The sequence below is a fragment of the Parambassis ranga genome, chromosome 4, assembly GCF_900634625.1.
Source record: "Parambassis ranga chromosome 4, fParRan2.1, whole genome shotgun sequence".
NCBI classification, from domain to species: Eukaryota; Metazoa; Chordata; class Actinopteri; family Ambassidae; genus Parambassis; species Parambassis ranga.
Genome location: NC_041025.1, coordinates 21,536,244 through 21,597,191, shown reverse-complemented (window position 1 = coordinate 21,597,191; position 60,948 = coordinate 21,536,244). Strand labels below are relative to the sequence as shown.

General features: G+C 41.8%; 3 protein-coding genes and 1 long non-coding RNA gene across 5 annotated transcripts; 2 read left to right on the top strand and 2 right to left on the bottom strand.

Moving 5' to 3' along the window:
- The first annotated feature begins 16,754 nt into the window (after positions 1-16,754).
- Positions 16,755-19,969, top strand: ebna1bp2 (EBNA1 binding protein 2). The gene is made up of 9 exons (XM_028403324.1): positions 16,755-16,850; positions 17,185-17,268; positions 17,428-17,600; positions 17,926-18,049; positions 18,682-18,771; positions 18,890-18,965; positions 19,051-19,141; positions 19,223-19,385; positions 19,467-19,969. The coding sequence occupies exons 1-9, from the start codon at positions 16,755-16,757 to the stop codon at positions 19,512-19,514; spliced, it is 945 nt and encodes a 314-aa protein (XP_028259125.1). The 3' UTR covers positions 19,515-19,969.
- cfap144 (cilia and flagella associated protein 144) lies at positions 19,890-27,061 on the bottom strand. Its single transcript, XM_028403327.1, has 4 exons — positions 26,885-27,061; positions 22,063-22,122; positions 21,847-21,950; positions 19,890-20,083 (listed from the first exon to the last, which is right to left on the bottom strand). The coding sequence occupies exons 1-4, from the start codon at positions 27,006-27,008 to the stop codon at positions 19,988-19,990; spliced, it is 384 nt and encodes a 127-aa protein (XP_028259128.1). The 5' UTR covers positions 27,009-27,061; the 3' UTR covers positions 19,890-19,987.
- LOC114434262 (uncharacterized) lies at positions 20,769-30,238 on the top strand. 2 transcript variants are annotated; one of them, XR_003670482.1, is made up of 5 exons: positions 20,769-20,978; positions 21,494-21,696; positions 21,829-21,907; positions 29,669-29,783; positions 29,855-30,238. It is a non-coding gene; the product is annotated as an uncharacterized LOC114434262 (long non-coding RNA). The 2 variants fall into 2 exon arrangements; XR_003670481.1 differs by having other exon boundaries at positions 21,494-21,754.
- A 3,699-nt stretch (positions 30,239-33,937) lies between these two features.
- Positions 33,938-40,270, bottom strand: LOC114434260 (uncharacterized). Its single transcript, XM_028403326.1, has 5 exons — positions 39,805-40,270; positions 35,346-35,628; positions 35,109-35,147; positions 34,771-34,912; positions 33,938-34,592 (listed from the first exon to the last, which is right to left on the bottom strand). Exons 1-5 carry the CDS (start codon positions 39,868-39,870, stop codon positions 34,508-34,510), a joined length of 615 nt encoding a protein of 204 aa, XP_028259127.1. The 5' UTR covers positions 39,871-40,270; the 3' UTR covers positions 33,938-34,507.
- Between the last annotated feature and the right edge of the window lie 20,678 nt (positions 40,271-60,948).

Below are 60,948 nucleotides of genomic sequence, written 5' to 3'. Positions count from 1 at the left end.
GCTGATTGGTGTGTGAGCGCTGGATGGATACAGTAGCTGTTCCTTCCTCTCTGTGCATCAGACATGTCTGAACTCAAACTATTCCAACTTTCTTCATAGAGGTGCCTCACATTCAGTCCGTCCCTCTGATAAATAGCCTCCTCGTGATATAAAACATTGATCATGGCGTCTCTGACACAAAGGCAGATATTGATTGATTTCCTTTGCCAGGGCCAAGAATACCTCACATCCATTTAGCTGCCCTGCAGCCGCTTCATGCACCCTAATTGAGCTAATGTAAGAATAATATTTTACGACTGCAGGAAGTGGATTCGAAAGCTGTTTGTTTCCCTAAAGTAAAAAAAACTCGTCATTATGCTATGAACTGTGTGGTTATGAGGGAACTCTGCAGCGACGCTTCCTCTGTGAACTGCTGTTTAAATTGTGCTGTTCAGAAAGTCATGTTGATGTGTTTGCTGCTGGATGATGCATCCCTTCCTCTCTCTGCAGCACAGCGCTGTGTGTCGGGCAGCGCTCTCACTCAGGGAGGTCGAGAGGCGGCCGTGACACGAAACAAAGACGTTCTGTGGTTTTGCTTATATTAGCTGCTCTTGTTTGTTGTTGTGATTTGCATTTATGTATTATTTTGACACACACACACACACACACACACCGCTGAAGTAAACTGAATATGAACAATGACTGAATTTAAAGTGGATGCCATCAAATGTCTCCAGAGAGCGAAGCTGTAAATGTTACTGATAAATACTCACAGCGGTGCATTTTATTCAAAGTCAACATTAAATTGCGAAAAAGGTCACATTTTCCTTAAAAGGCCTGTCTCTTTCCCTCTCTCTCTCTCTCTCTCTCTCTCTCACACACACACACACACACAGAAGCAGCACTTTGCCACTTTATATTGATTACTGCATATTCCCTCCATTCTTAATGAACTGTGAAGGAATTTCTATTATTTTACAGAGATAACATCACATGGTGACGATTAGAAGGTTTCACAAGGACAAGTTCTTGTACAACAAACACTGTGGGCTGCTTTTTTTGTGGGCTTTTGTGTGTGACTGCCTGCAGGTCAACATTCTGTGAGTCTCAATAACTTGTTTTTTCATCGTGTTCCTCTTCAGAGCCACCGTGTTTCTCCCCAGGTGCTCCCTGTGGCAGAAAAACTCCATCTGTGTTTACGATACCTCGAGCTCCACCTGGGAGGAAAGGGGAGCGTTCGCAACGAACAGATGTACGACAATCTGTTAGCGGCGGTGACACGGAGATAAGAAAACATCACACGCCTCACAAAAGGAAATATGGGCCGAGGAGAGGAGAGGAGGAAAGAGGAGAGGAAAAGAAAGGAGAGAGGAGAGGAGAGGAGAGGAGAGGAGAGGAGAGGAGAGGAAAAGAAAGGAGAAAAGAAGAAAGGAAAGGAAAGAGAGGAGGAAAGGAGAGAAAAAAGGAAAGAGGAGGGGAGAGGAGAGAAGGAGGAGGAGGAAAAAGGAGAGTAATAGAAAAGAGAGAGGAGACGAGAGGAGATGAGGAAAGGAGAGAAAAAGAAAGGAAAGGAAAGGAAAGAGGAGAGGAGAGAGGAGAGGAGAGGAGGAAAGCAGAGGAAAGAGCAGGAGACAGGACGAGAGGAGAAGAGAAGAGGAAAGAAGATAAAAGGAAAGAGGAAAAGAGAGGAGGAAGAAAGAGGAGAGGAAGGGAGAGAAGGGGGAGAGAAAAGGGAGTAATAGAAAAGAGAGAGGAGACGAGAAAAGGAAAGAGGAGAGGATGAGAGGAAGGGAGAGAAAGGGGAGGAGTAAAGGAGAGGAAAGAGGAAAATAAAGTAAAGGGGGAGGAGAGGAGACATTGCCACTGATGTATGGAAGCAGCCATGCAGGCAGGAATAAACACTGTCACTACAATAACTCTTCACACACATGGATGCACCGAGATTAACACCCACACACCTGCACACACAATGTCTGTCCAGTGGAAAATGTGTTTCATCCTGCTTAACATAACCACTGAGAGCCTGTACCTGAGCCTCCATCCCACCCTGAAGATGACCTCCGTCCACACTGAGCCTCCTTCAGAGGGTTTAATTGCAGCGAGTCTCTCTTTCTGTCTCCCATCTGGAATCGACAGCTGGACTCAGGCTCGTTTTCAGATTTGTCTCCTAACAAGCTCGCCCGTGCACTTATCTCTGGTTAGTGGGTGTGAGAGCGCACAAACAAAGATGTTTTGGCTCTCCACTGTGAAATGCCCAGAAGGACATTTTGAAATTCAAAAGTCATGCTGACCTGCACGCCGCTGAGAGCAGAGAGAAGACAGATCACACTGCAGCAGAACAGGACGGAGGGTAAATATGAACTTTTCCACACGCTGCCACGGCTATTCTCAACAAACATCCCAGATTTTGCTCTGATCAGACGTGGATTCAGTGTGAGTGTCAGGACAATCTGACATGTTTAATGTGGATCCTACAGTCTTCTCACCACACAAAGCTAAATCACACCATTACTGCTGCTAATCTGTGTGATTTTAGAGCAGAGCTGGTCCTCTCCCACAGCCCTCATGTCCCCAGTGGTAATGGCTGCCATTCAGGAGTCACACACACACACACACACCCTGTTCACCTGAACTGTCACCATCAGACTTCTGCCTCCTCTCCCAGGATAAAAAAAAAGGAGCTCCATGGTCGCCATTTTGAATAATGATGATGACAACACTTCTGCTGCCACATCTGTATCTTCCACATCTGCTGGATGGAGTGACGCTGTAGTGGGTGAGTGTAATGGACTCCTTCTCTGACATCATCACTTGTATACAGACGTTCTGCTTTTGTGACTGCCGGCAGCCTCAGCTCCACTCGTGCTCCACCTTTATGTCTGTATTAGGAGGTTAAATGGGCTGTGACGCTGCCAATGCGGTGATGTTTGGAGCCTTCCACAACCTATTGATGACATAATCGATGCTTCAGATATAGTTTTAGATTAACCACAGATGGATAAAAAGTGGCTTCCTTTACTTTCCTTTACCATTATCATCATTAGATGATGACTGCCTGATGTAAACGTACATTTTTATTGTCCACAGCCTTTTTTAATTGACCTCTCTTGTATTGATTTTGCATTTTAACATCATAACCTTCAGCTTTAACCATCAATCAGCTCTTTGAGAGGAGAAAAAAACCCCAAAAAGACCAAAATATCCAAACATGTACACACTGTAAGGGTCTGAATCCACACACACACACACACACAAGCATACCAAATGAGAGAAGAGGCTGATCAAGCACTGATCAGGCACCTGATCCTCGATCTATAAGGACCAGTGTCTCATTTCCATTTAAATTAAAGATAACCTGAGCTGGTACGATGATGCAAACTTTCACCAGTGATGAGAGAAGCAGAAACTTCTCAACAGCTGCACAATGAGCTCGTTTGATCAATAACCGTTTGTTTTTGCAGCATCATGACTCGACAGATGTTTTCCAAGAAATTATTAGCACAGTTTCAGTGGTGGGAATGAAAAACTGTTATCGGTTTAAACATTTTAGGACGTTTAAATAGCTTTAAAGAGGCCAACATGGAGAGACATGAGTGGCACAGAGGAGTGACTGTGCAGTGGAATGTGCCTTCATCCAGGTCTTCCTTTGAAATGCAGGCGGGTGAAGTGGGTCATGTTCTGGGCATGTTGTGATGTTTGAAGATTTAAACTGACTGAGGTTTTATTGTTGTCATCTTATTTTATTTATTATTGTTTATTGTATTATTTCATAGTGATCAGTGGAGATGGAGAGTGAATGCAGTCTAAGGCACAGAGTGAAATCACAGCGAGGCTGAATCCTTTTAGCGCCTTGTTGCAAATGTTTTGTGGGTTTTTGTCACAGCTGTGTTTTATGCTGTGATGATTAGCACAGTGCAAGACTCTGTTTCTCTGTAGGGGAGGAGGGACTACACAATAGTGGCTCTGAGCTCGATACCAGCCACAAAACACTAAAAAAGATGTTGGAATATTTAATTTGATGACGTTAACTCCTAAAACATGAAAACACATGCAGACAAAACGGTGGTATGCATGTGGTAATGTAAGATGGTATGTGTGGGTGTGGGTGGACTAAAGCCACATCAGAGTGGATCCTGCTGGAGGACACACAGAGAGAGTGAGAGTGAGCAGCAAAGCCAGAATTTATCTGGTGTCACCAGAAGGCAGCTGCTAATTACAAGCCCATCCCACACTTGAAGTAGTCGGCCTGTTAGAACCGGCAGAAGCTGCCAAATGGCAGGAGATGTCACAACATATTTTTTCCACAGAAATGCAAAAAGACATTTTCATCACTGGAGGATCATTGTGAGTCTGTCGATGTCTCGATGTCTTATTTAAAGGTAGGGTAGGAGATTTTGAAAACTCAGTGAGAGTCAGCCAGGTTTTTAAAGTAAACACACGCCCCTTTCTCTCGGAGCTCACCCCGAAGCCACGCCTCCCAATCACATGGACGCGCATCACCTGAAGACGAGCTGCGGTCTGTGACTTCGGCCATCATGCACGTACCTCTCTGGTGCGCGCAGAGCAGGAAGAGAGTGACAACCAGCCAATACTCCGCGCAGGGTCCACCCGGAGGATTGGCTGATGTTTTTAGTGTTTTATAGCTTCCACAGATGATTCATATTCTTTGTTTTAATGCCAAACTAACGGATTGTAAAGAGAAGTTACACTAATTTAACAAAAAGTGCATCAGAATGAAATCTCCTACCCGACCTTTAAGTCTGATATCTTAAGATGCCGATCTCCTTCTGATTATATCATGCATCAGTAGTGTAAACCATGAAAAAAACGGCACATTTCTGACATAAAGTTTTCCAAAAGATCCATTACTGGTGACCCAAAAGTGATCAAACATAGTTTGTGTTAATATGTGAGGTCAGAACATTGGCTGGTAAATGAAGAGTTTTGCTGTACGGCCCAATATTTCCATGGTTTCTGTATAAATATGTAATTTTTCTCTCTCTCTCTTTAGTTCTATCATCTCCTATGAGCAAGAATAAACCATAAGCATCTCTTCAGTGTTTCCTCGTTAAGACGAGAGCGCCGAGAGAATCCTCTTATGAAACATCACTCCTATATCTTATCGACTGCAGGTACAACAGTGACACGATCAAATGAAATGTAAGCAGCGGCGCTCAAATGGATTATAATTAGAGAGAGCCGCAAACCAATCTGACAACAGAGCATGTGAGCAGCAGCTGCTGCTGCTGCTGCACTCGGAGCGAATCTTTATTCATGAGTCAGCTGTGAGCGTACAAACTCACGCACGCACGCTCCAAACAGCTTCTTCACATTCACATCACAAATGTATGAATTCATCCCATGAAATAGTGTTTTTTTGATGCAGAGCCACGCTGCCGTTGAGCTCATCTTTTCACAGTCAGCATCTGTGACATAAAAAAAGCAACTTATTAATAATGACCCTCCAGGCTTTAAAGAAGCCACACAGGGTGCAAAGCCTCTGTCCGTCTGCTGGACAGTAGCACGCTGCTGATGAAATACAGACTTGCTCTTTGCAGGGAGGGCAAATGCCAGACACACTCACACACTCACACACAGCTGAGGCAGACAATGGTGAGCTTTGTTACAGCAGATCTGACTTGTGTGATGAATGGGAAAAGTTTTGGGACAATATTAATGAGCTGTATCCAGCACAACAGCGCTGCTTAAAGAGGTGGATTAAATGGACTTCTTGATGCCAGAATCAATTTGAACCTTTTCAGTGTTTTTTTCCACCACAGTCAGACATTTTCTCAGCTCAGATGTGTGCGATCACCTTTCTTTAATAACACATTATTTTTCCTTTTAGATTTTCAAATCCAGAAAAGATGCAGTGAAAAAACAAACAGGTGCATATCTGTCTGTCAGATTCAGTGCGCTCATTCATGACCCAGACTGCAGCTCGGTCACCTTGCCAGCTGTGATGTATGAGACTGTGGCTCATTGAGCACAAATAAGGAGAAAACTTTATGAGCAATTTAGAAAGCTGTGTGTAAATGTGACTGATGAGAGGATAAAGTTATTTCCTTATTTTTTTTTAATTGACAGCCCCAAAACAACAGCACCTGCTGTGGTTGTAATGAAACACCTCATCTGTCTGAGCGACCTGGATGCTCCTCTCCTGAGAACGTCTGCTGCTAAACCTTCAGGAAATGGGGCCACATTACTCAGTTCTAGGCTGAAAGTGACATACATTTTTAAGAATGAAGTTGAATTATTGATTTTCTTAAAGCTGTTTGGAGGTTTTTTGATAATTCCAGTATCGATTTTAATTTAAACTTTGTTTACATGACACGTTAGACCACATACCTTTTTAAGCCCAGTTCACACTGGGGAAATCAATCCGGCTAGAGCAGGATTCGGGCCGTATCTGGATATATCCTTTATATCCTTTTTGGATACACAGCGAATCCGGCTATATCCAGGTTGATTTCAATCCACCTCTCGGAGGTGGATCTAGCCAGATTGGCTCAAATGTGGCTCAGGTCTGAACGCAAATGCGGCTAGCGAATCCGGCTAGCGAATCCGGCTAGCGACGTGATACTTCTGGTTCACAGGGACAGTGTCCGGGTCGTGTACAGAAGTGGTATGTGAACAACCACCGAACTACGACAGCTTTGCCCCAAGTTTATTTTCCACAGGGCTTCAAAGGAATAAACTGCTTTTTAAACCGTAAAAAAACTGAACAAACGAGACACAGGACTAAAAAGCGCACACACGGTCCTACCGCAGCCTGAACGGACTCTGTATATTACGAGGCGCCGCCTAGTGGTTTGGAGGACCGCAAACAAGCCGGAATAAGCCGGATAGAGCACAGACACGTGTGTGTGATAGCCAGATTTGAAAATAGGTCTGAACGTATCCAGCTTAAAGACTATCCAGATACAATCCTACTCTAGCTGGATTAACTTTCTCCAGTGTGAACAGGGCCTTGAAGCACGCAGGGCCAAATGCAGGTCACATGATGCACAGGGGGGCAGCACAGTGGTTGTTAGTTGTTACTCAAATGCCAATTAGTCACTCTAAATTGCCCGTAGGTGTGAGTGTGAATAGTTGTCTGTCTGTATGTTGCCCTGTGATGGACTGGTGACCTGACCTGTACCTCTCCTGTATCTCACCCATAGATAGCTGGGATAGGCTCCATCCCCCCCTGTGACCCTGGATGGATGATGCACAGGTAAATGTAGTCCAATTCCCTTTCTCCAGACCAAAGCAGAACATTACGATGTAGTCAGTTAAAGTGTCTCCAGTCACATCTCTATGTGTTCATGGTCTGCACAAAAACACACCATGAAGAAAAAAGAGGAGGGTGCTGTTGGACCTCAAACCTCAGACTGTAAGTGAAAGTCTGCAGCTTTTGATAAACCCACACACACACACCTCCACAGGCCAATATGTTCAAGCTCTTTTAAGGGTTAAGATTTGAAAATGGATATTATTATGTGGTAGAAAGGCAGCTTTAAAAATGGTATAAACTCATTCTATGGTTATGGGACAATGTTTTATAAAAACTAATTTTCTGTCTGTCAGTAGACACAAAATGAGGCGAACCCTCCATGAATGGCAAAGTCACGCAACAATGGGTCACAAGAGAGCTCATTTCCCGTTAAAACACTGTGCCAACCTTTTCAGAAGTTTGTGGAGAGGCAGCTCTAAATGTCACTGCAAAAATAAAACACATAAAGAATGTAAATGAATGCAAAGAGAAGAATGTTTTCCTGTCCATGTTGTGTTAATGAGGTCAGAGCACCTTGTCATTGTTTTAAAGGGCTGGCGGCCAGCTGTTTCCTCTTCAGGCTAATTAAACCCCCGCTCATGACGAAGCTGCGAGGAAGCCTCTGAACTTCATCAACTATGGGATGTCCCTAACAAGACAAGAAATGTCAATCAAAATTCATATTTGGCTTTTTTTAATATCTGCCTGATTAGATAAAGAATGATGGATTATGCACGTGTGTCTGAACACAAAACAGGAAGTAGATCCTGTGAGGTAGACTCCAATGTTGTTTTGACATATTTTCATGACGCTTATATAGGGAAGCTGTGCACATAAACACAAATCGGCCGTTTTAAGGAATAAAATACTGTGTTAGGAGGTAGGAGGAGTAGATGGCTCCACCGTGAACCCTCACCCAGGAGTCCCAGGTCCCAGGTCCTACAAAACAGGATGAAGTTGTTGTGCTTGCTGCCGCCAAAGTGTTTTGGTCTGTTCAAAACAATACAGTAGCTTATTCTGCTTTCTGTAGCCGTCAGGGATCATCACAGCGAATCATTGCAACAGAACAATAAATTACATTACATCAAAACTGCCGGCACAAAATTCTAATGCATTAGTTCAAAATATACGCTGCCTGTCACAAAACAAACAAACAAACAAAATCATTTTATGGTGCTGGGCTGTTGTGCTTCGTGATGGAAGTTAATCTGGAAGTTGTTTATTCCCTGTCATACATTTAACATTTTATGCAAATCACACAGTTTGAAAATAACAGCTGGAAGAATGCTGCAGCACCGTGACTGAGTCAGGACTCAGAGTTTGACGGATAATTCTCCACCTCTGTTTCGGGGGTCGTGATCTGAACTCCACGCCAGAGTTCGCTAACTTTATTGTGTTATATCTGATTGGCACACTGTTTAAATGATCACTCGGCTGAGCCGGCTGATCAGCAACAACTGGGAGATGTTTTGTTAAAAATGAAGGTGTGAGAGCACCGTATATGTGTGACATTACATTAAGAGGGATCGGATCATCTAGATTGCCCCCTGGTGGCTGGCTGCGGTATAGGTGTTAAACGCAGACGAAACTAAAAACTAAAAGTGCTCCTCGAATAAGTAGTTTATGACATTGTAGCTAGTTTTTTTATCACATTGATATGTGTTCAATGAAGCTGTGCAAAAGGTGGAGAGAGAGGATCTCCATGTGGATGTTTGAGCAGTTGCAAGGTGTCTTTTTCCTACATGATATTTTGGCCTCGCCTTCCTACAGTGGGAGGAGCTGGAGGCATGTCGTCCATCTTTATGTATAGTCTATGTAAGGCACGAAGGGATGGATGAACTTGATTTGCAGGATGGTAATCAGAGAGAAAGGGAGACGGAAGATAGATGAGTGGACAATGAGAGTCGGTGAGGGAGGCAATTATTTAGGAGGAGGCACACACTGAAGGGAGGAGAGAGAGCAAAGGAAGGAACAAATGGAAGGACAGACGGAGGGAAGAAAGGTGAGAGGGAGAGATGAGGTAAGAGAAAATGTCATCAGCATAACTCACTCAGTCCACATAAAGTTTGTGAAGTGTTCCAATGCCTGGAGATGGAGAGAGATTATTTTTAAAAATCCAATCCTCACACCTGACAGCTCGAGTGTGGCGTCAGGTACCTGGTGTGTGTGTGTGTGTGTGTGTGTGTGTTCGGTTTGTGCCAGATCATACATTCAAGTTATTCCACACAAACTAAAGCGATCTATTTGCTTGTTGTGAGAGAGTTAGCGGAGCACAGAAGGCCTGAGTACGGCCAGATGGACTAACTGACTGGCTGGCAGGAAGTAACAGGCTGTACGCTTCTTTTTGATTGGCTCTAATTATGATCTACTGCCGTGCCTCTGAGAGAATTGCTGACTGGGTGTTGTGTTTGTGTGTTTGTGTGTGTGCGTGCTTTTCTGTGGTGAATTACAGAGTTTTCACAGAAAAAAATAGGACAGGCTAAGGTGTGGAGCAAGAAAAAAACACAGTTTGTGTTGATGTGTGTTGGCCATATGGTAACATAACTGTCTGACAAAAGAGGAAGATTTGTTGCAGGTTTTGTAAGTTCATTTTGACAAGCACACACTTCAGAGCCAGATGAATGAACACACTCATGCAGCAAATTTCTGTAAATACTTATTACAGTTTTCTCTGTAGAACTCTTGGACCTCCACAAGGAGTTCACCAGTAGCAGTGACATCTTCATCACTGTCAAAAAGGGGCGACCACCGAGCTTCTTCATCTGGTGGAGGAGCCAAACGCCACATTCGGCTAACAATTACCTCCCCTGATATGAGTCATGGTTACACTGGACGGTCAGAAGAGAACATCTGGCCCAACGACACCTCATCCTGGGACACATACAGACACATAGGTCCATATAGCCAAGTCCAAGTCAGGTCTCAAGTCACTGAGGGCAAGTCCAAGTCGTGTTTGAAGTTTTATAGTGAAGTCTCAAGTCTCAAATGACTGAAATGAATGAAATAATAAAATAAATAATTCCATGAAATGAACATTGTTCACCCAAGTCCAATTCAAGTCTTTGTTTATGGAACGTAAGTGTGACTCGAGTCCGAGTCTCTGGCCATCCTAGAGATGGTCTCCATCTCTAGGATGCTGCGGAGAGCAGTAGAGCTTCAACATCAAGAACGTGACTTTGATTTTCTTCACTTACTGTTGGGGTTCAGCATTTATAACTGGTTAAGGTTTTATGGTCCAAAACATGTGATCATACCATCATAGAACATGCTGGTATAACTCGAGATTCATTGTTCCATCAATAACAGTGAGCTATCCTGGCACAGATACAGTAAACAAACTATCATACTACCACCACCATGCTTCACAGATGGGACAGATTCTTATACAGGGATGCAGTGTTACGACAGCATGGACGTGTTCCAGCAGCTTTGTCAGCATGGTCAGGAAAAACACAGTCTCTTAAATACAGTTTTTTATGTGTTTTGTATCATTTAACACTGGTGAGGTGATGGTTTGTCCAGATAGCTCCTCTTCCTCCTCTTCCTCTATCCTTTGTTCTTCTCAATCTGCCTACTTCTCTCCCCTTTCAGTTGGAGCTGCTCTGCATGCCAGGCCTCTCCCCTCGCCTTCTCTTCTCATCCAACTTCTAATCAGATCAATTCACTATTCCATTCACAGGGATATAATAAGGTGATTATGCATGGGCCCTGTGCTGCTCCTACCCATGCTTTCTCTCTCTCTCTCTCTCTCTCTCTCTCTCTCACACACACACACACACACACACTGCCCCTTTCCACTGATGCAAGTTGACGTTGCATTTCCCCTAAAAAATTCTGTGGATGTCCTCCGTCAGAGAAAGCTGGCAACCTGGCGCTCCCCGATTAATTTGTCTCTTCACTTCCAATCAGTGTCAGGATGGAGGAAGAAGAGAAGGAGGAACAAGCAAGAGGTTATGGAGGAGGAGGAGGAGGAGGCCAGGAAGGAGGTAGGCAAACAAGGAGGGGTGGAAGGTGCCTCCAAATGTTTGATTAGAGTCCACCAGGAGACCTCTTTAGATCAAATCCCAGAAGGTGAACATGGTGATGAATGAGCAGGAACGAATAACCTCCGCTGCACCTCAGTTCTCTACAGTTTCTCCATCTAAAAGGCTTAAACCAAGCTCTGGAAGATTTATGATACTCACACACACCAGAGTTTTTATACATCAACACGATGCACATGTGCAGGATCAGTCAAAAACTGTACGCTTTTTGTTACAAATATCAGAACTTATTGTGCAATCGCCTTCTCCTTAGATGTGAACCCTTTCTGCTCTGACATCCTTGTGAGTTCCAACAGTTTCCCTTGCTGCTGATCAGTCGTCCATAATGGCTTGGAGGAATTTTAGCTCATTGCTCAGGACAGAACAGCTTCAGTTCTGAGGTGCTGTTGGGTTTGTTTGCTTCAGGTGCTTCCACAATAATTGGAATGCTGTCAGATGTTTGTGCTTTTCACCTTGTTGTATGACCCAGTTCTTCTTGTGGTTCAGCTCACAGACAGATGCCATGACATTAGGGCTGCAACGATTACTCAAGTACTTGAGTACAAAATGCATCGACAACTAATTTAGTATTCAATGACTCGTTAGTGACATCGTTGAGAATGATTCTCTCGTGGTGCAGTGGGATGATCAGCGTTTTGGGCGCAAGAGACCCTGGGTTCCAGGCGAGCTGTTGGCAGGTCGGACACACACACGGTTGTGGCGACAGGTATGGAGGCGGTCGTGGACTGAAGCAATGAAGCTGCAGCCGTATCTATGGGAAAACTATGACATTTACGTGTGATCCGAGTACTCGAATAATCACAAAAATAGTTAAGTGGGTAAAGAAGATAAATGGATGACTTTTGAATTCATTGTTCCATCAAAGAGGGCACACAGTGCAGGCTCAGATGCAGCAAAACAGACTCCAGCCATGATACTACCACCGCCATGCTTCACAGAGAGGTCCCTAAACTCAATGTATCTATCAGAGATGTTTCCTTTGTGCTTTAGATGTCATAGGTGGGACCTGATTCAACTGACAGCTCAACATAAATTATGGTTTTATTTAACCTTTATTTACATTTTAGTGGCCTAATAACCAAATAGCTTTTCATCTTGTGTCTGTTCCACCTTCATCACCCACTGTGCTGCTGTGCAGCAGAGCCAGAGAAGGCTGAGGCATCTGACTGTGATGTGGGCTAAACTCACCCCCCCACACAGAGCCCAGCTGCTCTCACCTTGACATTTGGTGGCTTTGTGGTCCGATACGCTGCCTTTTGGACTTCACCTTTAATGCACTTAATGAGCAGCTGATAATCTAAATCATAAATCACTTTGTCACCTGGCCAGAGTTCATGATGTGGTCACTGTTTGGACTGGATGGAAGTGAGAATGCAGCGAGGTAGTATAATTTGCACAGATTGTGTATTTTCACTCCAAACCTACTCAGGACGTGTTTTGTTCTAAACAGTCTGCCAAAAAGTTCATCAAATGCTCTGAGAAATCTAGCAAGTGCCTTCTGGCTTTAACACCCAACATGGAGCAGAAGGAGGTGTGTGAGCGGTGACAGCAGGAGACACGAACATTAACTTCCCCCTCCTGTCTCTGTTGCTCATCTTCACTATTGCTCATTGTGAAGTACTGTCTGCAGTGCTATCAGAGACTCCCACGAAGGGGAGTCCATCCTAGTTCTTTTTCTGGTCTCTGTGGTTTCAAGTTGGATTTTCAGGGGCAGCACCAGAGGATGCAGAATAAACTGCTTCCAGACTCATGTGTATAGATATATAACCAATGACAGGGATGAAGCATGTAATGCAGACAGAGCAGCAACCAAAGACATCCGAAATGTTCTGCAGTAAATAATTTGGAATGAGGCACGCAGCAAGTCATCACAAAAGCCCAGCACATTTCAGATAAATGGTTCATATGCTGTGAAGGGGACGGATTCCATACCAATTTTAAAGAGAGAATATTTAGCAGCATGAGTGGAAATGGCTGGCCAGGAGATTAAAGGACCACGTTCAGTCAGGCAGAGGTATGAAAGGCAGTATGTATAAATGCAGAAGTGGGATTAAAAAAAAATAACAGACACATTAGAGAACAAAAGGCTGGACCATATTGACGGAACAATCAGACACAGAGGCAGGAACTCATGAGAGCAGGAAGTGTTCTCTGAAATACTTTCAAAATAAAACAAGGAAACTAACCGACAAAGCTAAGAAATAAGAGCATGATGTGACAAATTTGAGACAAAATGACAGTCAGACAGACAGAGAGACAGACAGTCAGTCAGTCAGACAGACAGAGAGACAGACAGTCAGACAGACAGAGAGACAGATGGACAGACAGACAGACAGACAGACAGACAGTCAGTCAGTCAGTCAGACAGACAGACAGACAGTCAGAGAGACAGACAGACAGACAGACAGACAGTCAGTCAGACAGACAGACAGACAGTCAGACAGACAGACAGACAGACAGACAGTCAGTCAGTCAGTCAGTCAGTCAGACAGACAGACAGTCAGAGAGACAGACAGTCAGTCAGTCAGTCAGACAGACAGACAGATGGACAGATGGACAGACAGACAGACAGACAGACAGTCAGTCAGTCAGACAGACAGACAGACAGACAGACAGACAGACAGATGGACAGACAGACAGACAGACAGTCAGTCAGTCAGACAGGCAGTCAGACAGACAGACAGCAGTCATCTTACAGATGTTCTGTTGCAGCAAAAAGTAATGAATATCCGCCCCAAATCTCCTCATCCGGATTGAGCGCCATCAGAGCTAAACCTCTCCTCCAGCTTTGATAAACTAGACGTTTGTGACTGTATTCTGTATGTTTTCGATCCAAAGCTGTAGTAGGAGTAACACTCCTGCTGCAGAGAGGAGTTTGACAGAGTCAGTCCAACTTATTTTCAAGCTGCTGTCAGGAAGCAGCCTGTCGCTCTGAGACGAAGAGTGACAACGAGATGTGAATGCACTGGACTGCATGTCTGTCTGGCTCAAGCAATTGTAATGACAGAAATGGAAATGATGGTTCTTCTTCCTTCTTTTGAAGCCGGCTCAGAGTGGAGGCTCTGTCCGTGCAGAAAATGGAGCAGTGATGATGTACAAATCGTAACTATTGATTTCCATCAGAATGGAGAGAATGCCGCTCTGTGGTGGGGGCTCAGACAGATTCTGCTTTGAGGGCTGGGAGGATAAGCCACTGAAAGAGACTGATGACATCCCACATGAACAGTGGCTGTCAGCACAGTCTGCAGCTCTATGTCTGTCTTCTGTATGTGGTATTAATGACAGAAAAAACATGAGCTCTAATACAAACTCAATGTTAATGACTGATCCCTGCAATAACATTATGTTTATGGTAGAAGCAACAACAGTTAAATGTCTGCACTCTGGTTTAATCACATTTTTATGCTAGAATTACTGGTTGTAGATGACTGAAAGTAATTATTAGTTATCTCTGTGACTGTCTTTCCCCTGCAGGCAGTCAAGGCGGGTGCGAGGCGCCCAAACTTTCACAGGAAACAATTCTGCAAATATTTTTGAATAAGTTAAGCAACAAGTCATCACATTAAACCCGCCCAATTTTAGATAGAAGGTCACAATTAGAAGCTGTGAATGGAGAGAGTGAATGGGCATGATTAGACGGAATAAATCCAAAGGCCAACAAAGTAATGGCCCATTTTTCCCTTTCCAAAGGCCAACACATGAAAAAAAACACAGCATTATGTGCCACACCAGACATGTAGCTATGTAGACGTATCGCTCACCATCACCCGAACATAAGACCGGTACAGCTGCAAAAGTCCAAGTAAACGGTAACAGACATGTCCATGCAACATGGCAGCCTTTCACTCAGGAGTCCGTGGTTAAAGTCCTCCTGACAACATGAGCTGTTTTGTTTTCACCTGGTGTTCAGTAAGTAAGGAAGCACACACTTATAGAGACAGTTTATTGGTTTAAAAACACATTTTATTATGTTTTTAAACCACAAGAGGGAAGTAAATGTTAGAAACTCTGACACAGGTGCTACAAACCCACATACACAGGTTGCATGATTTTTCTTTTTAAAACAACAATTTATCTTCGTGGATTTATGCCAAATTTGATACAATGCAAAAAGGGAAATTACTGTTATGAAGTGACTGCAGGTGGCCTTCGCCTGTAATTTCACATGTTTATGTTTATGATGTTGTGCTGCTGTATTGTGCAGCTGAAGCATATTTCTTTAGCAGAACCACAACCACCACCTAATGGAGGCCATTCAAGCTTTGCTCCAATTAAGAATGGCCATTAAAATCCCTAAAAGGCTTTATTCCCTCACCACATAGAGTGTTGGTTGAGGTTTAGCCTGCTCACTGTAATGGATAGCAGCCCTCGGTAGGATGTTTGACCACTTGAAATGAATCCTTTTTCTCTGTGATCGAGTTACTGTCATGGTGGAAAGCACCCCATTAGCATTCAGCACGTGCACACTGTGGCTCTGACTGCAAGCCCTCCACTCTTGACTAATACGTGACTGCTTAAGATGAATACAAACTGTCTTTAACTGACATAAAAGTTGAATACTTGTGGGATTCTGCTTCTTGGCGCTCTTCACTTTCAGATATATTTAGGGAAAAAGAAGTGTGAAAGACAAAGAAGGACACTAATAAGTAAACATTTAAACACCAGGAATTAATTTCAGTCAAAGCAGCACTGATTTTAAATGTGTGAAGTGCCACTGGGCCAACATCCTTCTCAATTGTGCTGCGTCAAAGTGTCAGAAATTGACTCTGAAATCAAGAATTGGGAAAGTGATGTCGATAGCTTCTTTCTAGATGAGGTGGCAAGTTGAAATTTATGAGGCTTTAATTTACACAACCAGACTCATATAGATTTAAAGGAGTATTTTGGAGAGAATTGATTCCACTCCACAAAGACTTCTGGCAGGTTTTGGCTGCAAATTAGAGCCAAATTGATCTGTCCATCTGTCTGATGAGTAGATGCAGTCTGCACGCCCAGGGGACAGCGCCACCAAGTGGATTCTGTTTGACATTACATTTTAGTTGTAAAATTCAGAGTAGTTTAGATAAGACTTTATAGATCCCTGAAGGAATATTAAGTCGTTAAAAAACAAGACAGTGAACAATGTGCATAAAAACTAGAAACTAACAAGAGTTTCAGAATATTTGGACACTGCTTTATTTTATAGAATATATTTTATTCTGCGTGTGGAAAGATGCTCATACTTGCTCGTATTTTTATTATTTATTTTTAACGGATTAATTCAAAAATACAATTTTAAAATGTAGTATTTTGCTATCATGTGTCTCAGGTAGGAACCTTTGTTTTTCACGTGCTGTTTCCGCCGGCGGACTGTGGGAGCGCCACGTTCTACTGCGTCACTTCCGCCCCACGTGAAACGTTCCGTACATGTGAGCAGCAGAACAGCCATAGTAGCTTCCTTCACGTTTTTGCACTGTTAGGTCACATTTTCCCGTTCTATGGTTGTCGATAGCGCGAATATGGAGTCAGCAGAGGAGGAGACGATGCTCAGCGAGGAGTCAGAGGAGGAAAACAGTGAATTATCAGACCATGAGGTGAGTTTACTGCTAACATGCTAACATGTTTGCTAATGCTAGCTATATTACTCAAAGAACGAAATGATTTAAAGATATATTTACTGTATGACGTCCAACATCTTGGGGTGCGAATCTTATTACAACAAATTATGACTCTTTAAATTGTTTTTATCGTCACAGTTCATTGTCATGTTGGCAGTTGTTTACAGTTCGTGAGCTTGAGCTAATATTCTTAGCAACGTGAATAACTTAAAACATGTTCCGAAGCTATTTAGTAACGTGCTCATGTGTTTTCAAACGAACAAATGAATAAATCTGAATAATGTGTCTCATCTCTACATTTATTCTTTAGCTACAAGAAGCATTTACAAAAGGTTTATTGAAACCTGGGATGAACCTTCTGGTGGATAAATCCAAAAAGTTCATCAACAATGTGGTGAGTGACTCAAAGTAGTGACAAGTGAACTGTTTAGTTGTAGACTAGTGTATTTTTTATGGCAGTTAGTTTTGGCATATAAGCTTAAAAGCAAAACAAATAATCTCGTATGTGACAGTGTGGCTTAACGTACTGTGTTACACATGTGTTGTTGTGCAGGAGGGGCTGAAACAGTGTCTTGCTGACTTGCGTAGAGAGCTACCCTGGGTGGAGCGACTGGATATGACCAATAAACCAGCTGTAGATGTCCTTGACAAAGTGGACGAGAAGGTTCTAGCTCAGACCAACGGAGAGGTCGATGCAGATGATGATTTCCAGAGGGAGATGTTTTTGTAAGCAACTATTACTTGTGTAGGAAATTTAATGGTAATAGTGAATTATTTTAAAAGATAAACTGAGAAGATCTGTGGCTTATTATGCTCTATGTAATATAATCTACCATATTAATCGGCTAGTTTTTACAGAGATGCTCAAGTGAGTGCAGATTACAGCTTGAGGATCAATTACAGACATAAATAGTGTTTCATATACAGACAGCATATACTGTAAAGGTGGAGTCTTCATGCTGGAGAGATATGACACTAAAATGTGCTTCCGCTTTTAGTGTAAACATTGTGTCTGTTCGTCCGTTTATGTTCTCTGTGTGCTAACTTACAGCTACCGTCAAGCTCAAGCCACAGTCCTCGAGGCACTGCCCCTTTTAAACAAGCTGGGTGTCTCCACAAAGAGGCCTGACGACTACTTTGCAGAGATGGCAAAGACAGATCAGCACATGCAGAAGGTGAGCACTTCTGTTGTCAGACAACTGAACGGTGGATGATGTTAATCAGTACGTGATGGGCTTAGAACAAGCGGCAACCTTCAGGGTTCAGACTTGAAGCCCATGCGGAAGTGGGGGCTGGCTCCAGAAGCGAGTCATTTCCCATAGACTCCCATGTTAAAATGGCCGACTTCACAGCAATACAGAAATAAACATGTTTACAGCCTGGTACACAAAACCATTCTGGTCTCAAATGATTGGTTCCCTTCTAGTGTCAATTGTAGGGGGGGGGTGAATTTTTTTCACAACTCACTCGTTTTAAACATATTCTGATTTTAAATTACGCATAATTATGGGCTTCCACGATCGGCCGCCCCCTTAAACTCATGCTCCCCGTTTTGGCGGACGTGGCGCTGCCAACATGGCGGCGGTCAGAGCGTCCCGGAGCCTCCCACCGGACCTCAAAATGGCTCTTTAGAAACAAACGGGTGACGTCACGGAAGCTCTGTCCATAGTTTTTACTGTCAATGGTTTAGAACAAACCTATAGGAAAATGTAGTTGCCATAGCAAGTTACAACCTGTAGATGGCACTCACGGCACACACTTATAACACTTGAATCTTTATGTTGTTTTTTTTCTTTCATCTGTTTAGATCAGGAAGAAGCTGATTTCAAAGCAAATGCAGCTGGAGAGGTCGGAGAAGGTCAAAAAACTGCGCGAGCAACGGAAGTTTGGCAAAAAGGTGGGTCCCTTGTTTTCAAAGGTTGATGATTGTACACAGGCTAAAAGCCCCAATATCAACCAGTCAGTTAAACATATTACAAAAAATTAACATAACAAAACATTTGAATGTACGGCAGGTTCAAAGAGAAGTGATCCAGAAGAGGCAGAAGGAGAAGAAGGCCATGATGTCGGCTGTAAAGAAATACCAGAAAGGTGAGGTTTAAAAGTGCATTTAAAAAAAAAAAAAAAACTTTAGAAAGCAAGTGGTTCTTCTAACACTTCTGCTCCTCATTTCTAGGAATGACTGACAAACTGGACTTCTTGGAAGGAGACCAGAAGAAGAGCAGAGAGTCTTCTGACAGCACGAAGAAAGGAATGAACAAGAAGGGGTACGCTGTTAGCACTTCAGCTTGGCACATTGCACTCATTCTTTTTCACAGTTTGTTACTAAAACCTAACATTTCTAACAGTCCAAACGCTAAGAGAAAATACAAAGACCGCAAGTTTGGTTTTGGTGGGAAAAAGAGTGGACAGAAGTGGAACACCAAGGAGAGCTACAACGACGTCTCCAGTTTCCGTGCTAAAGTGGCTCACGCAAAGGGTGGCAAGAAAGGCAAAGGAGGAAAACAAAACGTGAGTCACACACATACAAACCACGCACTTATCAAAGCGTATGGGTTAGGAAACACTTTATTTCTTTCTGTTGTTTTTCAGAAACGTCCTGGCAAATCTGTACGGCAGAAGATGAAGAGTCGCTCCTAAAAAAAAAAAAGCTTCAGACTGAACTTGGATGTTGGATGTTGCTCCCATCAAGACACATGTATGAGGATTACAGGCTCTTCTGCTACACTTCTTTGTACAATATGCCTTTTTCCTAATATGTGTTTGGAGCGATACAGAGGACTGAGTGACTTTTATATTGCTGAGGAAGCTGTCCTCGTTTAAACAAGAATCAACTGCACCCAACATGATGTTTCTAGGAGGCAGAGAGATTGGTTGATTCCTGGTCTTCCCCATCCTCCCTGCTGGGTGACACTGTGGCGGTTCTCTGGTGTGATTTGACTCATCAGTTCTCTCTCGTGACATCTGACATTTTTATTATCGAGTATGCTTGTAGTATGGGAGGGATGGGGGTGTTAAGTGTTCTTGATTCTGACATGGTCTGTGTTGACACCTGTATGTGTGTATGATAAAAACATACAAAACGTTCTCTTTAAGGAGAGCTCATCTCTAGTTTATTTGGATGTTCGCTGGGCGTATTCGCTGTGTTTGGTGACGTCTGTGCTGACGCGGTAGAAGTTAAATCTCAGGTCCTGGCGGTCTGAAGAGATCTGGGGGGAAACAAATGGACGAGCTTAAGAGTCATGTAAGATCAGGGATCAGCTGCACATGAAATATAGCTTCGGAGTTGCAGCAGCATCTATGTTGAACCACTGCTTCGAAGCTTGCTTTGGTGCGGGAAAACCCACGTAACCGATGACGCCCTCACAGTGAATCACATGACTGGTTCAATCACTCAACACTGCTTCGTAACGTGAGACTTTGCTTAAACCGGCTCAGTCCAAAATCAGTGAAAAAAAATATTGTTTAACAATAAAAATGTTTGAATTACTATCCAGGCATATCCACAAGCTCCTACTGCAATACATTTATAGAATCAACTGACCGAAACCAATGAATCATATATCATACCAATGAATCATCACCATATATACATCCTGGTTACACTCATCACGTTATTAAGACACTATGTCCTATTTCACCACTAGAGGTCACTAAGACGAAGCTTTGAATGAATGAACCCATACTCGGCACAACTGATAAAGTGGTTCAATACTGCTTCATTGCTTATTTGGACATCACTAATTGGAACCTTCGCAGGTTTTTAGTTCACAGTTCAGGTGTTTTCCCAAACTCTGTTTTCTGAAATATAAAGTTCACCCACAGGAATATTAGTATTCCGCAAGGAATACATGCTTTTATGATGAGTCACAGTATTGAGCAAGCACAGTGAAACCACATGAACTCACTTTGCTGTGTGGAATATAGGTGCCCAAGGATCAGAAAGCAAACTGCCAACCTCATGGTATAGTATCTTTGATGAGCAGGCTGTCATAGTGCTGCTGTGGGTCATTCCTCGCCTATTTTCTACCAGGCTGCTAACCCTGGAGGTCCTTCGGCCTTCTGCGACCGACTCAGATATGAGCTGTTGGAGTGCTGAGTTAGGTGAGTACAGTGCTATGTTTTGTTTTTGCTGCTTGAAAGATTGTGAACCCTGAACTTTCTATATTTCTCTATCATTAACAAAACTACTTATTTTTTTACAAAAGACCCGACAGTGATTAAATCCAACCAAACTAATGTAACAGAACTACAGCAGCAGCAGCAGCAACTAAAAGTCAACCAGAGAGGTTTGGAGGAGTTTTTTTTTAACCATTAAGAATTCTATGAATTCTAATTCAGCCTTCACAAAAAACTGAACAAATAAATCTGTGAGGTTCACTCACAGCTCACACATGTTACGCAACATTGCATCATTTCCTCAAACGGATAAATGACAAACTTTCATTCGTTTGACTGGGTTCTCTTTGATCACTGTCAGGACTGTATGTGAAGATTAGTTGATGTTTTGGGTCATATTTATGCTGAACTTCTACAGCTTTCAAGCAGCATGTACTGTACGTCTCATCTGTCTAAACAAATGGAACTGCTCCAAGAACCTTGTGGTTTGTTCTGAGCAGCTGCCAGAGAGGAGGGCACGTCGTACAGAAGTCACAAGCCACAAGAGTGAATAAATAGAAAGGGGAGTTCTCAACGATGACATAATGATGGCCAACTGCCAAACCTCAGAGATTCCCCCTGCCCCCACCAGAAATTCAAAAAAAAAGAAGTCCTGATACATCTTCACCTACCCCCACGAACTCTTGGATTCCCACTCAGCCAGGTTTGCTACCAAAGCTTTAAGGGTTGTTTCCTTGGGAGTTAGAAGATTTTAGCAGCACGTATGTATCTTTCCAGGGGTTGGTACCTCTTTCTGACCGGTTCAGATAACTAAAGTGTTCTTCTTTCACTGCAGATCAATGACTTTCCTTACCAGAGGTGCTGACACCCATCCTATCTCCTGACTCTCTGTGAGCGGCGCTTCATATTTCTCGGTGGGTATCTCGCGGGCCTTGTGGAACGCTTTGATGAATTCAGCTTGAGGGGAAAAAAAAAAAGCAGTTCACAGGACACAGGACACAACAAGAGTTTGAACATTGTCTTTAAACTGTTATTTTCACATAGCAGATGCGTTCAAGGGGAAACTTACAGTTTTCTACAACTGCTTCTGTGGGTTTCCTGGACATGGGTTTGTCAGGCAGGATGTGCACTAAAAAGGGAGAGAGAGAGAGACAGAGAGAGTGAACACACACGTTGTCGGCCTGAGCTCTGAAATAGAAATAAAAATGTCCTGTCAGCTAACTGGCCTCTCTGTGCTGTGAAACAACCATAAGCGTACTGCCTGCACCCACACCTACTCCTGAAATCAAAAAACCACAAGTATCTTATCTGACAGAGCATGAAAGCATTATATGCACCACACTTTCATAAATGTGGTGTCCCTACTTTGTTTAAAATGTGTCAATACATAGGCTATAGGCTCCACAGAAGCTGAGGGAATGTGGGCTTTCAGCAACCTTACCTCCCTTAATAATGAAATCTGAACGTCCTCTTGCTCTTTCCTGTCAGCCAATGTCTCCATGCAATGAATCAATAACTGTATGTACACAGCAAATTCAGCATACCCAAATCAACTCTATCAGAGTTCATTCCAACACTTTGAAACTGTCTATATTGGTCCACACCACAAACTGTTAATTTGACTCTTTTTTAAGTGTTAGTATCTTAACACTCTAAGTTCTGCTACTATTCTGGTTGGGAATCTGAGTATGTGTTCAGGACCTCTGTGGGTGGATCTTGCAGGAACTCACATGACTTTGATCCCTATAGTTGGTTAATGGTCAGTAAATGACCAGAAACTGTGTCTGGGTCATGTGCAGGACTATCTGACGGCCCATCGTTTGAGTTTGAATGTGAGTAAAGTCTGCTAGGAAGGGATGAAAGGACAGAGTTGTAAACAGGTGAGAGCTGATGCCTCAGTCCTCCTCCTCTGTTTAGAGAGGGTTTTTTCAATTTCACATAGATGCTTCTTTGACTCCTCTTTCATACCATCTGTCCTCCCTGTCTAGGATTTGGACATTATTCTCCTCAAAGGAATGGCCACTGTCTTTGAGGTGGAGGTGAACTGCTGAGTCTTGTCCTGAGGAGGTGGCTCTCCTGTGCTGTGCCATCCTTCTGTGTAGTGGTTGTTTGGTTTCACCAATATAGAGATCAGAGCATCTAAAGGAGATCTAAAGGAGTTATTAGTTTGATTGCTGTTGCTAGGCTTCACCCTCTTTCTTCTTCTTCTTCTTCTTCTTCTTCTTCTTCTTTTTTCTTATTCTTCCGTACGTTTTTTGGCGCAGCGTATCTTCAGCATACATTGACCGATTTCAGCCATTCAACTATCAAAATGTTCATCTCACAGAGGACATTCTGGGTAAACCTCAAGTTTTTTTTCAAAAAATTATAGTTTTTCAAATATTAGGCAATTTCGGTGTCATTTTTAACATGGGAGTCTATGAGAGAGCCCTTCAACGAGGGTCATCAGCCAAATGTATCTCCTCCTACAAATGTCAAGCTACAGACTCCATTTAGTCTTAAAACGCTCATTAGATGCTGCTCTATCAAACTTGTATTCAGAATTTTCTAATTCCGAATCGTTTCTGTGCGCCAGGCTCTCAAAGTTGGAGTTTTGAGGTCTCCTCTGCTGTTACCATGGTGACAGGCTGACACACAGAGGCATACAAAGCTCTGAATTGCTCTGCTTCTCCAGCAATTCAGAGCAATCCCTCACATCAGCATTCAAAGCAACGCTTCAGCTGCAGCAATCAAACTTGCATTTTCTTCAGGAAATGCCCTTTTCTAGTTATTCATTATTCTCAGAAAAGCCAACACTGTCCAACACCGACCAGTGTTAGTTTTTAGTGTTAGACATTAACTTTCTCAGTGATGTTTGTTTACTACTACAAGTGTTGAATCTAATTTACACTGTATGGTGTAAATATACTGTTCTTTTATCTGATACATGTCAAATAAACTTTGATTAAAAAAAAGAGGCCAGGTTAAGGTTAAAACATTTATTTTTAAAACGCTGCACCACATTAACATTTTAAATACACTTTTAAAACATAAAACAGTATGGAACAATGTATTTCAATGTATTGTTTATCAAAGAGTCAAAAATAAGTCTTAGACTTATTAATACATCATGCTGACATGTTCATTATTTTTCTCTTCTATACAAAATGCATAAAAGTGCTCATCAAAATACAACACAGCCTATTATCAAAGCATCATATATTCATATATTACAATGTTGTAGATCTTTTTTAAACAGGTAGGTGCAAATAAGTGCCATCATTTGTTTAATTGGTTTGATTGCTGCTATTCACCCTCTTTCTTCTTCTTCTCTTCTTCTTCTTTTTCTTCTTCTTCTTCTTCCGTATGTTTTATGGTGCAGCGTATCTTCAGCATACATTGACCGATTTCAGCCATTCAACTATAAAAATGTTGATCTCACAGAGGACATTCCGGGTCAACCTCAAGTTTTTTTTTAAAAAAATTATAGTTTTTCAAACGTTAAACAATCTCTGCATCATTTTTAACATGGGAGTCTATGGAGGAGCCTTCAAAACCACCTTCAACTTTGACATGTAACTAGTTCCACATGCTTTCAGCTACAGAAACATCATTCTGTTCAGCTCTTCGAGGGATATTAAACTTGTTCAAATATGTTTCGTTTTCAAAATATTTATACAATTCAAAAGCCATTTAACATTGAAGTCTATGAGAGAGCCCTTCAACAAGGGTCATCTGCCAAATGTATCTCCTCCTACAAATGTCAAGCTACAGACTCCATTTTAGTCTTAAAACGCTCATTAGATGCTGCTCTATCAAACTTGTATTCAGAATTTTCTAATTCTGAATCGTTTCTGTGCGCCAGGCTCTCAAAGTTGGAGTGGTTTTTGAGGTCTTCTCTGCTGTTACCATGGTGACAGGCAGACACACAGAGGCATACACAGAGCCACTGACAGTAACTACAAGTTGAACAGATGTCGGTGGCGGAGATACCTCCATGCAAACAGCTGTCATTTAGCTGACGGTGGCGTCAATCTTCTGTCTTGATGTGACAGTTAACGTTAGCATGTAGCATATAGCCTAGCAAATAGTTGGCAAGTAGCCACCAAATGAATGACAGCTTGATGAGGCGACACGTGACATCCGTTGCCGTGGAAACCATATGGTTTATACCGGTAGTCTTCTTCCAAACTTTGCAGATATAAATACTATTGTATTATAATATTATCTAAATACTATACATCATAATATTAATATGTTTACCGTCGTGATTATTACCAATATGAAGTGCAATTTAAATATTAATACATAACTACTTAGAAAACAATATGAACAAACGTGCACCAGGCAAAAGACAAAACCAGAAAACCAAGTAAAAAATAAACGTTTATTTAGGTGATATCGCTTAGTGAAATGCGTACGTTGTCGCAGGCAATTTACGTCACCACAAGAGGGCCGCATGTTGCATTACCATGGCAACGTGACGACGCTTCCGTCCAGAGCAACCACTAACCGACGTTAGCTTTCACCGTCTTTCAATCCAGTCGTTCTCAAAAATGAAATAACCACATGCTCACTTCAACAAGTGTCTCCACGTGACTTCTACACGCCCCAATTACCGTCATTTGATAAGGAAAACGCTGTCGCACACAATCATATCAAGCACTGTTTTATCGATAATAAAAAACTTTTATCGATCAATCTGATCTGAACTGATCAATCGATCAGTTTGTGTTAAATAATAATATAATAGTGATCGTTTCCTAAAAACCTTTATTAAGGGCCACATCCCTTAGAGAAATGCGTGAATTGTCAGAGCGACATGACTCTGATGATTCTCTGTGTATCTTTCCATTTAGACCGTCATTTTCTTTCATTTAAAAACAGAGAACGTGCACTCTTTAGCTAACTGCATATGGGATCGAAAAGAATCATGTTTTCCATATAGTCCGGCTGGTAATTTCACTACTTTTCGTGTCGGTGCCACGTGATTCAGTGTTAACAATCCGTGTATGTCACCTGTGATCTCCTGTGAGATCAGGATGTCTGCGGTTGTTGCGTTAACACCAGATGAGTCATTTCCATGTTCAGAGTTCATTGTTGAAAATGAGATGAGAGTAAAATGTTGTAAATTCACAAACACTCCATTCTGACACTCCATTTTAACACCAAGAATTAGTGCTCAGAGAGTAAAACATACAATATTTGACTCTGTTAAGAGTTAAATTAACTCTACTCCTGCCTAAATCTGGCCAACACCAGACATTTAACTCTTCTGAATTTGCTGTGTACAGTGTTTACAGCTGGGACATACTTACTAATAGGTCTAATGGAGGCATATTTAGATATATTATTTACTTCAGCGATGATAATATCAGTAATAATTTAATGTGGAATGTTGTGACCTTCAATTTTTTCTAAGAAATGCTACAAATGAGTATTGAATTGAAATATAATTTGCACATCATCACATTAACTGAATTCTAAACTTCTTTAATTTAAAATAAAACTACTTTGTTCAAATTAATTACTGCAAAATGGGCTTTTCACAGGCCTTTGAGTATCCGTACCGTAGTACCGGACGTAGTCGCGCACCTTAAATCTTCGGTGCGGCTCACTGGACTGCAGTGTTATCACCTTATGACAAGGGTCGGAAGAGGAAAGAAAAGGGGCCTCATCAAGGAGCATTAAAATCAGCGTGTGCGCTGCTTTGACTGCGGAGTTTTCTACTTTGCGTCTATGGTTTTTTAGATTCCCTGCAGGTGTTTGTCATGCGCCATCTGCTGACATTATGTGGTATTACACCAGCGTAATCTCAGCGAAATGCCACGAAATCTGCACACAACTAGCTGCTCAATGGCACAATTGATTTAAGACTACAGAAAACAGAACAGGAGGAGCGGTTGACTTACACTTCCTGTACGGATTAATGCTGAACTCTGTGTGCAGCTTCTGCAGTCTTTGCTCTTTCTTGACCGTCTCGATGTGGATCTCGTTCTGATGGACCAAATCCAGCGTCTTCTTCGTCTCGGCCATGTTGAGATGGAGAAAAAGACGATAACGGCGCAGTTTTAAAGCCGTGCGGGAGTTTGTAGCTGATTGTTTACGCGTCGCCTAGCAACACTAACACCTCGACACGCGCATGCGCTCAGATGCAGTTGACTCCGCTCTGAGAAGAGCAGCCTCCTTCACTTGCACCTTCTGTTTTAGCCTCATTTTGAGTTGTTAAGCACATTTTTATTCAAGTCAACTGAACACAGCAACAGCAGCAACAGCAAACCTTAACTTCATGACTTCAGATCCTTTTCACTCATTTTTCTGTAGGTATTACAGATGCGCTTGCATTTAAATCCGACTCCCCTAACCTGTTCTGCCACTTTCTTTGGAGCGTCTCTTCCCCCTTCTTTCTGTGGTAAAATCCGCGTCTGTCCCCGCATGGGAATTGATTTAAATATAGTCCCGTCACTGCCTGCAGAGCTGAGCAGGAGTGGCTGAAGACTCAGCTCCACTTGTCCCTACAAAGTACCAGCTCTCACTTACAGATCGTCAGCGGCACCCCCCCCCTTTAGCGCAGATTTGAGGACTTGAAGCAGTCTCTGCCTGCAGAGGGATTTCCTCCAGCAGACCTCGTACTCCTCCTCCACCCAGAAATACTGTATTCATCTCAAGCTGGGAAATTTCACTGTTACAGCAGCAATATAAGACTTTCAGCATATATCTGTGAGGTAAACAGTACAGACATTATTTACAAGGAAATAAGAATATCAAATAGAATATAAATATAATAGAATATAAAAAACTCGTGACATGACTAAAGTTTTACTGATATAGACAAATGGAGAAATGGAATGGGGAAAGCACATCAGACAGATGCACTGAGGCATGTCTGTCTGGCTGTGATCCAGGAAACAGTGGAGGAGCCGACACCCACACACACTAACAGAGGGTGCAGAAGACACAGCCTTAGCTCATGGTTCCTGAGTGGCAGTTCAAATAAGGACTAACACATGAAGATCACTTCCCTTAATAGTAACATGTAGATTGTTGCAGTATTGAGCAGATTTTCCAAATCAGACGATTTTTCTTCTAATAGATGTAGATAGAGAAACTTTAGATGAGTTTATGAGGCCTTTTATTTGGATTTCAAAATATGTCGGCACCTTCAGATGCACTTTAAAGTCATGCCAACAGTAATCCAGCTTGGTATCACAGTATCTTTTTTGTATTTTTATGTAGAGAGATTCTAGAAAATTATGTTAAAGGTAGGTAGGTAGAAAATTAAGTTCTTAATTAACCTATTCCCTGGACTGTTTACATATATAAGATAAGATAAGATAAGATAAGATAAGATAAGATAAGATAAGATAAGATAAGATAAGATAAGATAAGATAAGATAGGATAAAACTTTATTAATCCCGAAGGAAATTCTTGTGCCACAGGTATCAAGTTACATTAAATGCAGTTAAGTACAGAGTATAAGAGTATAAGTGTCACTATAATCCAAATAAGAGTACAGTACGCAGTATGAGCACAATATATGATGCATGGATACAAATATGGACACATAAGGTGCTAAGTAAACATAAATATAGACCAGTGGAGGGAATGACAGTGATGCCTGACATGATTAGCTCCTCTCCCTACAGAAAGGGGAGGAGTTATACAGTCTGATGGCCACTGGCAGGAAGGACCTCCTCTGCGTTCTGTGCTGCTCCTCGTAGTCTCAGTCTACCGCTGAATGTGCTCCTGTAGGACAGCAGTGTGTCGTGCAGGGGGTGAGACGTGTTGTTACGAATACTGAGGAGTTTCCTCAGTATCCTATATATGTCAACTGTCTTGCACTGTTGCATCTTTTGCACTCTCACTGCATTGTGCCTTCATTTTGTGGCTTGTATTTTGTGTGTGCCTCATTGTAGGTACATTTTTTTACACTTTATATTTATCTTAAGTTCTTAGTTATATGTTATCTGTTGTGGAGTTGAGAGTGATGCAATTGTGATTCTCTGTATGTCCAACACATATAGCAGTTTTGACAATAAAGCTGACTTTGACTTTACTTCCCCTAAAATGGGAAGTCAAGCTTGCTAGCTGCTGTCTATTAGGACAGCACACAACAACATGGTGGTTCAGTAATCAAAGCCTGTGAGCTGAACACGGTTCAAAGCTGTCCACACCTGTCACCCACGGAAAACACAGTGACTCGTTATGAGCATGATAAATTGACAAAAGCGAGTTCTGACAGAAATACTTTATTAATCGGTGGCAGAACTCTGCTGATCAGCCAGACAACAGCTGGAATTGTTGATTTTTTATTGATCAGCAGGTTTCACATGAATGAATATGGACAGAAATGAAAATAGATTGAGTCATTGTTAAATAAATTCATCTGATTATCTTAAAATTGGATATTTGGCAACACTTTGGTCAGTGGTTTTGGGTAACACTCCTCAGACAGGCAGTTCTGGTGTACGTACTCTCAGCCTCCACCTGAATGACTGTTTGTGTGTGTTGGTTGAGTCATATAGGTCCATTACCCAGCATCTGCTCTCCAGCCTGCAGTTCAGCCCTCATGTCAGATCTGGAAGGAAAAGATGAATGAATGAATGAATGAAAATGACAAAGCAGCTCTGACATTTGATCAAACTGTGGCAGATGTGGGTGCTGACATTTGCACCTTGTCTGTCTTTTCCTGCAGAAACAGGCTGTGATGAAAGCGATGAACAAAATGACGGTGATGACGATCACGACGATGGCACCAGCACCCAGTCCTGAGCCAGGATTCACCGAACCAAAGAGAACAGACCGCAAGAGTGAGACTTTTACAGCAGAGATGATTGGGAATTTTCTAACTGTGAAATGACTGTGCTGATTTTAATTTCAGTATTTACAGCACCCAAAAGGGCGTGGGAAGAAAAGGTTTCATTCATGCCAAACGATACGAAAACTGCAACAGGAAGCTGAAAACAACTCACCGTCAGAACGAAGTTTGGGGCACACTGTAAATAAGAAAAGGTCAGAATTAGTCATGACAAAGGAGCATGAAGATCATGGTTAACCAGCTCTGCCTTTTGTGTGTGTGGATGAAACACCTGTGAACTTTCAGAAAGGCTCCAGCCTCATTTGAACATTACACACTCGTCTAATGTGTTCAATAGTACACCCACCAGATATGACCTATATATTTGTTTCTGCTACATGACACATATGGATTTATTTTTGGACATACATACATAATTGTAAATTTTTTACCGCTGTCTGAGATTGGAACTCTGTGCTCTCCAGCCTCCAGGAACACCTTCATAGTCTTCATCACATTATTACACAGAGCATAGACGCCGTCGTCAGCACACACCAGGCAACTGTTGTTAGAAGGTGGGGATGTGGAGGAACAGATGGGGAGAGGAGTCTGGAGATTGGACCTAATCCATAAATTGTCTCCGTCATTGCCCCCCTCATACATGAGAGAGGTGTTCCATGCATGTTTGTGTGTTGATTTAAAGCAGTGGTACATGCTGAGACACAGAGGAGACACAAACCAAAGACAGATGTTATCACAGGATCCACGTTTCAATTTATACCATTACATCAACACACAGCAGTAGAATTTATTTGCATTATGGTTTCACAATGATGCAATAGACCCACACCAACAAGTCCCACTGCTATATGGAAAGCCCATTGAGCATCAGCATATTGCTCAAGTGGTTTACTTTGCTCCATGCTAATTAGGTGATAAGTACAAAAGTGCCTTTGTCAGTTAAACCATTCAAGCACTTCCACTTTTACTGTTTTAGGTGTAGGGTAGGAGATTTCATTCTGATGCACTTTTTGTTAAATTAGTGTAATTTCTCTTTACAATCCGATAGCAACCGATTAGTTCGGCAGTTTCACATTAAAACGAAGAATATGAATCATCTGTGGAAGCTATAAAACACTAAAAACATCAGCCAATCCTCCGGGTGGACCCTGCACGGAGTATTGGCTGGTTGTCACTCTCTTCCTGCTCTGCGTGCACCAGAGAGGTACGTGCATGATGGCCGAAGTCACAGACCGCAGCTCGTCTTCAGGTAATGCGCGTCCATGCGATTGGGAGGCGTGGCTTCGGGATGAGCTCCGAGAGAAAGGGGCGTGTGTTTACTTTCCAAATCTGGCCGACTCTCACTGAGTTTTAAACTCTACCTTTAACAGACTGTGTTTCAGTCTGGGTAGTTAACCTGTGAGGCCATAAAGGCTTCTGGCCTTTGGCATGTTCGATGCTCCACCTCACAGCTTCGTCTCGCCCACTGTGGATGCTCTCTACGCTCAATGCCAAATTGAGTTTTGGCAGTTTGAAGGTAGAGATTTGATTGGTCACATTGAGATCTTTGAGTTTTGAGGTCCTGGTCACATTATTCCTTTATATTATCAGCCTGTCAATTCAAAGGACACATATCACCCTGCCAGACAATGCTCCACTAGTATATAATCATCATCATTATGATGGCTGGTATAAATGGGCTAGTGAGGCTAAGCCCTACATTATGCAATAAAGATCAGAAAATTATGATATGATTTGTCTAAATAACATACAAAGGATTGTTTAGGTTTTACAGCACCAAACAGTTCAAAGAATAACACAGAATATCTCTAAATGGGCTAATTTTATTCATCTGAGCGCATCTAATCTGCTTTTACTTAATTTCCGGGTGTAAATGATTGACGTGTATGATGCCCCGCCCTCAATTTCATTTAGCCAACAGGCCGATCGGTTCTGACCAATCAGCAGCGGGCTGGCTCCGGGTAAATGATTGACAGGTGTCGTTACACGCCCCCGTGATTTACTTGTCACTTAGCTTAACACCGAAGAAGAAAAAAAAATACACCGAAGAAGAAGACGAAGAAGAAGAAGACGACAACAAATATGAAAAATGGCGGGCGCTGAGGTGGATCCTCTCATTAAGCCGTTTTCTTCAATGTCCTACGAGGAAAAATTGGAAGTTTTTTACAAAGTAAACTGGGACAGGACAGACTAAACGCCCTGGCTATGCTCTTTATAGAGCGGGAGCTCATCAGGACACCAGACTTTATGACATGGAGACGTCTTTGCCTCCCAGAAAGGCCGCTGTGAGCTTCTTTTGAGATAAGGTAGGCCCCAGCTTATAAACAGTTTAAAGGACAGCGGCCATGCTGTCTGACTCTGTTGTGATGTTCATTATTTTATTTAGCGGCCAGTGTAGCTACATGATGAAGAATTCAGAACTGTTGTCATGCATGTCATCGAGTCATTCTGTCAGTGAAAACATGTCAAACGGTGTGTGTGTGTGTGCTTGCAATATAGACAGAATGAGAATGATACTTTTACTTTTACTTACCTATTTTATGGTAATTTATTTGTCAGCCCACCCAATCAATTTCACCACCCGCCGCCGCTACAGTAATCTGGCAGTAAACTCCTCTGTCACCGCCCGCTGCAACTTCCGTGTTGATATTAAAGATGTGTAAATGTGTAAGTTATCACCGGGTCTTCACTCACCCTCCTACACATACAAACAAACGTGTCGCCGCTATAAAAGAACTTTTTTTTTTGGGCATCAAAGCGGAGTAGTTATTGAAAGACATTCAGAGGGTTCTGCTCTGTTGATTTAACGCCGCTTTCCACATGTTTGCATATTTTCCCAGCTAATTGCAGAAAGTTCACCCACCTTCTCTCGGCACTGCTGCTGTTCTTTCCAAACGTTTAAATAGATCTGAAGAAATTAGCCTCTGTCTCTCTCGGTTTCCTTTAGCGTATTTGAAACTTGTGTTATGACTGAAGTCCTGCGCATTGGAAGAGCGCGGCTTCCCTAGTTGACGCTGACCTGCCTCCACGTGGGTAAATGTTGTTGTTGTGATCTGAAGATAAACAATAAATAAAAGATGTTTATTACCTGACTTATCTGGTGATGGTGATGATGATGATGATGTAGATGGCGGTGGTGTAGTGACACCGAGTAAAAAGATGGGGATGAAGGGTGCAGGAAGAGATGGGGGCGTCTGTCGCGGGTACTGTTCATAGACACCTAGGCTTTGACCCGCTTCCTGTTTTATCAGTGACGATGACGGCGATTGGAAACTTTTATAGCCGGATTTTGGCAGGACTTTGGCAGGAGTGTGTGTTTGTGTGTTATGCAGCCTAAAAATGTCTTCTGCTTTTCTGCAATGTTGTTTAAAATTGTCAGAATAAAGTCAAAGCTGATTTCCTGCAGCAGATATTGAAAAGAATCCGCGGTACGTTTAGTCATCGTGCTCCTTACAACCAAACTAAGCGCTGGAAGAACGTAACGCAGGTTGATTTGCACAGACACACATTTAAATGTGGAATTGTCCGGTTTGTTTGTTTGTTTGTTTGTTTTTCTGCTGCTGTTCCACAGTATGAGTGAAAACATGCACTAGTGTGTGACATATTCCAGTCACAGGTTCATTTGCACAGACACATTTTTTAACTTTAATAATCACTGATGTGACTTTTCTGAACTTATTTGTCCTGTTTAATTTTAATGTTGACATGCACTGCTCTGTGACCTTAAGATAAGAACATTTGAAGGACAAAGTTACTTTAAATGTTTGCTTCATTATTATTTTGAAGCAGTTTGTGCATCTGTTATCAATACATATTTCAAACATGGCTGGTTGGTGACTAATCACTACTTACCAGTTTAACCAGTTAGAATGAAGGAGTTAACTTGACTGATGTCAAGTTGTGGCGATTTAGAGTCAAAAACATGTACCGTAAGTGCATTTGTCATCAATTAACCGTCAAATTAATTGTTATCGGCTAAATGCCACAATTAATCGTGGTTAATTTTGATTAATGTCGCCCAACCCTACCATGGTGGTCATTAATTAGCTTTAGTAGTAGCCTTACTAACAGGCGGTGTGTATCAGGGAAGACAGCATGAGGCAGATGCCAGCCAGCTCAATGAGGAATCGGTGCTTGAGGTGAGGATATGTCAAATTAATAATTTATTTGGACCCAGTATTAACTCAGTCGTGCCATCATTTCTGTTGTTTTGTAAGTAGTAGTGGCCTACAAATAAACACACACAAATAATTCTGTTAAATTAGTCCTGTACATAAACATTAATCATCGATTCATCTAACTTCTAACCTACAATATTATTACCCCTTGACATCCACCTGATGATGCCCATATGTGCAAGGGTTATGTTACCATTTTCTCAGGTCTCCCAGGAGCCCTGCAGGTGTTATACATATGAAGTGGCATATATTGACAAGTAATTTGTCTGAAAGCATGAACAAAGTTTGTGAGTGGGTTGATATTTTACCTCAGTCCGGTAAGCCAGCTGAACAATATTGTGTGTGTAGCAATATTATTACAAGAATTTCAGTATTCAGTATTCGTGGGTCATGGTCACAGAATATACAGATGCTTGAATTATTGTGGAAACAGCAATTAATAGGCTAGTGGAAATAATTAATTCAGTCTAAAGGAAACATTCGTATCTAGTTTATTGTCTGTCAGCATTCCTCCAATCCTTCCAGGGGAAAAGGTTAATTATGGAATCTCCAGCATTGATTGCTTCACAGGAGGATCATCCAGCGTCAGGTCTTCACGTGGTGTTTTAACCCCCTGGTCAGATCTGTGAAGCAATGAAGGAATTAAAAGTCTGACAGATCATGTTTTACTGTTTAGAACTGCAGTTCCCATAATGCATGAGCGGGATGAAAACAATGTAAGACGGACGACATTTTTGGACACAAAAATATCACAAGCAGAAATAAATGTTGCTACACTGTAGTTGTGTAAATAGTTCCTGCCTGCTGCTCTGGCGGCTCCCTTCCTTCCTTCCTCTGGTTCTTCTTAAAAACCACACAATCAGGATCATGACGAGGACTCCAACGAGTACGATGACAATCACAGTGGGGATCACACTAGGACTCAGTCCTGGCCCAGGGCTCACTGACAGAACAGAACAGACAGCAACAATGAGACTCAAACACTGTACCTGTGTATCCCACTTTTGAGTCGTATTTGTATATTTATTGCATATTTATATGATACAACACAGACTTTTGATATCAAGTATTTAGAATTTTACTGAAGTGAAAGGTCACAGTTGTGTCACTGTGACAAATTCATTCTGAAAAACACTCACCATTAGTAGTAGTATTAGGAGAGTGGAGAGCAGGGCACGCTGTGGAAAAATACAGATCAGAATTAGTCATGACAGACCAACAATAATGTTCATCTGTTTACCCGTATTTGTCTAATATTTTTACAGATGGAAAAATCAGTGTCACAGCAAAAAGTCATTTATTCCTTCATTTAAATAAAAAGCTAATAAGAATAAATGACACATTAATGGATTAAAACTTTAGCATAAGCTTTTTACCGCTGTCTGAGAATGGAACGTTGTTCTCTCCAGTCTCCATGATCAACTTCAGATTTTGCACCACCTCATTACAAACGGCATGGACAATTTGGTTCATACAGACTATGCAGCGGTTGGCAGGAGGTGGGGATGTGGAGGAACACGGGGGGAGAGGGTCCTGCAGATTGGGCTTTTTCCACAAATGCTTATTGTCATTGGCCTCATCATATACGATGGAGGTGTTCCTTGCTTGGGTGTCGCTTGAGCTCAAACAGCGGTACATGCTGACATGAGACATGAGACACTGAGGGGAGAAAAAAAGGACAAAGACAAACATCTTTAAATAACATTACACATAAACAGGCAAATGTGTCATTTGTATTCTTTCTGTTTTGCTTGACATCTTTAACCTTCTTTTTTTATGTTGAATTGTAAGCCATATTGTAAAATGCTGTGCGCCGTGACTTTTTTTTTAAATTTCATGCTGGTATTAAACTGGTATGAGCCCGTCCCGATGTGTTTCTGTTTGTTTTTTAAATGTTATCATGTTAAGAGCGCAGCCTTGTGCAGTATTCATGTTAGAAGTTACGCATGGTAATAAAAACACTTGTCCGGTAAACTAAAAAACCTGCCGGTCATGTTTTCCGCTGCCAAGTTTTTCTAATGGTAACAATTAAAAAAATATAAATGTAGGCTCAGACGGCACCAAACTGTTGGCTTGTGCCTGACACCGCCCAGAAACTAAATACCAGCTCAGCTCTGGCTCGTCCCCGGTCACAGCTGCGACTACAGCTCGCTCTCTTTCTTCCCTCTCTTTCCTTTTCTTTCCTCCGCTGTCACGTCATGTTCATAAACTTTATCAAACGTCTCCAAAAGTAAAATACATTATACTACTACTGAAGTAAAACTGAAGATTCAACCACACAAGGCATCAAATAAAATATATGTAATATTTGATCCTTATTTTTATTACGCATGCATGTTTATTTGTGATTTCAGCATGCGTCCACAGCTTACTGTAAAAAACGTGCATGAAGAAAAATGTATACCTTAGTTCAGGAAAAGTACACAGGAATTAAAATCACATTCGGCCCTGCAAGCTGTTTTTAAAAGTGATGTATTTGATCTGTGCAACAAAGTGATTAGCGTTATTTGTTACACAGGAAATAGGCTAAGTTGTCTTCTCATTTTTCATACAAGGACTTTAACCAAAATTCTATTAATTGTTATTTTTTTTAGTTTAGTTTTGTTTTATTCTAGCTTTCTTCATTTCTGTTGTTGTTTATTTATGGTCAGCACACTAAGAACACACTGTAGTTCCTTTTCAGAGCACTGTAGCTCCACCCTGACAGTCATCAAGATCCATGTTGGCTTAGAATGCTCTTCATGGGTTAAGGATGAGAATGCCGAGTGTGGCACACATTTAGGGAAAAAAAAACTTATATGATTCCCATTATGACACAGTCACTCTGCCAGATCTTTTTTTGTGAACCACTTCTCCAGACACCTCCACAGATCACCACTGATACACAACCTGTTCAAGTGTGAATGAAACGCAGACCTGACAGACATGTCCAGACATGTCTGGAGTTAATGCTGATGCTGTGATCACACCGCATCTAATAAAGTATTGATCTAACGTTAAACGATAAATAAACTGATCTTTACTAACGCTGGCAGTGCTTCTAGCTGGGAGACTTTGGCGCACGGTGTAGCGGCAAAGAAATGCAGCCCTGAAAGAAAGGAAGGGACAACTTCACATAATGCCGCCAACAAAGCCACGGTGGTTTTCTGTACAACTTTTCAGGAAGTGAGGATCAAGCCTCTTACTGATGCTGTGATCACACTGCGTATGATGATGATATAAAAGGCTGTAGTGTGAAGTGACGGGCTGGGGAGCAAAAAAAAGTTACGCAAACTATAAATCTGTCGAAGGTTAAACCAGAACAGCCTCTCAACCACACAAAAAGGGAACTCTGAGGTCTGACCGCCTTCCTGCCATTCTTTAAAGTCACTGTAATAAATAAATAGTTGGCAACTATGATCTCTTTATCGTTCAAGGCTATGATTTAATCAACAAGGTTTTGTTTTCTTCTATCCTAGCAAAGGTTATAGGCGATACTGTATGTTTGTACTGTATGCATTGTAGATAAAGGCAGAGCACACTGTGTGTGAGCAATATTAAGGAGCATGCTGCTCAACATCGGGTTATTTTTTATGGTGTACAGTTTTAATGAAACCGCAGTAAGAAGTTGTTCTTATAAACCCCATTTGCTTTAGCTTATCTCTATCTTTTCCTGCTCCACAGGATGTCCATTCGTTCGGCACTGTCTCACCAGCGTCCATAACTTCACAGAGTGTGTCTGATATTCTCTGCTGAGAATGCTGTGTGTGTGAGTCGCGCTTCCCTCCTTTTAAACTACGTAATGCTTCCAGTATATGTGAAGTATAGTAGGCTGAATGAGCCAAATGTTTACACATCTGGATTACATTAGCAGGCTTGTTGTTAGTGCCCAGTGCATTATGGAGACCATACTGAGACACTGAAGGGAGATAAAAGAGAGAGAGGGAGAGAGAGGCGTTATCAAAGGGTCATTCAAAGCTGAAACATGCATGTTTTTCTGTCTGCCTCAAATTAGAATTAGTGATCTGAATGGGATACAATTTAGATATGTCAAAATGTGGGTGCCATTCAGTGGAATGGATCCACACTTTTACCTGTACATTTTTAATACCCCGTTCACACTGGGGAAAAAAATCTGGCTAAAGCGGGATTCGGGCCTATCCAGATGTGTTTTTTCTGAGTGTGAACGCCTCGAATCCGGCAGTAACCAGTTTGATTTCAATCCGGCTAGATCCACCCAAGAGAGGTGGATCTAGCCGGATTGGCTCAAATGTGGCTCAGGTGTGAACGCAAATGTGGCTAGCGAATCCGGCTAGCGACATGCTACTTCCGGTTAGCGACATGCTACTTTCGGTTAGCATTGTGCTACTTCCGGTTCACGGGGCGCGACACGGGACAAAAAAAAACGCATGACGCATGCGCACACGCGGTCCTACCGTGGCCTGAAAGGACTCTGTATATTATGAGGTGCCACCTAGTGGTTTGGAGGACAGCAAACAGGCTGGATGAAGCCGGATTGAGTGCAGACCAAGCGGAAACCTTCGGGACTCAAAGTTGAAGCCCATGCGGAAGTGTCAAAACTTGTAATTCACGCCGCAACTGCTGGGGGCTGGCTCCAAAAGCGAGTAATTTCCCATAGACTCCCATGTTAAAATGGCCGACTTCACAGCAGAAAAAAAACATGTTTACAGCCTGGTACAAAAAACCACTCTGGTCTCAGATGATAGGTTCTCTTCTAGTGTCAATTGTAGGGGGGGTGAATTTTTTTACAACTCACTCATGGTATTCTGACTTAAAATTACGCATAATTATGGGCGTTGCCGCTTGAGTGACAGACAGTTGATGTATCACAACGTGAGTTTCCTGCTTCCATGATCGCCCGCCCCCCTAAACCTCGCTTGTGCTCCCCCTTTTTGTCCATATTTGGAGTTTTGGCGGACGTGACGCTGCCAACATGGCGGCGGTCATCAACGTCCTGGAACCTCCCACCGAGCCTCAGAACGGCTCTTCAGAAGTGCCTTATACTTCATGTGTCTGTTTAGCTTGATTTGCATTTATTATAATAATTATTGTTTTATATCTTTTTATACTCCTTAACGAGTATAAACTCTGAAGTTAAAGATTTTCATTTCAAAACCACAAGTTCTCTCCTCTCCTCTCTCCTCTTGTTGTACTTCCCCCTCACTGTTGTTCTCACCTCTTTCCCTTTCCAGTCTTCTTCTTGTTTTCTCTCCACATTCTTCTTCAAACTACTTCTCTCTGTGTAGATTTTGTCTGTGACCCAGTTTAAATGTTTTTTTTAATCTTGCTGTCCCTCCTTTGAGAGTTGGTGGATGGCAGGTGAAGCTAAACTTTGAAGAGTAACCTGGTAATAAGTCATAACTAAACAACGCAATAAGAACCACCACGATTTGCATGTAAGCTGTTACACACAGCATGAGAACATAAAGAACTTTCTACGGTTTGTTGTCGAGACGTCGTCTGAGAGCTAGTGTGTGGGGAAAACACTGTTTTCTGCATTCAGAGAGAGACATGCTGCGAGATGCTGCTGTGCCTTGATCAATGTTTTTTTACTTAAATGCTGACTCAGAAGCTCCACACTTGTGAAGTGTGTTTGGTCAAATTAATATAATCGATAAAATACTTATATACATACGTTTTACATATACGTTTATACATATAAACACAACTTGCACCCAGCCAGTAGTAATTTTGGAATGAAGCTAAGAAGGTGCAAAAAAAAGCCGCAGCACATGTGAGTCAGTTTTTAATCAAAGTACAGAGTCCTGACATCACATGTCGAACCGGAACAAAGAAAATCCAAAGCAAGTGATTTAAATAAAACTACTCGCTTACCTGATTGCACTTGTTACTGTCACTACGGATTCCAGCAGCTAAGGTGTGAGGATTCTCCCGGCACATTAAGGAAGAGGTGTCTGTGACATCACAGGTCTACTCGCCCCCCCCCTTTTTTGTTTAGTAGCACGTGCAGAGCAGCACTGTCTGCGGCCCAGCCTTTCTCCAGTTTATAATCCGGTGTAAAAACACACACCACCGTCTAACTGGGAAAGTCGTGAAAAACAGAAAACATGGCAGCTTTATATTTCATGTACTTCTTCGTCCATAACTCGCTGAAAAATCCGAACCAGCAGCAAAATCGAAAAGACCCATAAAACAACATCCTGGAAGAAAAAGCCGGAGAATCTGTTCCTTTACCGATGTTACAGCCGGTCCTTTAAAAAAATATAAAGTAAAATATTTAAAGAATTAGTGTCCGACGGACTAAAACTCCACACGGTATGATCCGTATGATCCACACACACACACAGGCAGGATTTGGCTGATGTAAGCAGGCTGTGACTTCCTCCCCGAGGGAACGGGGGAGGGTCAGGTTTTTCCAGACTGGGTCTGTCCTGTTCTTGATTTACTTCTTTTAGGTGTTTGAACTGTAATTCCTCGTGGGACAACTGCAGAACTTTTTCCTGTGACTGCAGAAGGAGTAGTACAGGAGGGACATTATTTAACTGACACAAACATGCACACAAAAACTACAGTTTTACACAACAGGTTCAAAATAACAGAAAACTATATATAACATAATATATAATATCTCAAACACCAAATCCCTTCAATGCCATACAAAGCCACTGTGTAGTGCAAAATTTGAAGCAAGCATATGGGCAAGCCAGACAATGCATGTATGTCTGTGTTTGGTGAACAGACGTGCCATGTTGTAGTTTACATTAGGCTCCCTGCTTAAAAATGTAAAGACTTCCCCATGTTTTCACCAGTTTCAACCTATCAAGTGAGGGCGTTTAAACATCTTGGGTTTGGAATGGGCCAGTCAAAGGCTGAGGAAAGATGTTTGAGTCAAGAATAAATTAAAATTCATTAAATGGTTTATTTGAAATTATGATGTGCAATACATTAAATTTAAAATTGAATTAAATTAAATTAAATTAAATTTGAAACCTACAATGGGGAACACAATGGGGAAATTGCTTAAGGCAGCCCAGCAAAGAGCGCCATACACCAGTGAGTACATTGGAGGCTATGCAGGTAAAGTGTCTTGCCCAAGGACACACAACTGTACTGGACAACCCTGCTATACCACTGAGCCACTGCTGCCCACATGACTTACATTGTAAATATTTGTTACAGTTTTTTAATCTGTTTTAGCACTTTCTACTTTAATCCTATTCATTTCACTGATTTTGTTGCTTTTTGCAATTCAAGTTTTGATATTATTGTTCATTTATATTCTTATGTAAGCAATACAATCTGTCTACTGGCACAGGCTGTGTGTGAGCAGTATTAAGGAGCATGCTGCTCAACATCGGATGAGGTTTTAGTTCTTGGAATTATTTTTTGTGCTGTACAGTTTTAAATGAAACCACAGTAAAAAGTTGTTCCTATAAACCCCATTCGCTTTTCGCTATCTTTTCCTGCTCCATAGGATGTCCATTCGTTAGAAATATGTGAAGTATAGGAGCCTGAATGAGCCAACTGTTGACACATCTGGATTACATTAAAACCAGTTTAGCACCGGGAGGCTTTTTTATACGTCATTTGTTCTGCAATACATGCAGAACAGGCAGCAGGCTTGTTGTTAGTGCCCAGTGCATTATGGAGAGACCTCAACCTCCCCGACTTCACTTACTTTTTACTTAATTAGCTGTTCCATCCTGTTGGACATCCCTCTGTATCAGTTCAACTTGGTAATGTTATTCTGTTTATTTTTGCTCTTTTATCTTGTTTTTTGCTTGTTTTGTTTGTAGGTAGAGAACAGACCATGCTCTGACGACCCTATGTGGGTCAGCCCGGGTCTCTTCTTCCTATGTTGTTTAGCCAGGATCACCAGTTTGCCCTTTGTGGGATCTTTACCGTTGATTGGCAGTTAGTTCACCACAATCCCAATTTTTGTTCCTGCTTTTCCCCACACCCAACCAGAAGATTTTACCCCTGGTAAGACTATTAAGTTCTCTATTTTATAAAACTCTGACTAGTCATTAAGAACACAATCACAATCATGTCTGTGATTGTGCCCTGACAACAAGCCGACTGCATTAAGACAAATGACTCACAAGTGCTAAACCGGTCTCAGCCCAGGTCTGTTTTCCACTTAAACATTTTGTAAAATGAAAAGGGCCACGGACTCACCATTTTTATTCCAAGTAACAAGGAAAGACATGATGGAATATGGAGAGAGATACCAAAAACAAGTCAAAACTTCTTTATTTCATGAATTAAAAAATTAAATTAAAACTTTCTAGAGTTAGATCCAATTCTTTTCAGCTTATTCTTAAATCCATTATATATGCAACAGCAAAAGGAAAGGTGAATAAATAAGAATAAAAGGATAGGTGCACAAGAGTGTAGTGAGAGCCGCTGTGCTGTCTGGTTTGGAGACTGTAGCTGTGACGGAAAAGACAAGAGGCAGAGCTGGAGGTAGCAGCAGGTCTTTTAAGGAGTGGACGGGAACAAGCACATCAGAGGGACAGCTCAGGTTGGGGACAAAGTCGGAGAGGACAGACGGCAAGAGGTCAAGAGGAAGGCCAAAGATGGCTGTGCTACAAGAGGACAGGAAGTTAGTTGGTGTGTGAGAAGAGGATGCTGAGGATGGAGTTAGGTGGAAGAAGATGATTCGCTGTAGTGACCCCTCATGGGAGCAGCCAACAGTGGAAGAAGATGTACAGTGGTCCCTCGCTATAACGCGGTTCACCTTTCGTGGCCTCGCTGTTTCGCAGATTTTTTTGTGTGTGCAAATTTGCATGCTTTTTCAAACAGCGTATTGTGTTCTGTGTCCTGATTGATTGACAGTGGTCTACAGCCAAACCCCTTCGTGCAGTGTCTCCTGTCCAGTGCAGAATGCGTACTGAAAACAGGTTTTGATCTTTGGTTTCATTCTATAATACTGGACTACTTTTTCTAAGACCATTTAAACTTTAAGGGTGTTTAAACAAATAGAGAAAATGTGAGAATGTTAATGCCTGTCTGAGAAAAGTGTATAAAGTGTGTAGTGAGGGGCTTTACAGCCTTAAAGCATATGTAATAATTGTAAAAAATAAAGCTGACTACGCGGATTTCTCCTATTTGGGCTTGTCTGCGGGGCTGCTTCACCACCCATTAAACAACCACACCCACACACTCACAGTAACGTTACACTTCCTGTCCCTTTGTCATTAAAGCTTAAGATTCTTTACAGTAAAAACAATTTAGTCTTAGTTTTGGTCAAAGTGATCAGACTGATGCGACTGATGCATCATCCAGCATCAGGTCTTCGGGCTGCGTTTCATCCCCCTGGTCAAATCTGTGAAGAACGACAGCGACAACAATTACAAAACTGTACGCTGAACTTAACATCCATCCATCCTTCCGTTTTCTACCTCTTATCCGGGGCCAGGTCGCGGGGGCAGCAGTCTTAGCTGGGACACCCAGACTTCCCTCTCACCAGACACTTCTTCCAGCTCTTCCGGGGGAATCCTGAGGTGTTCCCAGGCCAGCCGGGAGACGCAGTCTCTCCACCATGTCCTGGGACTTCCCCAGGGTCTCTCCACTGAACATAAGAAAATGTATTTTTATGACAATTATATTTTTGATTTCCATCAGCTACGTTACAGACTTGTATGTAAGCAGCAGGTTTTTGTGTGCCTTGATGCTCACAAGGCGTTTTGGAGGAGTAGTGTATCCGTGTATTCACAACATCACGTAGTAATCTGCCTGTTTACCTGATGGTTAATGTCCTCTGCATGTATCAGGCTGGGTTACAGAGCAGGCTACTGAGACCTCTGTTTCACACAGCACAGCCTCCTTCCACTCTTGAGAACAGTAGTTGCTTCTCTCCCTGCCTTTTCCCTTTCTGGTGTTGTCCCAATAAAAAGCTTGTTATATATAAAATGCTGTTTCAATACTTGAAAAATGAATCTCGCCTCTTACATGGCTGTGACTCGGCGTTATATTTAAAAAAAAAAAACATGCTTATGTTACACCTCTGGTACATGGCTGGTGTAAATCAGGCATAAATCAGGCTTTAGTGAGATTTTCATTCTTAAATTCTGTATTTACGTGTTACAGTGTTTATTTAATTCACATGTAGTTTAGCTTGTAGTCAGACTATACTGAGTCTCTTTTGAACAGAACATGGAACGGTAACATAAAAAAAAACAATTACACGCTGAATCTATTTTGGTATTCTGTCATGAGTCAGACGGAGCGGGCAGGAAGTCGCCTTTTGACTGCATGCGCATCAAGTAATATTAGGGAGGCATTTTTACCACAGCATGGAGAAGAGTGTTGGCAACTTCACGTCTCTCTTGCTACATTTGGCGGCTTTCCAAACATTTTTTGTCAAAAGCAACTAGTGACTCTCTCTGGTGACGTTTGGTGCCTCTGTGCGCAGCAGTGTTAATTTTGGCAGCAATTTCGGATTTAGTTTTTATTTTAGTCTTGTGACTAAAATGTCATTTGATTTTAGTCACGTTTTAGTCATCAACATTTTTAAAGTTTTAGTCTAGTTTTAGTCGACTAAATATCAAATAATTTTAGTCGACTAAATCTGCCGTGGATTTAGTCGACTAAAATTCTATGATATATATTTTTCATGAAATAATTAAGGTTTGAAGTGCAATAAAAACAGGCACAGCTTTAACTTTTGTTATTTGAAACAAACACCTCTTTATTTAATTGCTATGACCTTTTCACAAAAGCACCAATGAACAGTGAGCTGCTCTCCCTGAATACACTGTTCAGTCATGACCTTCTTCATGAATCCTCCATAACTACAGCAAAACATTTCAGTGACAACTTAGAAACAGGTCGCATGCTGTAAAACCATCAGCAGCGGTGTCTTCATTTATAGATTTTGTCACGTGTATCTTTGAACGGAAGTTAAGATGACTCGTCTGCAAATGTCGCTTCAGGTTTATTGTTTTTACCGCTGATAGTCGCTCCGCACGGTTTGTAAACCGTCTTGATTGTCTTGAAATTAAACGTGTCTGTGTGTCTGTTCTCCTGTGTTGTGTGACCATGCATGAGTACGCCTTCTTCCAGCATCGCGGCGCAACGTCCTTACACAGAGAGAGCACTTCTGATTGGCTCTCTGCCGCCGTCTCCTGATTCGTCCCTCCCTTCCACAAACAAAATTTGCTCTGATTGGATCTCGTCTCCATCAATAATTTCATCTTGTTTTTATTCGTTGACGAAAGTGTCAGTACATTTCGTCTTTGTTTTTGGCACCGTGCGTTAGTTTTTATTTAGTTATCGTCTCGTTTTTATCAGCAAAAAAAGGTCGTTAACGAAAACTATGACGAAAATGATTCGTCAACAAAATTAACACTGGTGCGCAGACAGCAGCGGTGAATTGTAAACGCACAACCACGCAGAGACAAATAAGATAAATAACATGAGCCGTTTAGTTTGTTAAATAAAAGAACAAGGTATAGCTGTTCTATAGGAAAGGTTATCTTAAATGGCTTCTGTTATGATCTGGTATATATATATATATAAAATTGACTTGACCTGATATTCTTAAATATGTTGAATGCTGGATAAATGTATTTTATGCTCATCTGGAGTTTTCTAAGTAGAAAAATCCTCAACAATGTAAACCGAACCGAACCGAAAACCGTGACCTCAGAACCGTGATACGAACTGAACCGTGGATTTAGTGAACCGTTCCACCCCTATCTTTAACATATACTTTTTATTGTTCTATGAATTTTTGGTTGGATGGGTGAAGCACATCTATCCACACAAATATATTATTAATTCGAGAGGGAAAAAGACTGATTTCAGTATTTTGTTGTGGTTTTGGCTGCAAAAAGGTCCTTACCTATTCTGTCTTCTCTTGTAAACCACACGTATGGCCACAAAGATGCAGACGAGGACACAGAGGACAATGACCACGATAATCCAAGTGGCAAGCTGATCAGAGTCGGGATTCACTGAGAGACAAGAACAGACAGCAACAGTGAGACTCAATCACAAACCACTGCACTTAAGACAAATAAACTTTTTCAACCCTTTGAGGGTTGAAACAAATGTTCTTTCACACCACACCACATTTACACAGTGGTGGTGGTAAACTACACGTGCCCTCAGGACTTCTGGGGGAAATGTGGCTACCAATGTGTGCCTACAGCCACCATTTTACTAGATAGTTTGAAGATTACAGTTTGTGACACAGTCATGTAGTAACGGCTGAAAAACACTTACCGGGACCATCAGAGTGGAGATCAGGGCACTCTGTAAGTGGAAAAAAACAGATCAGAATGAGTCATGACCACAGGAGACAGTTAGAGCAGGCTACTTTTTGTTTTGTTTTTTTAAACCCCTATTTATTTATTAACTAATAGTTTATAGCTCACAGCACACATTCAGTGTCCAACAATCTGCTCACACCAAGGGACTTTTCTGCCTTACAGACTATTGCTGTAGTTTGTCTTTAACATGTGACAGACACATCTCAGGACAGCGTGCCCAGTGAAACAGACACTCTGTGTTTGTGTGTCCACACACTACAGCCAACTGCCGCAGTACATTTTTAAATTAATGGGTAGAAAAATCAGTGGCACAGCACAAATGATTTTTTTCTTTATTTCAGTTTTAAGCTTAACAGTGAAGAGGCACCAGGGCCGGTTCTAGACAGGCATGTATGAGGGGGCAGTCAGAAATGTGAAGGGGGCATCATGTGTACACTTCATGTTAAAACATTTTTTTTCCTCTGGTCTTATAGTGACAGTATTTTCCTTGCTGAATTGGGTTGTTAGCTGTGTCCAAAGCCAGCCTGGAGAAGTGGATTGCACTTTGTCAGGCCTCTATCTTCAGACCTGTCCAACTTGTGAGTCCCACCCATTGACAGTAAAAACTATGGACAGAGCCTCCGTGACGTCACCCGTTTGTTTCTGAAGAGCCGTTTTGAGTCTCAGTGGGAGGTTCCGGGACGTGATGACCGCCGCCATGTTGGCAGCGTCACGTCAACTAAAACTCCGAATATGGACAAAGAGGGGGAGCACGAGCGGGGTTTAGGGGGGCGGGCGATCGTGGAAGCAGGAAACTCACGCTGTGATACGTCAACTGTCTGTCACTCAAGCGGCAACGCCCATAATTAGGCGTAATTTTAAGTCCGAATTCAATTGAAACGAGTGAGTTGTAAAAAAATTCACCCCCCGTACAATTGACACTAGAAGAGAACCTATCATCTGAGACCACAGCGATTTTTTGTACCAGGCCGTAAACATGTTCTTTTCTGCTGTGAAATCGGCCATTTTAACATGGGAGTCTATGGGAAATTACTCGCTTTTGGAGCCAGCCCCCAGCTGTTGCAGCGTGAATTACAAGTTTTGACACTTCCGCATGGGCTTCCACTTTGAGCCCCGAAGGTTGCCGCTTGGTCCCACCTGAAGACTAAGCTTCTGCTGGTATAGCACTGAGGCACGCAATCCCCCTGACCACTATAAGGTGGCGATCCCTCAGGGGAAAACAAAAAAAGTAAAGTAAAATATCCTTAATCCAGATTTTATTAATTAACAACATAACATTTATCTGGATGGTCTCATTCTCAAAACCATTTAATCTAAAGTAAGTTTAAGTTTACAAAACTAAAAGGTAGTCTTATGAATAAAAGTAACACTAAAATATATAAAGCACAGCAGATAGATATAGATAGGCTATAGATCATGTAATGAACAGGCCTGTCACGATAACAGATTTTGCTGGGCGATTAATTGCCAAGAGAAATTATTGCGATAACATTGTCGTTTTGAGACCATGTTCAACTAATATAATAATGACATATAATGCAAGTACACCCTTTCAAAGATTAATAAACTTTAATTTCTAAAGAACATTTAACACTGGAAAGGCCCCAATCATCAACACTATTATTAGTATTATTATTATTATTATTATTATTATCTGAGCATAGTCTATGGAGTTAAGTCAACCCAACTAGCACGTCATGAGCAACAGAGAGCCGAACAACATGCGCTCTCTACCTGCTGCTGCAGTGTGACCTGTATGTGCGCACATGTGTCTGCATGTGTGTTTGTGTGTGCACACGTTTGCGTGTGTGTATGCGCATCGGGCCGCTGCAGACAGCTGCAGTGAATTTTAAAAACACCACCATGTAGACAGAAACACTGATAAGAGATGGCACAAGAGGAGTGGGCAAGAGGACTAATGGGTGGCGCTGCAGCGAGGGCCGCCAGTAAGAAGGCAGAGAACTTCACTCATACAACGCGGACTGTCTCTGACAGCACGTTGTATTCATAAGCATGTTTAGTGTCGTGGTGAATTGTGGCAAAGTGTTGAACCGGTGTTGCCACTTTTCTCTCCATAACCACACTGAAACCTGTCACTACACCAGACTATTGGATGATTGGATGATTGGATGTTTACTCAGGGCTCAGGGTTTGTGTGTGTGCGCTGCAGCCTGTGAATACACACGGACAGACACGACGAACGCTAATAAAAAGTGCCCCTTCTTGTCAGATTTTTCCGCTACAGATGATTTTTGTCAATACGTAATATATTAATTTTGTGAGTATATTAACATGTGCTTTCTCAACTTATAAAAATTTGATTTGAGGGGGCCTAGAACCGGCCTCGAGAGGCACCAACACATAGGTGAAATGACAATATATCACAAGCTTCTTACCGCTTTTTGAGATTTTAATGTTGTGTCCCGGAGCCTCCATGATCATCTGTGCAGTCTTTGATACATCACGACAAACGGCATAGACGATCTCTGTCATCCTTTCGACACAGACGATGCAGCTGTTGTTGGAAGGTGGGGACGAGGAGATGCAATTGGGGAGAGAGGCCTGAGGGTTTGGCTTATCCCACCAACTGTTTTCGTCATTGCCATCTTCATACATGATGGTGGCGTTCATTGCAAAGGTGTCAGTTGAGTTGAAACAGTGGTCCATACTGAGACACTGAAGGGAGATGAGAGAGAGAGAGAGGTGTTATCAAAGGGCCATTCAAAGCTGAAACATGCATGTTTTTCTGTCTGACTCAAATTAGAATTCGTGATCTGAATGGGATACAGTTTAGATATGTCAAAATGTGGGTGCCAAGTAGTCATTCAGTGGAATGGATCCACACTTTTACCTGTACATCTTTAAACAAAAACACACTCTGGCTCTGGGTTAGTTGGATTAATGACATCACAGGTAAAATTTAACTTTAATATCTTTACAGTAGGGTTGAATTTTTTATGACCACTTTGGAGCCTTAGAAGTGCCTTATACCTCATGTGTCTATTTATTATTTGTTATATATCTTTTTATACTCCTTAATGAGTATAAACTCTAGTACATACTGTCTGCATCTTGTCTGAGGTTAAAGATTTTCATTTTAAAACCACAAGTTGTCTCCTCTCTCCTCTTGTTGTACTTCCCCCTCACTGTTGATCGTTCTCACCTCTTTCCCTTTCCAGTCTTCTTCTTGTTTTCTCTCCACATTCTTCTTCAAACTACTTCTCTCTGTGTACATTTTGTCTGTGACCCAGTTTAAAGGTTTTGTTTTTAATCTTGCTGTCCCTCCTTTGAGAGTTGGTGGATGGCAGGTGAAGCTAAACTTTGAAGAGTAACCCGGTAATAAGTCATAACTAAACAACGCAATAAGAACCACCACGATTTGCATGTAAGCTGTTACACACAGCATGAGAACATAAAGAACTTTCTAGGAGTTCGCACGGTTTGTTGTCGAGACGTCGTCTGAGAGCTGTGGTAGAAAAGTGGAAACGTTTCTTCACCCGCGCAGCATCCTCACAAGTCAAACAATACTGTCCTGTTCCAGACCTGTTCGATCTGTTATCCGTGCCCTCCTCCTCCCTGAACATCATCAGCTTGTTATCACTCCTCGATAGCAACAAATCTTCCCCCTCCGCTTCACACATGTTCGCCTTAAATTTCTGGCATGTACAGCAGAACCATCCCCTCCCCCGCTGCTGCCACCGGTCCAGGATGCTGAAGGTTGCGTCTGATTCGACGTTTTACAGAAAATTCCCCTTTCAGTAGTTTTTGAGTTGGAGCTGTTTTATATATATATATATATGTATATAGTGTGTGGGGAAAACACTGTTTTCTGTAGCCTGCATTCAGAGAGAGAGAGAGAGAGAGATGCTGCGCCTTTTTTTTAAATCTTAAATGGCTCAAATGACTCAGAAGCTCCACACTTGTGAAGTGTGTTTGGTCAAATTAATCTAATCGATAAAATACTTACATATAAACACAACTTGCACCCAGCCAGTAGTAATTTCGGAATGAAGCTAAGAAGGTGCAAAAAAAAAAAAAAAAAATCCCGCAGCACATGATGTGAGTCAGTTTTTAATCAAAGTACAGAGTCCTGACATCACATGTCGAACCGGAACAAAGAAAATCCAAAGCAAGTGATTTAAATAAAACTACTCGCTTACCTGATTGCACTACTGTCAGTTCGGATTCCAGCAGCCAATGTCGAATGTGCCGGCAAAATCTCGGAAGTGACATATTCACACATATTCTGTGACATCACAGCGACCCGCCCCCCTTTTTGTTTAGAGCAGCACTGTCTGCGGCCCAGCCTTTCTCCAGCTGATACCAGCGGAGGCCTATAACCCGGTGTAAAAACACACACACCACCGTCTACCGGGGAAAGTCGTGGAAAACAGAAAACATGGCAGCTTTATATTTCATGTACTTCTTCGTCCATAACTCGCTGAAAAATCCGAACCAGCGGCAAAATCGAAAAGACCCATAAAACAACATCCTGGAAGAAAAAGCCGGAGAATCTGTTCCTTTACCGATGTTACGGCCGCTCCTTAAAAAATATAAAGACAAATATTGAAAGAATTATTATCCGACGGACTAAAACTCCACACGGTATGATCCGTATGATCCACACACACAGGCAGGATTTGGCTGATGTAAACAGGCTGTGAGGGAACGGGGGAGGAAGGAGGAGCGTTTGCGGTCAGGTTCTTCCAGACCGGGTCTGTCCTGTTCTTGATTTACTTCTTTTAGGTGTTTGAACTGTAATTCCTCGTGGGACAACTGCAGTATACGTTTAGTTAAAGGGTTAAAACAATAATTCTAGTAATGTCTTAACGTGACGAGCTGAGTTACACGCAGTGTTAAATGTTGGCTGGTATTGTTTTGACTTTGTTAATGTTGTGGTCCAATAAGTTGGCTAAGTTCCGGATGTCTTTGAATGCATCGTGTGAACTGTTGTTCTGTCATGCGCAGACGGTATCCGCCAGTTTTAGTGTTTTTAATAGGTTGTTAAACACCTATTAGAAGTAAATGCTTAACTCCATAACTACAGATTCAATGTGCAGGTTCGCGTGCTGGAAAGCCCACTCCCCAGCCCATTGCGTCACCAAGAGGTTCGAGGCATTTGAAACGGTGAATGCCGCCATCTGCTGGGCACATGAACATATATTCCGTCATTTCCATTCTACCAACTTTTTCCATACAAGCGTCAGAGTGGTGTTTAGAACTTTTTCCTGTGACTGCAGAAGAAGGAGTACAGGAGGGACATTATTTAACTGACACAAACATGCACACAAAAACCCACAATTTTACACAACAGGTTCAAAATAACAGAAAACAATATATAACATCTCACGCCAAATCCCTGCAATGCACCAGTTTCAACCTATCAAGTGAGGGGGTTTAAACATCTTGGATTTGGAATGGGCCAATCAAAGGCTGAGGAAAGATGTTTGAGTCAAGAATAAATTAGAATTCATTAGATGTTTTTTTTTAAACTATGATGTGCAATACATGACTTACTTACTTGTTACAGTTTTTTAATCTGTTTTAGCACTTTACTATATTTCAATGTTAGTACTTTAATCCTATTCATTTCACTGCTTTTGTTGCTTTTTGCAATTCAAGTTTTGATACTTTTGTTCATTTATATTCTGATGTAAGCAGCGCTCCCAAAGTTCGTTGTATACTCGGGTATATAATGACAATAAAAGTGTTCTAATTATCGAAATAAACATGCTAAAATACTAACGCAATCGTTGTCATGTACATATCTACAGGGTATGTACGTGACCTCTCCATACCCATGAAGACCCCTTTAAAAAATTAAACCTCAAAAATTGGTGTTTTTCATCGATTTTTAACAGATTATCATTCAAGCAGCCCATCTGTACCTGTTAGAACACCTTTATAGGGCCAATACACCTCATAAAGCATTGTTTTCCACCTACCAAAATGTGATTAAGGCCTCTGCAGAGTGCCTGAGTGGCTATTTCTGCTCTTGTCTGTGGTATTTACCCAATTATACCGGTTAACACACACTTTAAAGGGTCAATACACCTCAGAAACTACCAAACTAATTCTGTAAACAGAGAACTGGTCGTGGCATTGGCCACCACTAGATTGACCAGAGATGCTTCACAGGCTTAACTCTTATATCCCAACAGAACTGTGATGAGTTTAACTGGGTGGGTAATGTGTAAAAGGCATCTTTTTGTGTATATAGGTGACAGAAAAGAGGACAGAACAGGTGCCTTCCTGTATGGTGAATTACATTTTGATGGACAAAATCCAGTGTCTGATTCTGATTTGTATACACGTTACCTAGCAACAGTAAGTAGAAGTAGCGGGACTCCAACACCAGATGGAGCCACACGCTCAGATTTGGAATGCAGCATGTGCACCCACAAGCCATCCTTCCTTCCATCCCCTCCGTCCAAGGGATCCTTAACATTGAAGAACATGGAAATAGTTTTATAACAAATAGCTGTGTTTCAATTAAATAAAAAGCAAAGATGTAGCCAGGTTAATGTTAAATTCCAGGTTAGTAGTATATATGGACTAAAGAAATTCTTGTCTGGTAATTGTTTTGTCATGTCAGACTGTTTGTGTCGCTTCTACCAGACACCCACAGAGTTTGTTTATTAAAAACCGATAGGACTGATTGTTTGACATTTGTGTTTTAAAACTGACAGATTTAATTAGTTATATTGTTGCCTGCTAACTCTCTGTTGATCTATTCAATTAATAAACTAATTTCAGCTTATGTTCCTGGGTGGCAGCTGTAATAATGAAACAGATTTTGCAATTTAAGGAAAGTTGCTGCCTTTTAGAATATAAACTTAATATTCTACATGTCTCTTATTGTAAAGGACTTGCAAATGGGCTGTGTTGCCAGCCTCAAACTAAATATTAAAGCTTCATTGAACTAAAAACTTCAGCTCTGCAATAATAATAATAATAATAATAATAATAATAATAACTGATTCAAGTTTATCATTCTCTGTGCAGGAAACTACAAATGAAGCCATAACACTTTTCATTTGGCATTTCACTATAGTTACGATCAATAGTTATATTAATCCTGACATTACTGTACATTAAATATTTCATGCGTTTCTTCACCTGCTTTTGTTAACCTTAACTCTGTAACTTTTGAATTCTTACCGTCTCTATTTTAGTAACTGTGGCATTAACATGACTCCAAGGTGAGAGAAAGAGCCGGCTTCACTCTGTGGATTAAAATGCTATAATACAACAACTCAAACAGGAAGTACGAGAACAAGGAGGACTTTGGAACCAACGTTTGGCTTATCGTGAACACAAGAGTGCAGTCTTGCACACCTGATGCAGATGAACATACTGTGTCTCTCTGCTGATTGGCTGATGACCTTGCATGGACGAAAATCTTAGCTGCTCTTCCCATCATGATTTGTGTTCTCTATAGTTTTAAATACACCATGTGACCAAAGGTATTTGGTACATCATCAGCACCATTAGCTGTTGATTGGATTTGATTATTGATTGACTATTCACGATAAGTCAAAAACAAACTATTGGCTAATTGTTGCAACTTTAGGGCATATAATGAATATTTAGATAAAATGTTTTTGTTTGTTGTGGAGGAACTTGCTTGTCCTGACCTCCTCACCCTTTGTCAGACTTCACAAATAGGACATATAGTGGCTTGGTGTCCATATATATGTTTATCCAACTGACACAATTTAATGCAACAATCTTAAACCTGTTTGTAAGTAGAGTGTGACTTGTATCAGCAGCTGTCTGCCTTAATGCAAACAGTCTTCAGTGGGTGAGCATGAGTGTCTCAGAGCTTTGCAGCATGTGTTCAGTACAATCTGCCCTGCACTTCCTTCCACATGTTAAAAGTGTTTATGAGGAGCAAACACGCCCATCACAATGTAACACAGGAACACTTAATGCAAGTGCACAGCTGTGTGAAAACAAATACTTTTGTTTTTGTCACTGCAACACGACAGCTAATCCATTTTTCTCAGTTCATTACTAACTGTCTTTGTAAAGTCCCACACTTGTTTTCAGAACCAAAATAGCGAAATCGCTAAATACAACAATCCATTATTTAAAGTAAATGTAATGTCCACATTAGGATCATCAGTGCCAGGCAAAATGTCCCCACATTAGCTTTAAGTAAGTAACAAGAACCCAGAAGATAAGTGACCTTGTGGCAGTGCAGTGTGTGTAAAAACACCGCTGAGTGGCATCTCTTCACATTGTCTTGGATCACACTTGACTTCTTCTTCTGTGGTGTCAGTGCCTTCACATATTGTAAATCTGCTCCGCTGGTTGCTTTAGACGCACTGATGTATTCTCAAGGCTGCACAGAGATTCCTGCCGACTTCTTACCACTTGTCTGCTCATATCAAAATATCTTATTTCATTTCTATTCTGTGTGGTTTCCCCTCTTCCTCCTCCTCCTCCTCCTCCTCCTCTTCGTCCAGGCGTTCTGCCTTCACACTGTCCCATCTGTTCTTCTCCAAAGTAATCACTGTGTTGTTACGCTCCCCTGTTTCCATCTTTGTCGATGTGTGAACATTTGTGTGTATGTGTGTGTGCATGCTTCTTTTTTTTCGCAGACAGCCTAACAAATGTTGAAATGTTTTAGCTCCTGGTTCGCGTCTCATAACCTGATTCATGCTTTATTGGCCCTGTGTGAAAAGACATAATGGAAACAGGTAATAACTCAAACACAGGAAGGTTTCAGTGTGGGTGGGTGACACATGTCCCCCGTGGTGTTTGTGTGCGAGTGAGCAATATGCATTATGGGAGGATGGGAGGGTTTGTGGTGTCAAGCTTCGCTCCTCGGTTCCTGTCACAGTGTCAGAGCACGTTATCATCACAACAGCTTTTGAGTTCCTCAGGCAGGGAAACAGTCAAAGGCCAGTTTGTGAGTTTTGTTCAGACTCTAGTTAGCAAATAAGGTACTGCACGTGAAGCGTGAGTTAAATCTCTATGGCTATCTGAGTGTTAGTGAGCAGGAAGCAGTTTGTTAGGGTTAGGGTTAGGGTTAGGGTTTGATGAAAGCATGTGAAAACCTGAGTGGCTGATTCAATGGCATGGGATGTTCTCTTTAATGCATGTTTATCAGCTTGCTGTATTAACACTAGTTTCTCTATTTTCGTTAAATAACTAATGAAATAATGAATGAATAAAAAGTATTGCAGTAAACACAAAACATACAATTACATGGGGAGTTCAAGGTTCAAGTCTACTAAACATAGACTGTATATGACTATAGATGGGAGTGTCAGGTTTCTGAAAAGTTGCCCTTTGACCGCCGCCATGTTTTCAGTGTCACAGTCTGCCTAAACTCCAAATACAGGCAAAGAGTTGGAGCAGAAGTTTAGGTCCTAATATAACTTAAATGAGTAAGTGATAAGAAAAATGCAAAGGTTGATAGTTGCTAATAAACCAGCCCGACCTAACCAGGAATACAACATCCGTGATTTAAGCTTTAATGTGAATAAAACTACCATTGTTTATGTAGCTGTACGTCATCATGTGGTCTTCTGAAGAAGTGGATGTAGACTATGCTGACCAGAGAAGCTGTGGTCGTTGCACTCTTGGCAGTCCAGCTAACTCCTAAATATAGGCAAGGTAAATGTGAGTGGAGTCGGACACTGAGATCGACTTGCTTTTTAAATCGGCCTCTAGTGACCAATGAAGGAAGCAGCACTTCAACTTTGGGTTCTTTCTCATGCCTGGAAGTTGATGCATGTGATCAACCTTTTCTGTTATTTATGTGCGAGAGCAGGTTGCATTAAACACCTCTCATGCCCTGAAGAAAGAGCATAATTAATGTTGCCTTTTTTTTCTAATATCTCTTTGGGGAAAAGCAAACACAATGAAATTCTTTCACTAGCAGAGTTTGAATGCAGCAGAGGCATATTCTGTGTGCATGCTGCTTAGATAACGATCCAATTTAGAGAAAATGTGAAGGCAGCAGGTTTGAAAAACATTACACCACTCAGCTGAAGGTTTGCATTCAAAGAGTAAGATGAGTAATTGCGAGGAGATTCATTTTGATGAAGACTCTTTGATCATAAAATATCAAAACCTGCTTCCATGAAAGAAAAATCTGAACAAATGATCTACAAATGATGGCATATTAAGACTCAGAGATGAGACGATAAGAAGCAGAATGAGACAGCTGAAGCTTTAAGGCATCCCAGCACGAGCGTGTGACCTTTACCTTAACAGACCCTGTGTGTTAATTATCTTGTGCCCACCATTGCCTGCTAATTAAAACACCATGTCATGTATTATTCAGCCATTTTCTCCTCCATTGCTCTGACATAAAACAAATGAGAGATATGCTCTCTTTACCTGCCACACTAATCCTCTAACTTATGTGCTAATGAAAGCTGCTGATATTTTTCTAAGAGGGGGAAAATGTTTGCAGAAGGTTTTAACCTTAATGAAACCCCTCGGTGGTTTTTTTCCTTCCCATCCTGTTAGCTGCTGACCTTTGCATGGAGTGTCTGTGACTGAGAGTCAAAAGAAAGCTGTTCCATTTTCAATCAAGCACCACTTAATATAAATGTAAATTGATTTTCTGTTGCTCGAATGGAGCCAGGAAAAAGGAAGAGATCATTAAAAATCCACTACTATCAAGGAAAGAGAGGTAAAAATTAAGATACGCAATGCATATTTGGTCTATATTTAATGTCACAGTTAATGGAGAAACCAAATGTTGGATTTTGCGCACTAATATGATTTAGATTCAAAGCTTATGTTTCTCAGCTGACAATAAAGATTGGAGGAATTTGTCTGAGAGCACGCTGAGCTCTAGTAAAGACCGTGAGAAAGTGGTTTTGTGGTTTGGCTTTGGACCCCCGTGTCTGCTCTGTCTGTGGCTGCCAGTCAACCGGAACCCTAATCTAACTGCAGATAAAATCCCACCCATCGCACCCCTTTGTCTCCACACGTACTATGATAATAATTTATCTCAGCTTTTTATCTGATTTTCTTTTTTTTTTGTTTGACCCCAGTAGTGGGACTGCGGTTGTTTACTTATCTGATTATGGATTTTTATTCTCTGCTCGTCGTGTTTGCAGGACCTCTGCTGTGTGACTGTTCTAACCATTCACCTTGCTCTGGAAGGTGATAGCAGATCTCTTACAAACACACACACACACACACATATTTGTAGTTTCCAGGTTGTTTTGATAATCATGTAGGTGTCTGGGGCTCACTGGAGACATCATGGTCGTGGGAAAGCTGTCTTCCCATCAGATGGTTGCTCTATGTCACCACCATTCTTGTCTATAATCTCCTGTTTTGTCTCAGTAAAAGAAACTTTCTCAGGTAGGACAGTGCAAAGCAGAGATTACTGTGGGATAGATTTGTATAGATGTCCCTGTGGAACCAGGACTAAAGACTTAGGAAAATACATTTTTGTTTCGACATCATTGTGGTTGATTATGTCTATGTAGAAGTTTCCATCTTGGACCTCTAAGCCTCTGCCCCCAGTAGCAGCCCGTCCTCATCAGGACAATGTAATGTGAGGTGGATATTATAGTCCTTAAAAATGAAATATGTGTCTGTGTCTCTCTCTCCAGCCACATCACTATATGTTTATGGGGGTAGGACCTGTCAACATCCATCCATTCCAGGAACCTTCTTGCTGTGACCGTGGGACTCGTCCTCCTAGCCAAAAATTGTGAGTTTTCTTTATAAACTGTGTTTAATGTTGGGAATTTGTTTGTTTATCTAGCCCCTCACCCTGTTTTTATTGCCTAATCTTTACGCATATTTTTGAAAGCCTTACCCCAATAGCAAATGAAAACAGAACAGCTCACAGTGTCAGGGGGATACGAACCCTGTGAAGGACCTTTGCGGTCCCAGATCAGATAACATTGGCCAATAGGTTTAAATGTTTCATTTCGCCTATTCAGCGCAAACACAGCTATGTGTGTATCTCTGGGATATATTATATAATTATATACCAATTATTACCGAATATGGCACAAACTCACAAACAAATGTCCACCATCACTTTTCTGGTGTTGCACTTTGGAAGCTAATTATGTATGTTTTACTTATATTTGCTGTGTGGCTGCAGGAGTTCGTCTTCATTAGCAGTGATGGCCTGGAGTGAGTGTCACATTGATGGGTTTTTCGTTGCTTTAGCTGTTGGCACCAGCAAGTGATTAGCTCAGCATAAGCTGGTTAAGTGGTGGCAAATACAGGACACCCCTGGGTTTGTGTGTGTGTGTGTGTTGATTTGTGCATGGATGTAGTCTATGAAACACAGCGTAAGAGAGTGTTTGTGCACTCTGACTCACACTCCATCGATTTGCTGAAGAAATTGTGTTTTTCACTCTCCACCCCGCTGCTTCGCTTCTCACCTGATTCTGTAATGTATGTTTTTGTGTGGCCTTCTGGTGAAGACTTCACATCACATGTTAAGTTGCTCACACACAAACTCGTACAGGATACACTCATACATTAGCCAGCCCAGAACAAAGACCTCACACAATGGTATTGTACAGACATTGGGGACACTTAGCCAGGTCACACTCTCTTTGGTCGATGTTCTTTTCTGATGTGTAAAGTGAGTGAAGACTGTCAGTGATCCAGGTCATGTCATATTCAAGAGTTTTAGAATTGAGATGAATGAAACTCATAGCAGAGTTTTCTGAAGACGTTTCAGTTTCATCAGTTCTGCTGCTGCTGTGGTGGGCAGTCTTGTTGGTTTGGCTGGTTATTGGCCAGCTAACAGCTTCACTGTGTGAATGGGCGTTAAACATCCATAGGAAGAAAAGGAGATTTCCTTGGGGTGAACCAGTTTCTGTCTCAGTTGGCATTGGGTTTAAAATGTTCTGTTAGAGTTTTGAGAGAGTTCCTCAGAAATTCCTTGCACTTACAGGATGACAATGTTCACACTGTTCTTTCCTTTTTTTCTGCTTTCATCAGTGCCCAGTTTAGATAACCAGGTGTTTTGAGTATTTTGTCTCACACCTTTATTTTCTCTTGGGGGTTCTGATGACAACCCAACTTGTGTTCCAGTGGGTGGTAGAAGTGGGGGTGTGGTTTAATATAAAAATTAAAAATAGCAGAGTGAATACACGGTTGCTTTACCTTATATACACTAGAGCTGTCCCGATCCGATATTGATATCGGATATCGGTCCGATATTGATATCGGATATCGGTCCGATATTGATATCGGATATCGGTCCGATATCAGCCAAAAAACAAATTTTTATCGGAAGGCATCTAAAATCTCCGATATCAATGCTCCAATAAAAGTAAAAGTCACACTCCATCACAGTAGTTCTGTGATGGAGTTTTAAGATAGAAGCCGCGGGCCATAGAAAATCCAACCGCGGTCCGCAGTTGACCGTAGTTTGGACACCCCTGATTTAGTGTTTAGTGAGTATCGGCTCAATATCGGTATCGGTCGATATTCATGGCTGCAATATCGGTATAATATCGGCAGTGAAAAAGTTGTATCGGGACAGCCCTAATATACACTCAACAAAAATATAAACGCAACACTTTTGTTTTTGCTCCCATGTTTCATGAGATGGACTTGAAGATCTAAACTTCATTCCAGATACACAATATTACCATTCCTCTCAAACATTGTTCACAAATCTGTCTAAATGTGTGATAGTGAGCACTTCTGCTTTGCTGAGATAATCCATCCCACCTCACAGGTGTGCCACATCAAGATGCTGATCTGACATCATGATTAGTGCACAGGTGTACCTTAAACTGCCCACAATAAAAGGCCACCCTGAAATGTGCAGTTTTGTCTCACAGCAAAATGCCACAGATGCCACAAGCATTGAGGGAACGTGCAATTGGCATGCTGACAGCAGGAATGTCAACCAGATCTGTTGCTCGTGCATTGAATGTTCATTTCTCCACCATAAGCCATCTCCAAAGGCGTTTCAGAGAATATGGCAGTACATCCAACCGGCCTCACAACCGCAGACCACGAGTAACCACACCAGCCCAGGACCTCCACATCCAGCAGGTTCACCTCCGAGATCGTCTGAGACCAGCCACTCAGACAGCTGCTGAAACAATTGGTTTGCATAACCAAACAATTTCTGCACAAACTGTCAGAAACCGTCTCAGGGAAGCTCAACTGCATGCTCGTCGTCCTCATCGGGGTCTTAACCTGACTCCAGATCGTCGCCGTAACAGACTTGAGTGGGCAAATGCTCACATTCGATGGCGTCTAGCACGTTGGAGAGGTGTTCTCTTCACGGATGAATCTCGGTTTACATTGTTCAGGGCAGATGGCAGACAGCGTGTGTGGCGTCGTGTGGGTGAGCGCTTTGCTGATGTCAATGTTGTGGATCGAGTGGCCCATGGTGGTGGTGGGGTCATGGTATGGGCAGGCATCTGTTATGGACGAAGAACACAGGTGCATTTTATTGATGGCATTTTGAATGCACAGAGATACCGTGATGAGATCCTGAGGCCCATTGTTGTGCCATACATCCATGAACATCACCTCATGTTTCAGCAAGATAATGCACGGCCCCATGTTGCAAGGATCTGTACACAATTCTTGGAAGCTGAAAATGTCCCAGTTCTTGCATGGCCAGCATACTCACCGGACATGTCACCCATTGAACATGTTTGGGATGTGCTTGACCGGCGTATACGACAGCGTGCACCAGTTCCCACTAATATCCAGCAACTTCGCACAGCCATTGAAGAGGAGTGGACCAACATTCCACAGGCCACAA

What these genes read in the sequence shown, in the direction of transcription:
- LOC114434260 (XM_028403326.1), bottom strand. Translation starts at nt 39,870, where the DNA reads ATGTGCCGGGAGAATCCTCACACCTTAGCTGCTGGAATCCGTAGTGAC. An exon ending in ACAGTAACAAGTGCAATCAG is followed by an intron (nt 35,629 to 39,804) that starts GTAAGCGAGTAG and finishes TTCTCCCCTCAG; the next exon opens with TGTCTCATGTCTCATGTCAG. An exon ending in CGTTCCATTCTCAGACAGCG is followed by an intron (nt 35,148 to 35,345) that starts GTAAAAAGCTTA and finishes ATTTTTCCACAG; the next exon opens with CGTGCCCTGCTCTCCACTCT.
- ebna1bp2 (XM_028403324.1), top strand. Translation starts at nt 16,755, where the DNA reads ATGGTTGTCGATAGCGCGAATATGGAGTCAGCAGAGGAGGAGACGATG. An exon ending in AAAAGTTCATCAACAATGTG is followed by an intron (nt 17,269 to 17,427) that starts GTGAGTGACTCA and finishes GTTGTTGTGCAG; the next exon opens with GAGGGGCTGAAACAGTGTCT. An exon ending in TTCCAGAGGGAGATGTTTTT is followed by an intron (nt 17,601 to 17,925) that starts GTAAGCAACTAT and finishes GCTAACTTACAG; the next exon opens with CTACCGTCAAGCTCAAGCCA.
- cfap144 (XM_028403327.1), bottom strand. Translation starts at nt 27,008, where the DNA reads ATGGCCGAGACGAAGAAGACGCTGGATTTGGTCCATCAGAACGAGATC. An exon ending in CATTAATCCGTACAGGAAGT is followed by an intron (nt 22,123 to 26,884) that starts GTAAGTCAACCG and finishes CTCCCTTTTTAG; the next exon opens with TGCACATCCTGCCTGACAAA. An exon ending in AGAAGCAGTTGTAGAAAACT is followed by an intron (nt 21,951 to 22,062) that starts GTAAGTTTCCCC and finishes TTTCCCCTCAAG; the next exon opens with CTGAATTCATCAAAGCGTTC.